Below are 72,089 nucleotides of genomic sequence, written 5' to 3' on the forward strand. Positions count from 1 at the left end.
ATTTTTGTAATGAGATTATTTGGGGAAAATAATGCAGTTACAAAATGCTTTGGAATTTGCATTTTCCTATGCCTGTCATTAGAATCAGACTCAAGCCTACTGTGAATAAATCAATTAAAATATCTGGGTTTCCAAAGAGGCACAGAATCTATACTCAGAAAACTATAAAGTACTCATGAAAGAAATTGAGGAAGACACAAAGAAATGGAAAAATGTTCCATGCTCCTGGATTGGAAGAATAAATATTGTGAAAATGTCTATGCTACCTAAAGCAATCTACACATTTAATGCAATTCCTATCAAAGTACCATCCATCTTTTTCAAAGAAATGGAACAAATAATTCTAAAATTTATATGGAACCAGAAAAGACCTCGAATAGCCAAAGGGATATTGAAAAAGAAAGCCAACGTTGGTGGCATCACAATTCCGGACTTCAAGCTCTATTACAAAGCTGTCATCATCAAGACAGCATGGTACTGGCACAAAAACAGACACATAGATCAATGGAACAGAATAGAGAGCCCAGAAATAGACCCTCAACTCTATGGTCAACTAATCTTCGACAAAGCAGGAAAGAATGTCCAATGGAAAAAAGACAGCCTCTTCAATAAATGGTGCTGGGAAAATTGGACAGCCGCATGCAGAAAAATGAAATTGGACCATTTCCTTACACCACACACAAAAATAGACTCAAAATGGATGAAGGACCTCAATGTGCGAAAGGAATCCATCAAGATCCTTGAGGAGAACACAGGCAGCAACTTCTTCAACCTCAGCCGCAGCAACATCTTCCTAGGAACAACTCAAAAGGCAAGGGAAGCAAGGGCAAAAATGAACTATTGGGATTTCATCAAGATTAAAAGCTTTTGCACAGCAAAGGAAACAGTTAACAAAATCAAAAGACAACTGACATAATGGGAGAAGATATTTGCAAACGACATATCAGATAAAGGACTAGTGTCCAGAATCTATATAGAACTTAGCAAACTCAACACCCAAAGAACAAATAATCCAATCAAGAAATGGGCGGAGGACATGAACAGACATTTCTGCAAAGAAGACATCCAGATGGCCAACAGACACATGAGAAAGTACTCCATATCACTCGGCATCAGGGAAATACAAATCAAAACCACAATGAGATATCACCTCACACCAGTCAGAATGGCTAAAATCAACAAGTCAGGAAATGACAGATGCTGGCGAGGATGCGGAGAAAGGGGAAGCCTCCTACACTGTTGGTGGGAATGCAAGCTGGTGCAGCCACTCTGGAAAACAGCATGGAGGTTCCTCAAAATGTTGAAAATAGAACTGCCCTATGACCCAGCAATTGCACTATTGGGTATTTACCCTAAAGATACAAACGTAGTGATCCAAAGGGGCACGTGCACCCGAATGTTTATAGCAGCAATGTCCACAATAGCCAAACTATGGAAAGAACCTAGATGTCCATCAACAGATGAATGGATCCAGAAGATGTGGTATATATACACAATGGAATACTATGCAGCCATCAAAAGAAATGAAATCTTGCCATTTGCGACAACATGGATGGAACGAGAGCGTATCATGCTTAGCGAAATAAGTCAAGCAGAGAAAGACAACTATCATATGATCTCCCTGATATGAGGAAGTGGTGATGCAACATGGGTGCTTAAGTGGGTAGGAGAAGAATCAATGAAACAAGATGGGATTGGGAGGGAGACAAACCATAAGTGACTCTTGATCTCACAAAACAAACTGAGGGTTGCTGGGGGGGGAGGGGGTTTGGGAGAAGGGGGTGGGATTATGGACATTGGGGAGGGTATGTGCTTTGGTGAGTGCTGTGAAGTGTGTAAACCTGGTGATTCACAGACCTGTACCCCTGGGGATAAAAATATATGTGTATAAAAAATAAAAAAAAAATAACAACTGAAAAAAATATCTGGGTTTCAATTTTATTTCTTCAGGAAAACAAAACAAAACAAAACCTGCTGGCCTTAGAACCACATTTTTTAATCTTATAATATGACATATGTTGCATTAGACTCGTGTTTAATTGAAATAGAGGCTGCAAGTTATTAACAAACATAATAGTTTCATGTAACAATATTTAAATGTTTCAAAATAAAACAAGCATGTTTATTTAACCTTTTCTTACATGTATAATTATTTCATTCTAAGTTATAAACTAATTATATCCAATTCAAATTTTTCATGTAGAAGGGATTGATTTATTTTTCTATTTTGTTAAATGATTTTATTTATTTATTTGAGAGAGAGGGTGAGTGAAAAAGAGGGCACAAGTCATGGAGGAGAGGCAGGTACCCCATAGAGCAGGGAACCCGATGAGAGGCTGGATCTCAGGAGCATGAGATCATGACCTGAGCCAAAGGCAGACCCTTAACTGACAGCAACCCAGACACCCTTAAGTGATTTAAATAAGGAAACTCCACTTTCAAATTAAACCAATGGAACATTTGCATGTTGGCATTAAAACTTTAAATCAGGTGACATAATGTTACCAATACTTGAAGAGACCATTTTAAATGACCATAACACATTTTTCAAATTCAGTTGCAATTTGATTTCCTCCTTCTCACTCATAATATAAAAATACCAAACACCCAACTTCAGAATAATCTCTAAAACAATGGAATTATTAGCAGTGCCAATATTTGATATAATAACCAATTTAAACATACACAGGAACATATGCAATCACATAGAATCAATTAAATTAATATAAACTAGAGGTTGAATTTAATCATATTAATTTTTCAAAAAAATGAATATTTATGCATTTTTCAAACGATAAAACAAAAACGGCCAGTTTCCTAATGTAGAGCAGGAAAAAAAATACAAATAGAAACTCTTTCGCAGAAACATGCATAACTTGGGCACCTGGGTGGCTTAGTGGGTTAAGCCTCTGTCTTCTGCTTGGATCATCATCTCAGAGTACTGGGATCGAGTCCCAAATTGGCCTTTCTGCTCAGCAGAGAGCCTGCTTCCTTCTCTCTCATCTCTAACTCTCTCTCTCTCTCTGCCTGCCTCTCTTCCTACTTCTGATGTCTCTCTGTCAAATAAGTAAATAAAATCTTAAAAAAAAAAAAAAGAAAAGTAACATGCATAACTGAATTATAATGCCGTTCCCTTTCGTGGAGTTTGGAGATTGTTATGAAGAAAATTAAACTCTTAGACAAGGGATGGAAGGTTTACCAGGAAGGGATAATACAGAAAAATCTAATTAAATTTTGTAATATTCTTTTGAACAAAAAAATCAAAGTAATCCAACTTTTTTCAAATTAAAAAGTAAAACTTGAATTTTATATTTTTTAGTATATGGTAACAAACGAAAAAATAAGGAAGATTCTAGGTGGTGTCCTCAAATTAAGAGGTCTTTTTAGTAAATATGGCTTAATTTAAACTATTCTTATAATTTATTTCATTAACATACGAGTCATTTCTGTTTTGAAAGTTTTTTTAAGACTTTATTTATTTATTTGACAGATAGAGATCACAAGTACACAGAGAGGCAGGCAGAGAGAGAGGGAGAGGAGGAAGCAGGCTCCCTGCTAAAGCAGATAACCCAATGTGGAGCTTGATCGCAGGACGCTGGGATCATGACCCAAGCCGAAGGCAGAGGCTTTAACTCACTGAGCCATCCAGGCACCACTTGAATTTTTTTTAATTAAATAAATTTGTATTATTTTGCATCATAATAAAAATGAGTCTATAAGTGTTGAATCACTATACACTTGAAGCTAATATTATACTATATGTTAACTAACAGAATTTATTTTCATTTTCTTAAAGATTTATTTATTTATTTGAGGGGGAGGGGACAGATGGAGAGCGAGAGAGAAAATCTCAAGCATACTCCAAGAGAGCCTAGAGCCCAACATGGGGCTCAATCTTAGGATCCTGAGATCATGACTTAAATGGAAACCAAGAGATGGATGCTCAACCAAATACGCCACTCAGGCACTCCAACTAACCAGAATTTAAATAAAAACTTTAAAATAATCTTAGGAACAACAAATTGAAAATATTCAAGTTTTCTTAAAAAAATTTCTAGATGGAAAATAATAGAGTCTTACAATTTAAAGATATAAATTTTATCTCATTTTGTTTATCCTGTACAGGTATCCTTGTACATCACTATGCCTCAAGATAAAACTCAAGTACAAGTGAGATCATTTAAACCTGACTTTAGATATTATTAAATGATGATCATTAGTCCTCAATCAACACTGTATATGGAATAAATAGATTTTTGCATTTTATATTTTTAAAGATTTTATTTATTTGAGAGAGACTGAGTGTGAGTTAAGAGAGAGAACAGAAGTGGAGGGAGAGACGGAGAGGGAAAAGCAGGCTTCCAGAAAGGAGCATGACATGGGGTTCAATCCCATGACCCTGGAATTATGACCTAAGCTGAAGGCAGCATTCAACCCGCAACCACCCAGGAGCCCAGATTTTTGCTTTTTAGAACTTAAGTATGATGACCAAAAGGACAATATTTTTTTTAAAAGATTTTACTTATTTATTTAACAGACAGAGATCACAAATAGGCAGAGAGGCAGGCAGAGAGAAAGAAGGAAGCAGGCTCCCTGCTGAGCAGAGAGCCCGATGCGGGGCTTGATCCCAGGACCCTGAGATCATGACCTCAGGCGAAGGCAGAGGCTTTAACCCACTGAGCCACCCAGGAACCCAGAAGGACAATTATTAATCATTGATTATAAACAGTATTCATAACTAATTAACTAAACGAGGCTATATTCTATACTTGCTAATTACAGATTTTTTATTTGTATGTTTACATGTTTATATGTTTTCCTTCAAAAATTGAAAAATTCTCTTTATCTTCTATCTATCTATCTATCTATCATCTATCTATCGATCAGTTGGTCTATCGATCTTGCTGTATAAAGCTCACAGTACTGACTGCTGACAAAGGCACAGAGCAACTAAAACTATATATTGCTGGTGGGATATAAAATGTTTCAACCACTCTGAGAAATAGTGTGGAATTTTTTTCTTTTATAAAGTTAACATATACTTACTATATAAATGGACAATTTTACCCTTAGGTGTTTACCCAAGAGAAATAAAACAAAACAACAACAACAAAAAAATACTTTTACACAAATGTTCTTAAGAGTTTTATTCAGAATAGCCCTAAATTGGAAACAAACCAAATACCTATTAACAGGTGAATGGATAAATTATGGTATATTTATATAATAAATAAAATAGATCAAAGACACAGTAAACTCATCCACACAAATGAATCTCATAAACATTATTTCTGAATGAACAAAGCCACATACGAACATTGCATGCGTCTATTTCTGAGAAATTCGAGAACAGACTAAACTAAGCTATATCGATACTAATCAGATTAATTGTTAGCTGGGTTAGGCATTCAATAATTGTAAGGATTGGACTACAAAAAGGGGTATAATAGAATGTTCTGGGTAGGGGAAAGATTCTATATCTTGATTAGGATGGTATTTGCACAAGAGTATGCATTTGTTGAGCATTACCTGAGCATACTAATTTTTTTTTAAGTTCACATTTATTTTATTTTTTTTTAATTTTTTATTTTTTATACACATATATTTTTATCCCCAGGGGTACAGGTCTGTGAATCACCAGGTTTACACACTTCACAGCACTCACCAAAGCACATACCCTCCCCAATGTCCATAATCCCACCCCCTTCTCCCAAACCCCCTCCCCCCCCAGCAACCCTCAGTTTGTTTTGTGAGATCAAGAGTCACTTATGGTTTGTCTCCCTCCCAATCCCATCTTGTTTCATTGATTCTTCTCCTACCCACTTAAGCACCCATGTTGCATCACCACTTCCTCATATCAGGGAGATCATATGATAGTTGACTTTCTCTGCTTGACTTATTTCGCTAAGCATGATACGCTTTGCTGTGCAAAAGCTTTTAATCTTGATGAAATCCCAATAGTTCATTTTTGCCCTTGCTTCCCTTGCCTTTTGAGTTGTTCCTAGGAAGATGTTGCTGCGGCTGAGGTTGAAGAAGTTGCTGCCTGTGTTCTCCTCAAGGATCTTGATGGATTCCTTTCGCACATTGAGGTCCTTCATCCATTTTGAGTCTATTTTTGTGTGTGGTGTAAGGAAATGGTCCAATTTCATTTTTCTGCATGCGGCTGTCCAATTTTCCCAGCACCATTTATTGAAGAGGCTGTCTTTTTTCCATTGGACATTCTTTCCTGCTTTGTCGAAGATTAGTTGACCATAGAGTTGAGGGTCTATTTCTGGGCTCTCTATTCTGTTCCATTGATCTATGTGTCTGTTTTTGTGCCAGTACCATGCTGTCTTGATGATGACAGCTTTGTAATAGAGCTTGAAGTCCGGAATTGTGATGCCACCAACGTTGGCTTTCTTTTTCAATATCCCTTTGGCTATTCGAGGTCTTTTCTGGTTCCATATAAATTTTAGAATTATTTGTTCCATTTCTTTGAAAAAGATGGATGGTACTTTGATAGGAATTGCATTAAATGTGTAGATTGCTTTAGGTAGCATAGACATTTTCACAATATTTATTCTTCCAATCCAGGAGCATGGAACATTTTTCCATTTCTTTGTGTCTTCCTCAATTTCTTTCATGAGTACTTTATAGTTTTCTGAGTATAGATTCTGTGCCTCTTTGGTTAGGTTTATTCCTAGGTATCTTATGATTTGGGGTGCAATTGTAAATGGGATTGACTCCTTAATTTCTCTTTCTTCTGTCTTATTGTTGTCAGATAGAAATGCAACTGATTTCTGTGCATTGATTTTATATCCTGATACTTTACTGAATTCCTGTATAAGTTCTAGCAGTTTTGGAGTGGAGTCTTTTGGGTTTTCCACATATAGTATCATATCATCTGTGAAGAGTGATAATTTGACTTCTTCTTTGCCGATTTGGATGCCTTTAATTTCCTTTTGTTGTCTGATTGCTGAGGCTAAGACCTCTAGTACTATGTTGAATAGTAGTGGTGTTCCTGACCTTAGCGGAAACGCTTTCAGTTTTTCTCCATTGAGAATGATATTTGCGGTGGGTTTCTCATAGATGGCTTTGATGATATTGAGGTATGTGCCCTCTATCCCTACACTTTGAAGAGTTTTGATCAGGAAGGGATGCTGTACTTTGTCATATGCTTTTTCAGCATCTATAAGAGTATCATATGGTTCTTGTTCTTTCTTTTATTGATGTGTTGTATCACATTGACTGATTTGTGGATGTTGAACCAACCTTGCAGCCCTGGAATAAATCCCACTTGGTCATGGTGAATAATCTTTTTAATGTACTGTTGAATCCTATTGGCTAGTATTTTGGTGAGTATTTTCTTATCTGTGTTCATCAAGGATATTGGTCTATAGCTCTCTTTTTTGGTGGGATCTTTGTCTGGTTTTGGGATCAAGGTGATGCTGGCCTCATAAAATGAGTTTGGAAGTTTTCCTTCCATTTGTATTTTTTGGAACAGTTTCAGGAGAATAGGAATTATTTCTTCTTTAAATGTTTGGTAGAATTCCCCCGGGAAGCCGTCTGGCCCTGGGCTTTTGTTTGTTTGGAGATTTTTAATGACTGTTTCAATCTCCTTACTGGCTATGGTTCTGTTCAGGCTTTCTATTTCTTCCTGGTTCAGTTGTGGTAGTTTATATGTTTCTAGGAATGCATCCATTTCTTCCAGATTGTCAAATTTGTTGGCGTAGAGTTGCTCATAGTATGTTCTTATAATAGTTTGTATTTCTTTGGTGTTAGTTGTGATCTCTCCTCTTTCTTTCATGATTTTATTTATTTGGGTCCTTTCTCTTTTCTTTTTGATAAGTCGAGCCAGGGGTTTATCAATTTTATTAATTCTTTCAAAGAACCAGCTCCTAGTTTCGTTGATTTGTTCTATTGTTTTTTTGGTTTCTATTTCATTGATTTCTGCTCTGATCTTTATGATTTCTCTTCTCCTGCTGGGCTTAGGGTTTCTTTCTTGTTCTTTCTCCAGCTCCTTTAGGTGTAGGGTTAGGTTGTGTACCTGAGACCTTTCTTGTTTCTTGAGAAAGGCTTGTACCACTATATATTTTCCTTTCAGGACTGCCTTTGTTGTGTCCCACAGATTTTGAACCGTTGTATTTTCATTATCATTTGTTTCCATGATTTTTTTCAATTCTTCTTTAATTTCCCGGTTGACACATTCATTCTTTAGAAGGATGCTGTTTAGTCTCCATGTATTTGGGTTCTTTTCAAACTTTTTTTGTGGTTGACTTCTAGCTTTAGAGCATTGTGGTCTGAAAATATGCAGGGAATACTAATTTTTAAGATAAAGACTCCCATGATTGAACACCTTGAGATATAGTAATATATTCTTATATTTTCTGGAGACACATTGTTGAACCACATTAACTATGATGTGGTTAAGTATTTCTTTTTTTTTTTAAAGATTTTTTCTTTATTTATCTGACAGAGATCACAAGTAGGCAGAGAGAGAGGAGGAAGCAGGCTCCTGCAGAGCAGAGAGCCCAATGTGGGGCTCAATCCTAGGACCCTGGGTTCATTACCTGAGCGGAAGGCAGAGGCTTAACCCACTGAGCCACCCAGGCGTCCCTGGTTAAGTATTTCTATTGTTCAATTCAAATAAGAGAATAATTTAAATTATAATCTTCAGGGAGTATTTTGATAGAACATGTACAACTATAAATATGATTATTAATAAAATCCTCACCTTATTAAAACATATCCTTACTACTATTAAAAGATTTTACTCAAAGATACTTTTTGTCACTTAGGAAATGGGCCACAAGTGGTCTAAATCACATTTATCACAAACTGTTTGAATACTGAAATATTACTATATCTCCTAATGTATGCAAATAGCTTTTAAAACTTCATTGTATAATTATTAAGGTTTAAATTCACTTTAAATTTAAGTTATTTAAATATTTTTGGATTTGAAGCAATCATAAACCTTTTTTTTTAAAGAGCCTTTCTCCCTTTGTACCACATAGGCAATATTTCTTGTTGCATCTAAGGCTTAATTCTTAATATTTTCATACTATGTTACTATGTATAGACATAGTGAAATTTCTGCCCTTTATTTTACAACTCAAGTTGTCTATTATATTCAACCAAACTTTAATTCTAGGCCAGGAGATTTGCACATGGAATATTTCATAATTGTGTACCTCATTCTGTTTCCCTAATAAATAGTCATCCTGTGTGATTTGAAAATATGGCATGGCAGGATGAGAGTCTATTTTGGGAACATAGGTATGTTGAAGTAATGCATGAGCTATATAGCAAGCTTATATAATAAAAGTAATCAATTAATAAGAAAGACAAAAGAATAAAATAATGTAGACTAATTTAACAGCTATTTTTGAATTTCATGAAGAAATTATATTAAACTTAATGTCTAAAGAATCAGTATTAAAATATATTAATTCAGAAAATGTATAGTAATGGAAAATTCTAGATCATATTCAACAGAAAGGAATCAGAGAACAGTGAATCTTAGAACTAATCTAAATGAAAAAGCAGCAATATATGTGGTTTAAATAGAGAGGAAAGTAGGGTGAGAGATCAAATGATAATTCCAAGATTTTTTGCTTCTTAGAGCAGGATGCTGGCAATATGCTCTGCAGATATCAAAGTCTGGCAATAGAAAAATACAAAGCTGCTTCATTATCTTATATTTTAAGTGGTGAAGTTACATCAGGATTTTAAATCTATATTTGATTCTTCCATTTCATGCAATGGCATTTCACATGACAATCACTTAAATCAAAAAGTATTTTGAAGCATACAATAAATTATATCTTTATTATCATGGTGTAAAAATACTGGAATATATGCTATTTAGTAGGCAGATATATCTATCTTAGGTACCCAAGGATTTAAATATTTTTCTTCAGGAAAAGATTACATGGTGTTCCAGTGGAGAAACACACATATTTAGCTGATGCTAAGAAAAAATTACTTTCGTGTTAAATTTAAAAAGTTTAAACTTTTCTGACACAATCCAAATATATAGACCTATTTAATAACAATACTTGTGACAGTATTTATTAAGCAATTACATTAATAGACTCTGCATTAAAAAGTATACATGGAATGTCATATTTAATATCCATTAAGATCTTTTGAATAAATAATATTAATATTTCTCATTCATGTTTGAAAGAATCCTTTTGAAGGCATCTTTTGATCTCTGGAGTTTACCATTTTGCTGGTCAAGATATGCTGTATTTAAATACTAGCATGAACAGATCCATGGTTTAGAAAGCCAAATTTTATAATACACATAGATGTAATACACAAAAAAATGTTATGAGTTTTGTTTCTGTAATTCCTGTCACTTTTGCCAAGCTCATTGCTTTCACATTTCACATCCCTTCACTTAAAATTAACAATTATAATCTTATTGAATGTTTAGTGTGCTAGCCATTTTTGAAAAATTAAAAGGTATGAAAAGATGTAATAGACAAAGAGAGACTTAGTGGGAGAGAAAGAAGCAGAGAGATAGTCTATTTATATCAGTTCATTTTTCTGTGAAATTTATTTTGCCTTGTTTTTATTAATAACATTGTATATATATTCAGATTTTCTTTTCTTACCAGAAAAGTTGCAGCCTTCTGATTTATTATTTGCCTTTTAATTATGTCTACTTTTGAATTATAAGCACTTAAAATTTTTTGTGTAGACAGATATAGATTATATTTTTCTTTTTTATTAAAGATTTATTTACTTATTAAAGAGAGAGAGAGAGCATGAGCAGGTGAGGCGGGAGGACAGAGGGAGAGAGAGAGAGAGAGAGAGAGAGAGAGAGAAACTTTCAAGCTGAATCTCTACTGAGCATGGAGTGTGACTGGAGGCTTGCTCTCAGGACCCTGTGATCATGACCTAAGCTGAAATCAAGAGTCAGATGCTTAATGGACTGAGCCATCCAGGAGCCCTGAGATTATTATTATTATTATTTGAATAGGATCCATTTTTTTACACCTACGACTACACAAGCTTTTTAGTATGTATATGTTGATCACCTTTGTTCATGGTCAAGGCAGGATCAGAGGCCATGGATACTGACAACTGATTTGTCTGTTTTCCTCTGTCTTTTTCCATGACTATATCTACTGCCTCATCTTGATTTATAAACAAAACCTGGAAAACCAACAAAAGTAAGTGTTTTGTGGTTTATCTAGGAATAATACAGAAAATATTGCTGTTATTTTTGGTGAAGAAGATCAATTTTGTATAGTTTATTTCAACTTAAATAAAATGTGAATTTTGTTTAAAAAAAAGAATCAATTTTTTTTTGTTTTTTGAGCTAAGAAATGCTAATTTGAGTCAGAGATTATATTACAATGTGATTATCATCTCTCACTCTTTTTGCCTGATTCCTAAATTGAGAAGTAAATCTTTGAGTTTTCCCTGTGCTTCACTGATTTGATTATATGCAACATCAACTGCTTTAACTATTTCTAATTCTTGTGAAAATTTTATACAAACTTTTATCTCAGGTGCTACCCTGTCTCTTTTCTTCATTCAATAGCTTATCGTTCTTAGAATGTAGGTGTACAGATTATGCCTGCATTTCAGTGAAAACATTTTCTTACATGAAGAATTATAAAGGATAATATTTTGCACTCCTGGGTATTTACCTCAAGGATACAGATGTCGTGAAAAGAAGGGCCATCTGTACCCCAATGTTTATAGCAGCAATGGCCACAGTCGCCAAACTATGGAAAGAACCAAGATGCCCTTCAACGGACGAATGGATAAGGAAGATGTGGTCCATATACACTATGGAGTATTATGCCTCCATTAGAAAGGATGAATACCTAACTTTTGTAGCAACATGGACGGGACTGGAAGAGATTATGCTGAGTGAAATAAGTCAGGCAGAGAGAGTCAATTATCATATGGTTTCACTTATTTGTGGAGCATAACAAATATCATGGAGGACAAGGGGTGTTAGAGAGGAGAAGAGAATTGGGGTAAATTGGAAGGGGAGGTGAATCATGAGAGACTATGGACTCTGAAAAACAATCTGAGGGGTTTGAACTGGTGGGAGTGTGGGAGGTTGGGATACCAGGTGATGGGTATTATAGAGGGCACGGATTGCATTGAGCACTAGGTGTGGTGAAAAAATAATGAATACTGTTTTTCTGAAAATAAATAAATTGAAAAAATTAAAAAAAAAGGATAATATTGGTACTCTTCCCAGATTTTCATTTATGCCTTTTACATCTCTGTGCATGCCTTCTCTAGTCTCTGTGTTTCTGCTTCACAGAAACCTCAAGTAGAATTCTCTTCAGATGACTCCCTCAGGTTATTTAGTTTACTTTTCATACAGAAGTGCCTAAGAATTTACATCACTGGGATGATGTGAGACTAGCCAATTACTTACTGGTTGGGTAAATAAAAACCCAACTCTTTTGCCTAGAGTTTGGGTACACTCAGCCATGATTTATACTCTAGAGCTCCCCTGGCATAGAAAGGGAAAGTTGGAAGCTGGAATGTGGCCTGGAATGTACCACTTGCTTAGCTTCTTCCTCCTTTTTCTACATTACTAACTTTCAAACTTTTTCTTCCTGCAAATTTACTGTTAAATCATCTCAGGATCTCATTCTTGGAAACCAGACTTAGGACCAGACAAGGATTATCCTCCAAAAACTCAGAGAAATGTACATCCATTCTAAACTTAATTTATATATGTATATGATGTACATACAATAGGTATATTATATGTTTTATATTATATTAGTTTTCTATTATATAAAATATTATAATATATGATTTTATATGATTTTATATAGGTCATGTTTACTGTTTTTTATTTGATTTAGTTTCTTCTGGGGGATAAATAATATGTACTCATGATTCAGAATACTAGCAATCAATACAAAAGCATATACAGATGGTCCCTGACTTTAGATGGTTCTACTTAGCAATTTTTTGGCTTTGTGATGGTGCAAAAGTGATACAAATCCAGTAGAAATCATACTACAAATTTTGAATCTTGAACTTTTCCCAGGTAACCATATGAGATTCGATACTCTCTCATGATTCCCAGTGGCAGTGAGGTACAGCTCATTTAAAGAGGGGAAAGTGATGTTACCATTCTGTGAGGTCAGAATGTCTACATTAATTATTTTTAACTCTTTTGCACAAGAGATTTGTTTCTTCTGCCTATTTATTAATTTAGTCAATAAGTCCTTTTTATCAGTATGGACTTGTGATATTATTTTATGCTTTGGGTTATAATCCAATATTATCTTATTTATTATGTTGGTCAAACAGGTTTCTCAGGTTTTACCTTTCATACTTTTGATGTACACTGATTGATCATTAAGGGTTTTGGGGGGATATGGGCTTGTTGTTGTTGTTGTTGTTGTTGTTTTTGCCTTGTTTTGAGCACTTTCTTATTTCTAGGCCTGTATCAAATGATTAAAAAAAAAGATAAATAAATATGTTTGCTAATCTTTTTATGTATACATATCTATAGATAATCTTATATGTGGCCATCTATATCTATGTTAAGTTAGAGATCAATTCATGTTAATATCTTTAACTCTAACCCATTACCACATGGATCATTCTAGACTCTTCCCCTTGCAGATCTGTGAACTTCCATTCCATCACTAAAAAATATGGCTTTTGCCATCTGCCATCCATTTACTTCAGTTTTCAATGCCAGTAAACATTTGTAACAGTAACAGAATTGTTAATTAATACACTCATATAAACAACTTTATCAACTAAAATACATGCTTATTCACAGTTTCTTTTGCCTTTAGTTTTCAGATTCAACCTATTTATACGATTTGGACAGTGCCTTTCTCTGCCTCCACTTTCAGAAAATGAGATTCTTTCATACATTTGTGATACACTTGGATTATCTTGATACATCCTATATTTCATCAAGAATCCCCCAAATTCTTAAATGATTTTTAAAATTTGAATACATTAAGGTTTACTCTTTGTATGATAAAGTTGAATGGGTTTTGACAAACATATTGTCATGGAGTCACAAACACAGGATCATATGGAATAGATTCACTACCTTACAATATTCCTTTGTTTATTCACTACCCCCATTTTGCCCTAAACCCTCAGAAACCACTGATACCATGCAGTTGTTACCGAACACAGACTGGATCTTGGCCAAAAAAAAACAAAGAACAGAAAACAAAAACAAGCGGCACTCTGAGAACTTGGAGTATCGGAGATTTAGTTCATGTTAGCAGGCCCAGAAGAAACTAATCTCTCAAGGTCTGAGCCCCAAGCATAGGCAAGGGGGGGTATTATTACACATTTTTACTTCTGTATCTGTGCCACTCTTGCAGCTGCAGCTGTTGGGGCTAGGGGAAAGCCTGGAATGGCCCTGCAGCCGGGACTGGGATTCCCCTGCTGGATTCGTCAGCCACCTCAGAACACAGATTTTCCTTAACTCAGTCACTATAGCTTTGCTATTTACAGATTGTCATATAGTTGTAATTATATCATATGTACAATATTTAGATTGGCTTCTTGCACTTAGCAATATTCAACTAAACTTCATTAGCATACTCTTTCACTAACATACTTTCAATGACTTGTTACCTCATTTTTAAAAATTATGAATAATATTGTATTGCTTGCATGCACCACAGTCTGTTTATCCATTCACATCTTTTGAAGGACATCTTGATTCCTTCCAGATTTTGGCAAAAATGCTGCTATAAACATTCATGCTGCACGTTTTTGTGTGGATATGGATTTTCAGATCAGTTGAGCAAATACCTAGGAACAAAATTGTTTACCCTTGTAAAAAAGCTCAAAACTACTATTCAAAGTGGATATAACATTTGCATTTCCAACAGTAATGAACAGATGAATAGAAGTTCCCACTGATTTACATCCTCCCTAGCAATGGGTGCTGTCAGTTTTGGGGGTTCTCTCTTTTTTTTTATTTTCTTTTAATCATTTTAATAAGAGTGTAGTGATATCTCCTTGTTTAACTTTGCACATTCTTAATGACAAAGTCTGATACATGTTTTGCAAATATTTTTCTTCCAATCTGTGGCTTGTTCTTTCATTTTGCTAACCATGATTTTCATAGGACAGGAGTTTTTAATTTTCATAAAGTCCAACTTACCTGTTTTTCGTTTTCTTCCACAGATGATAGTTTTGTGTTGTATCTAAAAATTTAACCCTGAACTTAAAATAATGTAGATTTTTCCCTATGTGTTCATGAATTTAATATTTTACATTTAGGTTATGATATATTTTGATGAAGTTTTTGTGAAACAGGTAAGGTTTGTACATACATTTGTTTTTTTGCATTTGGACCTCCAATAGGTCCTTTGTTATCTTTGTTGAAGATCAGTAGTCTAAATTAGCATTGATCTAATTCTGTCTATACTGGCATAGGTCTGTTTTCTGAACATCATCTCAGTTTCTAGTTTGACAAGTTTTATCATGAATAGGAGTTAGATTTTGTCTAATACTTTTTGTGCATCAATTGATATGATTATATTTCTTCAGTTATTTTGCATGTTGATACAATAGTTTACATTGATTAGTTTGTTTTTTGAAGTATAGTTGACATAAAATATAATATTGGTTTCAGGTATGCAACAGAGTGATTTTATATATTCTATATATTACCTCAATGATCTCCACACTAAATGCAGTCACCATGTGTTACCACATGACATTGTTACAATATGATTGACCATATTCTCCATGCTGTATATTTCATCTCCATGACTGATTTATTTTATAACTGGAAGTTTTTAATCTCTTAATCCCCTTCACCTATTTTACCCACCCCCCTATTCACTTCTCTTCTGGCAACTCCCCACTTGTTCTCTGTATTTTGGAATTTTTTTTAAAAATTGGTTAGTTTTTATTGAACCTGAATTACACACTTAGAATAAATCACAGTTGATCATGCTGTACAAATCTTTTTAGAAATTGTTGATTTCAATTTTAATACATTGAAGGAAATTTTTATATTTCTATTCATGAGGGATGTTGGTCTGTATTTTCCTTTCATGTAATGTATTTGGTTTTAATATAAGAGCATAATGTTGGCCTCATAAAGTGTGTTAGATCTTGCTTCTCTTTTCTGGAAGGTATTATGGATAATTGATATTATTTCTTACCATAAAAGAAAAAAAAATTATGTCTTAATTGTCCGTTCCCTTTTAAAACTGGCCATATCATGTACCGGAAAGAGAAGGACAAAAGAGGAAGGGATGGCCTGAGCTAAATCAATACAGCAATGAGATTAAGGAGTATAGGGGAGGGGGGTTCTAATATCATGGGTGTTTGCTACTGTTTATGTAAGGTGGAAATTTTCAGCCATTAACATGGACTAAATCTACCTTCTCTTTGTTTGAATTTGCTCAGAAGAAAGGTGAGCAAAATCATAGCCTCCAACAATTTTTAGTCATGTCACTATGTTTAGTGAGTTTTTCATTCCCTCCAGAACCCAACACATTATACAATAACAGTCTTTAGTACACTGCATTGTGATTTTGAAGAAAGTTTTTGCTTTCGTTGTTTTTTAGTGACTATTTAAATAGTGGAGAGAAAAAAATTTGTTCATGTTCCACCATTATAACTAAGAATTATTGGTTCTTAAACTTTTGAATGCCTTCTTTAAGAATGCAGTGAGTAGTATTAATAGGGATAATAAAAAGCTAGTAATAACCAAATATCTAATAATAGAAAACATATTAAGTATTCTTCATCTGCACATAATTTTGAATTATATTGTCACTAAAGATTTTTTATGAAAAGTTTTTAAGTTAAAAATTGCTATTTATGCTGTGAAGTGCAAAAGAATCAGAATGCATAAGATTAAAAAATATCTCACATCCTTTAAAAATGCACAACTGGAAATAAGCAAAGGCACTATTTTTCCTTCTCTTTTTATTTTTAAAAATGTATACAACTGACATATAAATCACTTAATTAGAAAACATGAAATAAATTTTTAACTAACATCAGTACAGTAACTTCTACCTAGCTTTTAACCATAACTATTGTTAAAACTGATTAAAGAATGTGAGCATTTTCAAAAAGTTATCTTGTGGGGCTCTTGGGTGGTTCAGTCATTAAGTGTCTGCTTTCAGCTCAGATCATCATCCCAGGGTGCAGGTTTCCAGCCCCAGGTGATCCCAGGAACATGGGATTTAGTGCTGGGTGGGGCTCCCTGCTCTGCAGGAAGCCTGCTTCTCCCTCTCCCACTCCCTCTTTGCTTGTGTTCCCTCTCTCCCTGTCTCTCTCTCTCTGTCAAATAAATATAAAAATTCTTTAAAAAAAGTTATCTTGCAGTATCCAGATTGTATATGAACGTAGAATATAAACTAAACTGTACAACTAGAATTACTTTTTCTTAATTTTCAAACATTGATTTTTTGAAGAGATTTTAGTCTTCCTTTTTGCAGACAGCATATTGATAAGATCATGTATATGAACATGCCAACAAACTGATTTTTTTCTTTTTTTTTTCTAAAGCTGTGAAAGTATCAACTTTCTTTAAAGAAAAAAAAGAGAGAGAGAGAGAGAGAGAAAGAAAGAAACACCACCTCATTTGCATGAGAAAGTTTGGAGGTTCTTTAATGAATTGCTTACCCTAACTCTGTGTTGGCATTTTTTTAAAACACTGACCTGTCTCTGTAACAGTAGCTGGGCAGTTTGTGGAGATCATGCCATGCTGCTTCTAGTGGGGGTTCATCAAGAATCCCAAGCTTTCAACACTTCTATTTTGCAGCCTTCAGAAAATAAAGTGATAGATCAGGAGCATTTCACTTTCACATAGAATTTTAGCTTAAATTAAGCAATCTTTCTCTCTAAATGGCCAGATGTACGTTTTAGGCTTTGGAAGCAACATATGATCTCTATTGCAACTATCTGCCATTATAGTGAGAAAAAAAAAAAAAAGAAAACACAGATGAAACTAGAATAAATGGATATGGCTATGTTCCAATATTTTTTTTTTTTTACAAAATAAACAGCTAATAGGAGATAGTGTACTAACTCCTAATGAGATTATAAGATTGACATTGTGTCTTGTGCTTGAGAAGTTGCATATTAAATACTTATAAGAAATAGAAATAATTGTTATGCTTTTTTAGTTTTCATTATCAAAGATTTGGTACTTTCTATATAATTCACTTGCTTGAATACTGAATTGCAAAAGTGGTTCTTTTTTGAATCATTATCTAATATCCCTTCATATTAGGGTGAGGAGAATTCTGTTTTCCTTTTTAATACTTAATATTGCTTATTGTCCAATATAACACCAAACAAGAAAACATTTATTTTTCAGGTGGAGAGTTACCATCTTATACACATACATAAAGTTTAGTATACTTCCTTAGTAGTTATGAGCTTTCCCGCTATAACTCGGTATATGTACTCTTCGAAATTTCGCATCCTATAAAATTACATAAAAAAATATATGGCAATGAATATGGTAACCATATAATTTGTCAAATAAACCACGACATTTTTGAGAATGAAAGAAACTAACACACCCATCTCCATCTTTGGTCCCTCATCTCTATCACCTGCTAACGACTAATCTGTCCTCCACTTCCAAATTTTCTCATTCCAAAAACACTTTATAAATGGAATCAACAGTGTGTTAGTTTTGTTCCTAATTATTCCAGAAACAGAATATTTATACCAGCATTATCAGGGCCCACCCATGACTTAAGATCATCCTATTTATGGCAAAACAAGAAGGAGGACAATTCAAAAAAATATGTGAGTCTGTACCAAAGCTGTAACTTAAGGAGTAATTGGTCTTGGGAGAGATAATTTGGACCACTTAGGCAGTTCAGCCTGGTTAAAGGCTACCCTTGAGATACTAAATAGGCATAATATCCACAATCTAGAAATCCTGACAGTGGTTTCCTTAGCATTAAGGCTATTCAGCTACTGTGAGCACGAAGTGAAGTGGAGTCCTGCATTAGCAAGCTGCCATTCACATCCACAGGGTGGGCTGGACAGCCTTGTCAGCGACCAAGAGCCACAGGAGGTTGAGAGTGCGGCTCTCTGTGGAAGAAAAAACCCTGGGCCGGGTACTCATTTTTAATTTTGTTAAAATATAGCTCAAAGAGGTCTAGCTCCAGTAAACCACACTTGCCTTTTCCTGTTGGAAATTTTAACTCTACTTCTATTATTTTAACTTCTCTTGCTTAGGAAGGATTGTGAATAAAACAATATGACTTCTGCATATTCCTGATGTTTCCCTATTTAGCGATTATGCACAAGATTTCATGTTACAAAAAAGAACTGTTTTTTCTACAACTCCAGATAAAACAATACATTGAATTAACTGCCTTAAAGATAATTTCAGATTTACATGATGTTGTAAGAAATAATACAGAGCGAGCTCCTTTGTACACTTCACTCTGTTTTTCCCAACATTTAGCAAAACTATAGAGTAATATTATAACCAGGATATTGACATTGATACAATCCACAGATTTACTTAGTTTTGCTTAATTTTACCTATATTCATTTGTGTGTGTACATAAAGTTCTATACGTATTTATTTTATGTGTATTTTCCTGAATCCATCTCCACAAGCAAAATCCTGTTCAGTCCCAACAGCACAGAAATCCTTTTGGTTGGCCATGTAACCCACCCATCTCCATCTTTGGTCCCTCATCTCTATCACCTGCTAACGACTAATCTGTCCTCCACTTCCAAATTTTCTCATTCCAAAAACACTTTATAAATGGAATCAACAGTGTGTTAGTTTTGTTCCTAATTATTCCAGAAACAGAATATTTATACCAGCATTATCAGGGCCCACCCATGACTTAAGATCATCCTATTTATGGCAAAACAAGAAGGAGGACAATTCAAAAAAATATGTGAGTCTGTACCAAAGCTGTAACTTAAGGAGTAATTGGTCTTGGGAGAGATAATTTGGACCACTTAGGCAGTTCAGCCTGGTTAAAGGCTACCCTTGAGATACTAAATAGGCATAATATCCACAATCTAGAAATCCTGACAGTGGTTTCCTTAGCATTAAGGCTATTCAGCTACTGTGAGCACGAAGTGAAGTGGAGTCCTGCATTAGCAAAGCTGCCATTCACATCCACAGGGTGGGCTGGACAGCCTTGTCAGCGACCAAGAGCCACAGGAGGTTGAGAGTGCGGCTCTCTGTGGAAGAAACCCTGGGCCGGGTACTCATTTTTAATTTTGTTAAAATATAGCTCAAAGAGGTCTAGCTCCAGTAAACCACACTTGCCTTTTCCTGTTGGAAATTTTAACTCTACTTCTATTATTTTAACTTCTCTTGCTTAGGAAGGATTGTGAATAAAACAATATGACTTCTGCATATTCCTGATGTTTCCCTATTTAGCGATTATGCACAAGATTTCATGTTACAAAAAAGAACTGTTTTTTCTACAACTCCAGATAAAACAATACATTGAATTAACTGCCTTAAAGATAATTTCAGATTTACATGATGTTGTAAGAAATAATACAGAGCGAGCTCCTTTGTACACTTCACTCTGTTTTTCCCAACATTTAGCAAAACTATAGAGTAATATTATAACCAGGATATTGACATTGATACAATCCACAGATTTACTTAGTTTTGCTTAATTTTACCTATATTCATTTGTGTGTGTACATAAAGTTCTATACGTATTTATTTTATGTGTATTTTCCTGAATCCATCTCCACAAGCAAAATCCTGTTCAGTCCCAACAGCACAGAAATCCTTTTGGTTGGCCATGTAACCCACCCATCTCCATCTTTGGTCCCTCATCTCTATCACCTGCTAACGACTAATCTGTCCTCCACTTCCAAATTTTCTCATTCCAAAAACACTTTATAAATGGAATCAACAGTGTGTTAGTTTTGGGTGTTGGCTTTTGTTGTTATTCAACATTATTTCCTGGAGATTTTTTTTTTTTAATTTTTTATTTTTTATAAACATATATTTTTATCACCAGGTTTACACACTTCACAGCACTCACCAAATCTCATACCCTCCCCAATGTCCATAATCCCACCCCCTTCTCCCAAACCCCCTCCCCCCCGGCAACCTCAGTTTGTTTTGTGAGATTAAGAGTCACTTATGGTTTGTCTCCCTCCCAATCCCATCTTGTTTCATTTATTCTTCTTCTACCCACTTAAGCCTCCATGTTGCATCACCACTTCCTCATATCAGGGAGATCATATGATAGTTGTCTTTCTCTGCTTGACTTATTTCGCTAAGCATGATACGCTCTAGTTCCATCCATGTTGTTGCAAATGGCAAGATTTCATTTCTTTTGATGGCTGCATAGTATTCCATTGTGTATATATACCACATCTTCTTGATCCATTCATCTGTTGATGGACATCTAGGTTCTTTCCATAGTTTGGCTATTGTGGACATTGCTGCTATAAACATTCGGGTGCATGTGTCCCTTTGGATCACTACATTTGTATCTTTAGGGTAAATACCCAATAGTGCAATTGCTGGGTCATAGGGCAGTTCTATTTTCAACATTTTGAGGAACCTCCATGCTGTTTTCCAGAGTGGCTGCACCAGCTTGCATTCCCACCAACAGTGTAGGAGGGTTCCCCTTTCTCCGCATCCTCGCCAGCATCTGTCATTTCCTGACTTGTTGATTTTAGCCATTCTGACTGGTGTGAGGTGATATCTCATTGTGGTTTTGATTTGTATTTCCCTGATGCCGAGTGATATGGAGCACTTTTTCATGTGTCTGTTCGCCATCTGGATGTCTTCTTTGCAGAAATGTCTGTTCATGTCTTCTGCCCATTTCTTGATTGGATTATTTGTTCTCTGGGTGTTGAGTTTGCTAAGTTCTTTATAGATTCTGGACACTAGTCCTTTATCTGATATGTCGTTTGCAAATATCTTCTCCCATTCTGTCAGTTGTCTTTTGATTTTGTTAACTGTTTCCTTTGCTGTGCAAAAGCTTTTGATCTTGATGAAATCCCAGTAGTTCATTTTTTCCCTTGCTTCCCTTGCCTTTTGCGTTGTTCTTAGGAAGATGTTGCTGCGGCAGAGGTCGAAGAGGTTGCTGCCCGTGTTCTCCTCAAGGATTTTGATGGATTCCTTTCGTACATTGAGGTCCTTCATCCATTTTGAGTCTATTTTTGTGTGTGGTGTAAGGAAATGGTCCAATTTCATTTTTCTGCATGTGGCTGTCCAATTTTCCCAGCACCATTTATTGAAAAGGCTGTCTTTTTTCCATTGGACATTCTTTCCTGCTTTGTCGAAGATTAGTTGACCATAGATTTGAGGGTCTATTTCTGGGCTCTCTATTCTGTTCCATTGATCTATGTGTCTGTTTTTGTGCCAGTACCATGCTGTCTTGATGATGACAGCTTTGTAATAGAGCTTGAAGTCCGGAATTGTGATGCCACCAACGTTGGCTTTCTTTTTCAATATCCCTTTGGCTATTCGAGGTCTTTTCTGGTTCCATATAAATTTTAGAATTGTTTGTTCCATTTCTTTGAAAAAGATGGATGGTACTTTGATAGGAATTGCATTAAATGTATAGATTGCTTTAGGTAGCATAGACATTTTCACAATATTTATCCTTCCAATCCAGGAGCATGGAACATTTTTCCATTTCTTTGTGTCTTCCTCAATTTCTTTCATGAGTACTTTATAGTTTTCTGAGTATAGATTCTGTGTCTCTTTGGTTAGGTTTATTCCTAGGTATCTTATGGTTTTGGGTGCAATTGTAAATGGGATTGACTCCTTAATATCTCTTTCTTCTGTCTTGCTGTTGGTGTAGAGAAATGCAACTGATTTCTGTGCATTGATTTTATATCCTGACACTTTACTGAATTCCTGTATAAGTTCTAGCAGTTTTGGAGTGGAGTCTTTTGGGTTTTCCACATATAGTATCATATCATCTGCAAAGAGTGATAATTTGACTTCTTCTTTGCCGATTTGGATGCCTTTAATTTCCTTTTGTTGTCTGATTGCTGAGGCTAGGACCTCTAGTACGATGTTGAATAGCAGTGGTGATAATGGACATCCCTGCCGTGTTCCTGACCTTAGCGGAAAAGCTTTCAGTTTTTCTCCATTGAGAATGATATTTGCGGTGGGTTTCTCATAGATGGCTTTGATGATATTGAGGTATGTGCCCTCTATCCCTACACTTTGAAGAGTTTTGATCAGGAAGGGATGTTGTACTTTGTCAAATGCTTTTTCAGCATCTATTGAGAGTATCATATGGTTCTTGTTCTTTCTTTTATTGATGTGTTGTATCACATTGACTGATTTGCGGATGTTGAACCAACCTTGAAGCCCTGGAATAAATCCCACTTGGTCGTGGTGAATAATCTTTTTAATGTACTGTTAAATCCTATTGGCTAGTATTTTGTTGAGTATTTTCGCATCTGTGTTCATCAAGGATATCGGTCTATAGCTCTCTTTTTTGGTGGGATCCTTGTCTGGTTTTGGGATCAAGGTGATGCTGGCCTCATAAAATGAGTTTGGAAGTTTTCCTTCCATTTGTATTTTTTGGAACAGTTTCAGGAGAATAGGAATTAGTTCTTCTTTAAATGTTTGGTAGAATTCCCCCGGGAAGCCGTCTGGCCCTGGGCTTTTGTTTGTTTGGAGATTTTTAATGACTGTTTCAATCTCCTTACTGGTTATGGTTCTGTTCAGGCTTTCTATTTCTTCCTGGTTCAGTTGTGGTAGTTTATATGTTTCTAGGAATGCATCCATTTCTTCCAGATTGTCAAATTTATTGCCGTAGAGTTGCTCATAGTATGTTCTTATAATAGTTTGTATTTCTTTGGTGTTAGTTGTGATCTCTCCTCTTTCATTCATGATTTTATTTATTTGGGTCCTTTCTCTTTTCTTTTTGATAAGTCGGGCCAGGGGTTTATCAATTTTATTAATTCTTTCAAAGAACCAGCTCCTACTTTCGTTGATTTGTTCTATTGTTTTTTTGGTTTCTATTTCATTGATTTCTGCTCTGATCTTTATGATTTCTCTTCTCCTGCTGGGCTTAGGGTTTCTTTCTTGTTCTTTCTCCAGCTCCTTTCTTGTTCTTTCTCCAGCTCCTTTAGGTGTAGGGTTAGGTTGTGTACCTGAGACCTTTCTTGTTTCTTGAGAAAGGCTTGTACCGCTATATATTTTCCTCTCAGGACTGCCTTTGTTGTGTCCCACAGATTTTGAACCGTTGTATTTTCATTATCATTTGTTTCCATGATTTTTTTCAATTCTTCTTTAATTTCCCGGTTGACCCATTCATTCTTTAGAAGGATACTGTTTAGTCTCCATGTATTTGGGTTCTTTCCAAACTTCCTTTTGTGGTTGAGTTCTAGCTTTAGAGCATTGTGGTCTGAAAATATGCGGGGAATGATCCCAATCTTTTGATACCGGTTGAGTCCTGATTTAGGACCGAGGATGTGATCTATTCTGGAGAATGTTCCATGTGCACTAGAGAAGAATGTGTATTCTGTTGCTTTGGGATGAAATATTCTGAATATATCTGTGATGTCCATCTGGTCCAGTGTGTCATTTAAAGCCTTTATTTCCTTGCTGATCTTTTGCTTGGATGACCTGTCCATTTCAGTGAGGGGAGTGTTAAAGTCCCCTACTATTATTGTTATTTCCTGGAGATTTATCTAAATTTGTAAACATATCAATGGTTTGTTCCTTTTGTTTCTGATTAGTATCCAACGGTATGGATGTAACACCGTGTATTTATCCTTTTATCTAGTGAAAGAATTCTGGGCTGGTTCCAGTAATTTGTCTATTAGAAAAAAAAAAAAAAGAAAGAAAAGAAACCTGGCATAAACATTCATGTACAAGATGTTTTTGAACATAAGTTTTTATATAATCTATTCATCAATGCCCAAAAGCATAATTGTTGGCTCATTTTGTAATAATACGTATAGTTTTTACAAGAAACTACCAAACTGTTTTCCAGAACCATACCATTTTTATGTTCCCACCATAACTCACGAGTGATCTAGCTTCTCAACCTTTCGATTAGTATTTGTTATTGAGATTTTTTTCTCTTTACTTCTAACCATTCTGATAGAGGCATAGTGGTATAGTTTGAATTTTCATTTGTCTAATGGCTAATAATGTTAAACATGTTTTCATATGCTTATTTGCTACCTGTACATCCTCCATGAAGTGCCTATGCCATTATTTTGCCTATCTACTTTTTCTAATATTTATTTATTTATTTGAGAGAGAGAGAAAGAGGGCAGGCAAGCAAGTGGGAGGAGGACCAGAGAGAAAGAATCTTCAAGCGACTCCATGCTGAGCGCAGAGCCCAGTGTGGAGCTTAATCTCATGACCAATGTCAGGAGTCAGAAGAGTCAGAAGATTAACTGAGCCACCCAGGTGAGCTTTAAAAGAACAAAAGTTTTACTTTTGATGAGATCTAATTTAAGAATTTTTCCTTGTGTGGACCATAATTTTTGTGTCAAGTACTAGAACTTTCACATAGCCACAATCCCATGATTTTCTCTGATTTTTTTTCCTATAAGTTTTATAGCTTTATATTTTATCTTTAAGTCCATGATCAATGTCAAGTTATTTTATACAAGGTGGGAGGTTTGGGTTGAGATTCAGTTTTTGAATATGGATGTCTAATTGCTCTAGTACAATTTGTTGAAAAGACTATCCTCTATCCAATGATGTGGTTGTGCAATTTTGTAAAAAATCAGTGGAACATATTTTTGTGTCCAATTCTATGTCAGCTATTCTGTTTCATTGATCTATGTGTTTATCCCTCCTTTAATATAAAATTCTCTTGATTACCCTACTTATATAGCAATCCTGAATATTGGGTGGAATAATTCCTACCATTTTATTCTTCTTTGGTAAAATGGTTTATCCTAAAATTTAGAATAAGTTTACATCTACAGAATGCCTTGCTTGAATTTTGATAAGAATTCTATTAGAAATGCAAATCAAATTTGGAGAAAATCAGGTATCTTTGCTATATTGTTTTCCAGTCTATGAATATGTTTCTCCATTATTTAGTTTTTTATTCTTTTCATCAAGAATTTGCAGTTTTTAGTTATAAAACATCTATAACATTTACTAACTGTATACTTAAAATACACATTTTTAGAGTGATTATTGTAAATAGTACTGTATCTTTCATTTCAGTGCTCATTTGTTCATTATTAGCATATAGAAATACAATTGTGTGTGTGTGTGTGGTGTGTGTGTGTGTGTGTTGTTATTGTTGCTGTTGCTGTATTCTGTGACATTGCTGAGTTTATTTATTAGTTACAGGATTTTTATTGAAGATTTAAGAGGACAATTCTGTCATTACCAAATAGGCACAGTTTTATTTCTTTCTTTCCACTCTATAAATGTTTTGTTTCATTTTCTTATCTTATTTCAGGGGCAGGGACTTTTAATACAATATTGAATGAGTAGTGAGAGAGTATCCTTGCCTTGTGTCCAATTTTTTGGAAAAACTATTCTGCTTTTCACCATTAAGTGTAATGTTAAGTATAGGTTTTTGTATTTATCAAATTGAAAAAACTTTCCTCTATTTTTAACTTGCTGAGAATTTTTCTCATGAATGATGTTATAATGTCAAGTGCATTTTCTGTATCAATGGATAGAATTTTTTTTTCTTTTCTAGCTTTTGATACCCTGGATTAAATTGATTTATTTTTTAATGTTGAACATTGTATACTTGGAACATTACCCGCTCGATCTTGATATATAATTTTTTCACACATGCTTTGGGTTCTGTCTGAAAAATATATAATGTGAAAAAATTCTTTTAAGCTCATGAGAAATACTGGTAATTTTTGTTCTTTCTGTTCTTCTTCTTCTTCTTAATGTGCTTGTCTACCTTTGGCATTAGAAAAATCTTAGTTTCATAAAGTAAGTTGGGAGTACTCAATTCTTGTTTTATTTTCTAGAAGAGATTATATAAAATTAGTGTTAATTATTTTGTAAATGATTTGTTAGACTTGTTCTATGAAATTATCTGGGCTTGGAAATATCCCCCTTTGTAAGATTTTCAACTATGAATTCAATAACATTATTGTTATGTTTATTCAGATTGTCTATTTTGTCATGACTAAGATTTTGTAGTTAAGTTTTTGAAATATTAGTCCATTATTTCTAAGCTATCAAATTTGTTATTTGCAGTATTCTTTTACTATCCTTTTAATGGTGCCAGAATTTTATAGCAATATATCTGTTTCATTCATCATATTAATTATTTCTCTTTTTTAAATTTATGACGGTGGCTAGATATTTATAAATTTTATTAAGGACTTCTATTAATTATTTTTTCAAATAACTAGCTTTTCTATTTCATTGATTTTATTTTTTTTCATATTTTCAATTTCATTGATGTCTACTTTTTAAAATTTTTCATCTGTTTACTTGCTTTGGGTTTATTTTGGTCTTTATTTCCTAGTAGAAACTTAAATTATTGATTTTAGACCTGTCCATTTTTTAAAATATATTTATTTATTTATTTATTTATTTTTTATAAACATATATTTTTATCCCCCGGGGTACAGGTCTGTGAATCACCAGGTTTACACACTTCATGCTAGTGTGCCTGGGTGGCTCAGTGGGTTAAAGCCTCTGCCTTCAGCTCAGGTCATATCCCAGGGTCCTGGGATTGAGCCCTACATCGGGCTCTTTGCTCAGCAGGGAGCCTTCTTTCTCCTCCTCTCTCTCTCTGCCTGCCTTTCTGTCAATTGTAATCTCTGTCTGATAAATAAATAAAATCTTAAAAAAAAAGAATTTCATATTATAAATACCCTTTTCAGCATTGTTTAGCTGAATCTCATAATTTTTTATATGTGTGCTTTCATTTTCATTCAGTTCTATGTATTTTTTTTTTAATTTCCTTTGAGACTTCCTATGTAACTTGTGGATTATTTAGAAAGAAGTTGTTTTGAGACCCTGGCTGGGTCAGTAGGTTGAGCAATGTCTTTCAGCTCAGGTCATGATTCCATGGTACTGGGATTGAGTCCCATATCAGACTCCCTGCTCACAGAACTCTATCAGCCCCTCCCCACTGCTCGTGTTTATTTTCTCTCTCTCTCTGGAAAAAAATAAATTAATTTTAAAAACCTAAATAAATTAAAAAAATAAGTTATTTTATTTCCATGTGCTTATGTTTTTTTATTTTTTTATTTTTCAAAGTTTTATTTGAATTCTAATTAGTTAACATTTATTTGAATTCTAATTATAACATATTTATAATTAAAATAACATATAATTCATCAATTACATATAACACCCAGTATGCAACACAAGTGCCCTCCTTAATATACATCACTAATTTAGCTTATGCCTCCCCCACCTCCCCTCCAGCAATTGTTTGTTGTCCATAGTTGACTTTCTTGTTTCCTTCCCTCTCTTCTATTCCTCTTATCCTATGTTTATCTATTTTGTTTTCAAAAATGAGTAAATACATATGAGCAAAATCATATGTTTATCTTTCTCTGCCTGACTTATTTCACTTAGCATAATACTCTCTAACTTGATCCAAGTTATTGCAAATGGTAAGATTTCATTCTTTTAGATAGCTAAATAATATTCCATTATATATATATATATAATGTATATATATATTATATATATTACATACATACACACATACACACACACACACATATATACCCCCTCTGCTTCACCCATTCATCAGTTGATGGACATTTGGGCTCCTTCCATAATTTGGCTACTGTTGATAATGCTGCTATAAACATCAGGGTGCATGTGCTCCCTTGAATCAGTATTTTCATACCCTTTGGGTAAATATCTAATAGTACAATTGCTGAGTCATAGGGTAGTTCCATTTTAATCTTTTTGAGGGACCTACAAACTGTTTTCCAGAGTGGCTGTTCCAGTTTGCATTCTGACCAACAGAGTAAGAGTCTCCATTTTTCCCACATCCTTGCCAAAATCTGTCATTTCCTGTATTGCTAATTTTAGCCATTCTGAGAGGTATAAGGTGATGTCTCATCATGGATTTTATTTCTATATCCCTGATGATAAGTGATGTTGACACATTTTCATGTTTTTTTTGGCCATCAGGATGTCTTCTTTGGAAAATGTCTATTATATCTTCTGCCCATTTCTTAGCTGGATTTAGTTTTTGGGTGCTGAGTTTGATAAGTTCTTTCTTGCTTTTTGGCTAATAACACTTTATCACATATATCACTTGCAAATATCTTCTCATTTCATAGGCTGGTTTTTGTTTTGTTGATTGTTCCCTTCACTGTGAAGAAGTTTTTGTGTGCATGAAATCCCAATAGTTCATTTTTGCTCTTGGTTCCCATGCTTCAGGAGATACGTCTAGTAATAAGTTTCTTTTTCCTCTTTTTTAAGACTTTATTTATTTGACAGAGAGAAAGAGAGAGCCTAAGCAGAGGGTACATCAGGCAGAGGGAGAGGGAGAAGCAGGCTCTCCACTGAGCAAGGAGCCCAATGTAGAACTTGATCCCAGGATCCTGGGATCATGACCTGAACCAAAGGCAGTTGCTTAATTGACTGAGCCACTCAGGCTTCCCTAATATGAAATTTCTATGGCTAAGTTGAAACAGGTTGTTGCATTTATTCTCCACCAGGATGTTGATAGTTTATTGTCTCACATTTAGATCTTTCATCAATTTTGAATTTATTTTATTGTGTGGTGTAAAAAGGTGGTCCAGCTTCATTCTTCTGCATGTAGCTCTCCAATTTTCGCAACACCAATTGTTAAAGAGACTGTCTGTTTCCCATTGGATATTCTTTCCTGCTTTGTCAAAGATTAGTTGACCATAGATTTGAAGGTCCATTTCTGGGTTCTGTATTCTGTTCCATTGATCTATGTGTCTAGTTTATGCCAGACCATACAGTCCTGATGATTATAGCTTTGTAATAGAGCTTGAAGTCCAGGACTCATGATGTCTCCAGCTTTAATTTTCTTTCTGAAAATTGCTTTGGCTATTCTGGGTCTTTTGTGGTTCTGTACAAATTTTAGGATTGTTTCTTCTAGCTCTGGGACAAATGGTACTTGCATTTTGATAGAGATTGCATTACATGTGTAGATTGCTTTCAGTTGTATGTACATTTTAACAATATTTTTTTCTTCCAATCCATGAATGTGAAATATTTTTTCCATTTCTTTGTGTCCTCCTCATTCTTTCATTAGTGTTTTATAGTTTTCAGAGTACAGATTTTTTTTAACTTCGATTAGGGTTTTTCTTAGGTATCTTATGGCTTTTGGTGCAATTATAAATAGAACTGATTCCTTGATTTCTTTTTCTGCTGCCTCATTATTGGTGTATAGAAATGCAACTGGTTTTATATCCTGTGACATTGCTGAATTAATAGATCAATTTTAGCAATTTTTGAGGGAGTCTTTCAGATTTTCTTTATAGGTTATCATGTCCTCTGGGAAGAATGAAAGCTTGACTACTTCCTTGTCAATTTGGATGTCTTTTATTTCTTTACGTTGTCTGATTGCTGCAACCAGGACTTCCAGTACTGTGTTAAATAACAATGGTGAGAGTGGAAATCCCAGGTTTTGCTTGTTTGTTTGTTTCATTTTTTTCTAACTAAAGAAGAAAAGCTCTCAGTTTTTCCCCACTGAGACTGATATTGGCTGTGGGTTTTTCACATATGGCCTTTATGATGTTGAGGTATGTTCCCTCTCTTCCTACTTTACTTTGTCAAATGCTTCCTTTCATCTACTGAGAGGATTATTTTCTTTCTTTTATTATTGCAGTGTATCACATTAATTGATTTGTGAATACTGAACTACTATTGTAGCCCAGGAATAAACCCCATTAAAATCCTTTTAATGTACTCTAGGATTTGATTTGCTAGTACCTTGTTGAGAATTTTGCATCCATCTTCATCAGGGATTTGGCTTGTAATTCTCATTTCTAGTGGGTTCTTCATTTGGTTCTGGAATCAAGTAATGTTGGCCTCATAAACTTTGGGAGTTTTCTTTCTATTTATGGGAGTTTTATTTCCATTTTCTTTCCATTTCTATTTTTTTTTTAAGATTTTATTTATTTATTTGACAGAGAGAGATCACAAGTAGGTAGAGAGGCAGGCAGAGAGAGAGAGGAGGAAGCAGGCTCCCTGCTGAGCAGAGAGCCCAACGCAGGACTCGATCCCAGCACCCCGAGATCATGAGCCGAGCCAAAGGCAGCAGCTCAACCCACTGAGCCACCCCGGCGCCCTCTATTTTTTTTTTTTTTATTAATTTGAGAAGACTAGCTATTAACTCTTCTTACATGTTGGGCAGAATTTCCATGGGGAGCCAACTAGACCTAGAGTATTATTTATAGGGAAATTTTTTTAATTTTAATTTTTATTTATGTTTTAGAGAGAGAAAGCAGAGCAGAGAGGCAAAGGGAGAGGGAGAAAGAATCCTAAGTAGGCTCCATGCCCAGCCTAGCATGGATCCTGGTGCCTTGATTGATCTCACAACCCTGAGATCATGACCTGAGTTGAAACTGAGTCAGACACTGAACCCACTGAGCCACCCAGGGACCTATTTGTCAGGGAATTTTTGATTACTAATTCAATTTCCTTGTTGGTCATGGGTCTCTTCAAATTTTCTATTTTCCTGTTTCAGTTTTGCTAATTTATATGTTTCTAGGAATTTAGCCATTTTTTCCAGATTGTCCAATTTTTTGTCATATAATTTTTCATAATATTCTCTTATAATTGTTTGTATTTCTGTGGTGTTGGTTGTGATCTCTCCTCTTTCATGCATGCTTTCATTTGTTTGGGTCCTTTCTTTTTTCTTTTGATAAATCTGACTGGGGTTTATCAATTTCATTAATTCTTTTGAAGAACCAGCTCTTAGTTTTGTTGATCCGGTCTACTGTTTTTTGTTTATCTGTATCTTTGTCTATATATCATTTATTTCTCCTCTAATCTTTGTTATTTCTCTTGTCTTTATTATTTATTCACTGGACCTTTTTCAGTTCCTTTATATATAAGGTTAGGTTGTGTATTTGAGAATTTACTTGCTCCTTGAGGTAGGCCCGTGTTGCTATATACTTCCCTCTTAAGACTGCTTTTGCTGCATTCTGGACTGCTGTGTTTTCACTTTAATTTGCTTCCATGTATTGCAGTTCTAAAAGGGAAAAATTATTGTTGGCTGTTTATTTTTCCCATTCAGGACATTCAGTATTTCATGCAACTTTATTCTGGTCTGTCAGGTTTTTGTGGAAAGATCTGTTGTTAATCTACTTAGTCTTCTCTTGTAAGTTAGGGATTTCTTTTCCCTTGGTGCTTTCAGGATTCTTTCCCTATCTCTGTATTTTGCAAATTTTTCTGCAATATAGCCTGGTGTTGGCTGGCTTTTGTTGATTTTGATAGGTACTCTTTGAGCCTCTTAGATTTGGGTATCTTTTCTTTCCCCTTATTAAGGAAGTTTTCAGCTATAATTCACTCAAATAAATCTTCTGTCCTCTTTTCCTCTCTTCTAGGACTACTATGATACTAATGTTATTACACTTTGTGGAGTCACTAAGTTCCATAAGTATACTTTTGTGATCCAAGCTTTTTCTTTCCCTCTTTTGATCAGCTTCATTATTTTGTATAATCCTATCTTCTACATCACCTAATCATATTTCTGCTTCTTCCACCCTTGTGGTCATTACATCCAATAGATTTCAAATCTTGATAATTACATTTTTCATTTTGGCCTGATTAGTTTTAAACTCTTTTATATATCTGGTAAGGGTTTCCTCAGTTTGTTCTATAGTTTACTCAAACCCAGATCATATCCTTATGATTGTTGTTTTAAATCCTGTTTCAGGTATATTACTTATATTTATTTTGATTAGCTCCCTGGCTGGTGACCTCTTCTTGTTCTTTCTATTGGTATGAATTCCTCTGTCTTGGCATTTGTCTAGGATTTTGTCTTTTGTGTGTTAGGAAAGCCTGTGGCTGGTCCTATTTCCACTTGAATTGAAGCTTTGCAGCACTTTATGATCAGTACACTAGGTCCATCTAGGTCTTTTGTACTAGTATTCTTGGGGAGGGGCCCACTGTTGCCCTGGTTTTAATTAATACTTGCCCTAGTACAAAAGACAACTGGTAGGCAAAGTTGGGGGGGTGGGTCTTGGTGTAAGAGGACCAAGCCTCCAACGAGTGTGCTTTGCCACTAGTTGAAGTCCATCTATGCTTATGGGAAGGGTGAAAAATGTCATTGGCCCACTCTCTTCCCCAGAGAGAGGAGTTTGTGCCTGTCACTATTCAGGAAACACTTGCAAAAGAATAAAGGATCCCCCTGTATTGGGTTCCCAGCTTCTTCAGATCCCTGCCTTTACCCTATCTGTACCTAAGTCAATAGCCAGCCTGATAGCACAGTGCTCTGGTGTTTTATCTCAGTCATGCAGCTGAAACTCCAAATTTTAGGGACCTGGCTCAGCTTGGAACTGCGCTCATTCTTTGGGAAGGGTCTCCCATGCTGTGGCTGGTACTGTTTTGCCCCAGAAAAGAAGTCATAAGCCACTAGGGGCTTAGATTCTATGGTAAAACATAGCAAAAATCTGGCATTCATGTTAGCTGCCCTCAGCAGGCCTCTCTGCCCTTATACTAATGAACAGGACAGCTCAGTGGCCCCTAATAGCTCTTTTGTCCCCTGAGAGGCAATGCTGCCTCTTCCAGATGTACTCCAAGAAGGGGAACTGTCTCTCCAGGCATAACCCAAGGTATCTTCAGATAACATTTTATGCTCCTGAGCCTCTCTTTCTCCTTCTCCTCCACAGGACCACCACTGCACCTGCCAGGCTCAATCCTGCTGATGTCACAGACTTCAAAAACTTCAGACTTTCAACTCCTCTGCTTATAAAAACTTGCAGACAGGGGCACCTGGGTGACTCAGCCGGTTAAGCCGCTGCCTTCGGCTCAGGTCATGAACTCAGAGTCCTGGGATCGAGCCCCACGTCTGGCTCTCTGCTCAGCAGGGAGCCTGCTTCCTCCTCTCTCTCTGCCTGCCTCTCTGCCTGCTTGTGATCTCTCTCAAATAAATAAATAAAATCTTTAAAAAAAAAAAAAAAAAAAAACAACAGAAGACCCATTTAAAAAAAAAAAAAAAACAACTTGCAGACAGCATCCCTCCGAGTATTCCCTGTCAATGGTTTTGGGGAAGTGTTTTTCTTGTGCAGCTCCTATGTGCTGCTTTTTTCTCTTTCTCTCACTCTTCCCCTTCTCCTTCTGTGATCAAAGGTCCTTCTCTCTGCAGTGCCCTAAATTCTTTTCTCTCCCAAACCACATTTCTTCACTTCCTACCTTCTACAGTGTGAACTTTTTTCTGCCTTTAGTTGTGTTTTTGTTCTCAGTCCTCAGATCAATTTCCTGGGTATTCAGAATGATCTGAGAATTATCTAGCTGTATTCAAGGGATGAGGCAAACATAAAGTTTACCTATTACTCTGACATTTTATCTCTTCCTTTATTTCCATATGTTCAGAGATTTTCCTATTGGTTTTCTGTAATTAATTCCTAGTTGTATTGCATTATTGTTGGAGAACACAATCTGTTTCATTTCAGTTTTTTAGATATGTCAAGGTTTGTTTGATGGTCTTGGACATTGGCTTTCTTAGTTAATGTTCAATTGGCATTTGAAAAAAATCAGCTTTTTAGTTAAACAAAAATGTATTCACTTTCTTGGATGAAGTGTTATGTGTTAGTTAGATCATATTGGTTGATTCCCTTATTATCTTTTATGTCCTTGTTAAATTTCTGTAGAGAAGCCCACTAGTTACTGACGGAAGTACTACAGTTCCTAATTGTAACTGTGGAATTCTTTTAGGTCACCTTCTAATTCTTTTTGTTATTGTTTCATACATTTTGAGATTTTAATGTTTGTGAAGTCTTCCTAGTAAATTGAACCTATGTCATTATATAATACTTCTCTTTATCTCTAGTTTTCTTTGTTTTGAAATTTATTTATCATGAGTTAACTTTTAAAAATTTAGTGTTTAAAAAATTTATTAAAAACTTCACTAAGCAGGGTGCCTGGGTGGATCAGTGGGTTAAAGCCTCTGCCTTCAGCTCAGGTTGTGATCCCAGGGTCCTGATATCAAGCCCCGCATTGGGCTCTCTGCTCAACAGGAAGCCTGCTTCCCCCTCTCTCTCTGCCTGCCTCTCTGCCTACTTGTGATCTCTGTCTGTCAAATAAATAAACAAAATCTTAAAAAACAAAACAAACAAACAAACAGAAACTACTAAGCTTCAGTTTTCCTTCCAATTGTTCCATCTTGAAAGTGTTTATTTCCCTACATTCATCTTAATCTCTAACAGTCATCATCTGTAGATATATAGTATAAAATAAAGTTTATTTTTGAATCAAATTTTACTTTTAAGTTTTAATACCACAACCTGTTGGCTTACCACATACCCAACTTTTTTCTAGATAGGTTCCCTGAGGCAATGACAAAAGCAAAAATAAACTATTGGGACTAAATCAAAATAAAAACTTCTGCACAGGAAAGGAAATGATAAACAAAACCAAAACCTAACCTACAAAATGGGAAAAGATATATGCAATGAAATACTTGATTAAGGGTTAGTATCCCAAATCTAGAAAAAAAATTATCAAACTCAACACCCAAAAACCAAATAATCTAATTAAAAAATGGGCAGAAGACATGAATAGACATTTCTCCAAAGAAGACATAAAGATGGACAACAGACACATGAAAGAATGCTCAAAATCACTTATCATCAGGAAAAACAAATTTAAACCACAATGAGATTTCATTTCACACATGTCAGAATAGCTAAAATCAATGACAAAAGGTATCCCATGCCATGGCAAGAAGCAGAAGTCTCGTTCTTCTGGCTTTCCTCTTGACTCAGGTAAATGAAACCTTATAATCATCCCTATCCCCCAGGTGATGGCAAGTACCCTGACGAGATCTCTGCAGGTCCAGACCACCCAGGGCTTTTGAGGTAAATTCCCAATAGCACTTGTGCAAAATGAACTATAGAGTGACCTCTGGAATGACCTATAATCACCTTTACCTCATAAAAATACTAAAATATAAACCCAAGGAGGAACCACAGCTTCATTTATGTGAGATACAAAGTATGTATGCATGCATGCAGCTTAAGGCATGTTTCCTTAAGCTACATGTGTGATCTTATGACCATCAATGGCCAGGCTTCCTTATCTAAATATTCAACCCAACCCTAAACAAAAAGAACCCATTCATCTTCTCTCAGAGATTCATGGCTTTGGAAGCCATTCCCTATGATGCTTATTTGTTGCAAATAAATTTTCTTTGTGCAGTAACTAAGAAAAAACAAAACAAAACAAAACAAACAACGAAAGAAATAGCAGGTGTTGGCAAGAAAAGAAAAAGGGGACCCCTCCCGCAATGTTGATGAGAATGCTAACTGGTTCAGTCTGGAAAACAGTACGGAGGCTCCTCAAAAAGTTATAAACAGAACTACCTTATGATACAGCAATTGCACTGCTCAGTATCTATCCAAAGAATACAAAACCACTAATTCACAGAGATACAGGCCCCCTTATGTTTATAGCAGCATTATTTATAGCCAAGATAATGGAAGCAACCCAAGTATCTATTGATTGTTGAATGGATAAAGAAGTGGCACATATATACACAATGGAATTATTATTCAGTCATAAAAATAAAATCTTGCCCTATGCAAGGATATGGATGGAGCTAGAGAGTATAATGTTAAGTGAAATAAGTCAGTCACAGAAATACCATATGATTTCACTCACATGTGGAACTTAAGAAACAAAACAAACAAGCAAAGAAGAGGATGAAAAAAACAAAAACAAAAACAGAGAGAGAGAGACAAACCAAGAAAGAGACCCTTAACCGTAGAGAACAAACTGATGGTAACCAGAGGGGAAGTGGGTAAGGGGATGGGTGAAGTTAATTAATTAATTAATTAAGAAGTACACTAGTCATAATGTACACCAGGTGATTAAAATAAAAATTAAAAAAAGAAAATGACCAGTGACTTTCCATTTCTCTCTGGTTTAAATATTTTAAATATAGAAAAGCCCTATACAGCCTCATTACATTAGAATATGGCAGCTTAATATTCTACAATTCATTTTTAAATGCATATTTCAAAGTGAAGCAAAAACATCTCTGAACTTAGAGTTTTTTTTTGTTGTTTTTTTGTTTAAACATCACATCAGCATCACATATACTTACATGATTCCTTATGTTTAAATTCCATATTCTGATAAGATGCAAAAGTTTGGTGTTTAAGAAAGTTTTCTTTACTGGACCTGCTAAATCACTATCACATTCTTTGGTTACTTAGTATCTTTTTCTAAAAACTACTAGCACTTAACACTTGCGTCATGTTGAGGATATTGTTTTATTACTCTTTTTTCTTTAGGAAAGCCTTTAAAATAATACTAGAAAAATGTTTATTCTGTTAACCAGTATAAAAGCATTTATAAAGATAAATGTGTTTTGAAATCAGTACACATGCTCTTATGATTCCATTTTCAAATTTAAAAAAGTACTCAAAAACTATAAATAACAGAAGATAAGAACATTTGAAACTTTTTATGTGATATATAGCTGTTGTTGAAATATTTCAAAAATATGCTTAGGACTTAATTTTTAAAGAGGAGACAACAGCTATAGCTATACAGAGGAATTAAATGAAGGTCTTAGTAAAAAGTCAAAGAAGGAAAAACAATTTTGTAATTAATATATGGTTTTGCAGCATATCCAATAGTGATTTATGTATTAAAGTGTAACAGCATTCACTTGTATTTTCAGTACTAACTTACTAACTCATCATAAAAATAGGGTTTGACTTCTGGATATAATATATGTTCTTTATAAAATAATGCCCCGAATTTTAGATGAGAATTTTACATAATAAATGTACTTTACAGAATGTTCTGACAAAGATTATAATAAATCCTTCTTCAAATTTTACTCTGATGTATCATATATAACAATGAAGAATGGAACCACACACATACAAAAGAAAAATGAAATATACATTCTTTGTAGTACTTATACAAATCTCTCTTAACCTCTGAAGATATAACTTTACTATTTTTAATCAAACACATTAGGTATACAATTATTGCCTTCACTATTGTACTTGAGACTATTTTTAAAAAGAACAGTTTACTCTCCTTTAAATATGTGAGAAAAATACCTTTAGAACATACTAAATGAATTCTTTTTCTTATTGAAGTCATATTTCATGAGTTATATTTTTTATCAAATGTCAAAATCTCAGTAGCAGCTAAAGGCATAAAATAAGAAATACCAAAAGCATATTTTCATTGACTTAAAAATTATCAAAATATTACTTCTTTATACAAATGAGAAGCTTTAAATTAAATTTCTAATGACTTATGCGAAAAGTAAAATAATATACATACACAAAAGTATTTTGAAATATATATTTATACTTCAAATCACACAAAAACAAATAAAATTAATAAGTATTTAAATATGAAATGACAATAGTTCATGTTCTAGTATTCTTTACTACACACTATTTTGCTAATTATGCATGAGTATTAAATAGAATTATCCAACATAAATTTGTAATATATTTATTTTCTAAAATAAGAGAAAACATCTACATAAGTAGAAATATATACTATGAAGCAAAACTCAAATTTTGTTCATGATTTTTCACAACTGGTAATGTAAAAGATCTGTGAAAAATTATCTGGATTTATAAATTTGGTCTATAAAGTGATACATTTTATGGGGGGCAACAGGAAGATGGTAGCAGAGTAGTAGGACCCCAGGTTCATTTCATCTATGATCACAACTGGATAACTATCAAATGATATTAAATATCACAGAAATTGAGTTGAAGACTCACAGAACAAACTCAACAGAAGAGAGAAGAGGCTACATCAAAGAAGGTAGGAAGTTCAGAAACATTATTTAGGTGAGAAATGGATCGTGGCTGTTGCAGAAGGGAGGGAGTCACAGTCATGGAGGAAGGTGAGAGAGAGAGGAGCACACAGGGGGACATACAAGGAGAATGTTTTTTCTGAAGCCATTGGCTTAAAAAATAAGAAGGACTGAATTTCATGAGTTCCTGCAACCAGCCTGGCTTAAGGCATGGAGTTTTAAAGGTCAGCAGGTTGGGCTGGAATACAGCCAGGAGGACAATGTGCTGCTCCTGGAGAGAAGGCAGGCAAAAACCCTGGGGAAGCCATCACAGAATCAATCTGAAGAGTGCCTGAGACACTCAGTGAGATTATTTGCTTTTCTCAGAGTGTCCTTAAGAGACAACATTCATGAAGACACCTCTCTGGGAACAAAAGAGCTGGCTAGCACCATTTCCCTTCCCTGTCTGAGGGAAGCAGGACAGAACTGGCACCATCTACCTAACTTGCTTACAAAAACTCCCAATTTCTTGCACTCCAGCGGAACTGAACTCCTCAGTCTCTCTTACCTCACTCCTAGCATGGTCGGCTCTCCCAGACCAGCATAAATCCCTGATCGAAGCCTATCTCCCTTTTGTAGGGCTTAGTTCCAGTGAAGGTGGTGACAGGTCTCATTTCACAAGCAGACCAGAACATCTAGTTAAACCTGCCATATATATATATTATATGTATATATACAGGTAATATATATATATGACTGCTCAAAGACAGCATAACAAAATGCATTCACACACACATACACACACACACACACACACACACAAAGACCTATCTTTATGCTCCATAAAAGAGACTCATTTTATACCCAAAGACACCTGCAGGTTGAAAATGAGGGCATACCGAAACATTTATCATGCTAATGGGCATCAAATGAAAGTTAGAGTAACAATACTTATATCAGGCTAGATAGATTTAAAACGAAGATTATTACAAGAGACAAAGAAAAGCTCTATATAATAACAGAAGGGACAATCCAACAAAAAGATCTAACAACTGGCCCCAACGTGGGACACCCAAATGAATAAATAAATTAATAACAAATGTAAAAAGTAATAGTAAGGGATTTTAACATACCACTTACATCAAAGGGCAGATCATCTAAATAGAGAATCAACAAGGCACAATGGCTTGGAATGACAGACTGAACCTGATGGACTTAACAGAATATTCAGAACATTCCATCCTAAAACAGCAGAATACACATTATTTTCAAGTGCAAATGAAACATTCTCCAAAATAAATCACATATCATGTCACAAAATGGGCCTCTGCAAATACAAAAAGATTGAAGTCATACTATGCAACTTTTCTGGCTACAAGACTCTGAAACTAGAAGTAAACCACAAGAAAAAAAAAGTCATAAAAGACCACAAAAGCATGGAGGTTAAACAACATGCTACTAAACAATGAATGGATAAACCAGGAATTCAAAGACCAAATTAAAAAAACAAAACAAAACAAAACAAAAAACAAATAAAAGGGAAACATGACAATCCAAAACTTTGGAATGCAGCAAAGTAATTCTAAGAGGGAAGTACATAACAATACAGGTATTCCTCAAGAAGCAAGAAAAATCTTAAACAAGCCACCTAACCTTATTGTTGAAGATGCTAGAAAAGAACAACAAATAAAGCCTAAAGCCAGCAGAAAGAAAGATATAATAAATATTAGAGCAGAAATAAATGATATAGAAGCTAAAAGAAAACAAAAACAAAACAGGAGAACAGATCATTGAAACCAGGAGCTGGTTTTTTCTGAAAAAAAAATAATAATAACAAAAATTAATAAACCTTTAGCAAGACTTTTTTAAATGAAAAGAAAAATGACTCAAATAAATAAAATCACAAATGAGAGAGGATAAATAACAACCAATACCACAGAAATGCATAAAATTATAAGAGAACATTTTGAAAACCTATTCTGTCGACAAATCAAACAACTTAGAAGAAACGTGTAAATTCTTAGAAACATATAACCTACAAAACTGGGAAAGGAAGGAAGAAAATGAGTAGACTCATTACCAGCAAAGAAATTGAATCAGTGATCAAAAAGACTCCTAACAAACAAAAGTCCAGGACCAGATGGCTTCACAGGTGAATTCTACCAAATATTTAAAGAAGAGATAATAGCTACTCTTCTCAAGCTATTACCAAGAGAGAGAGAGAGAGAGAGAGAAAGAAAAGGAAGGAAAATTTCCAAATTAATTCTATGAGGCCAGCATTACCCTGATGCCAAAACCAGATAAAGACACCACTAACTATAGACTAATATCTCTGATGAACATGGATACAAAATTTCTCAACAAAATACTAGCAAACCAAATCCAACAATACATTAAAAAAACCATTCACCACCATTTTGTGGGATTTATTCCTGGGTTGCAGGGGTGGTTCAGTATTCACAAATCAATCAACATGATACATAACATTAATAAAAGAAGGGATAGAAATCATATAATCATTTCAATAGTTGCTGAAAAAGCATTTGACAAAGTACAATCAATATCAATTCATGAAAAAAAAAATCACAAAGTATTTTTAGAGGGAATGCACCTCAACATCATAAAGGTCATATATGACAAAACCACACTAATATCATCTTCAATATCATCTTCATCTTTTTTCACAATGGTCAGTACAGAGACGACCCCTCTCAGCACTTTTATTGAACATAGTATTGGAAATCCTAGCTCTAGCAATCAGACAACATGAAGAAATAAAAACCATTCAATTCAGTAAAAAAGAAGATAAACTTTCACTATTTGCAGATGACATGATACTCTATATAGAAAACCCAAAAAACACCTCTAAAAAACTGCTAGAACTGTTAAGTTCAATAGTCACAGGATACAAAAGCAATATACTGAAAAGGATATTATTGAATACATTGTTACTTTCTTCTTGTGTCTATCTCTGTTTCTATGTATGTCTCTCTCTCTCTCTTTTTTTTTTTTTTAAGATTTTATTTATTTATATGGGACGCCTGAGTGGCTCAGTTGGTTAAGCAGCTGCCTTCGGCTCAGGTCATGATCCCAGCGTCCTGGGATCGAGTCCCACATCGGGCTCCTTGCTCAGCGGGGAGCCTGCTTCTCCCTCTGCCTCTGCCTGCCATTCTGTCTGCCTGTGCTCGCTCTCTCCCCATCTCTCTCTCTGATAAATAAATAAAATCTTTAAAAAAAAAGATTTTATTTATTTATTTGACAGGCAGAGTTGTAGACACAACTAGGCAGAGAGGCAGGCAAAGAGAGAGGGGGAAGCAGGCTCCCCACTGAGCAGATACGGGGCTCGATCCCAGGACCCTGGGATCATGATCTGAGCTGAAGGCAGAGGCTTAATCCACTGAACCACCCAGGCGCCCCCATATGTCTCTTTCTATACACATAATATATAAACATATATAACATGCTATATACATATTATACATTTACATATTTAAACATAATAATTATATACTTAAATGTATAATTATATATGTGTGTGTGTGTATATAGTTGTTAAAGAATAAACTGAGGCATATTAAAATTTTAAGAGTTTGTTTCAGCCAAAATTGATTAAATTGGGCAACACTCAATTTAGTTGATAAAAAGTAGCTCCGAGAAGCTGAACAAGATAAAGATTTTTATAGCTGGAGGGAATGGGAATAAGAAAGTTTTGCAAGGCAAAAAAGTGGGTTAATTATTGCAAGGTTACTTTTCTTTGGTGGAAGATAGGGGTCCATTAGGCAGATTAGTTAAACGGTACTGATCAGATGATTCATGATTGAGCGATCTAAGATTCAATTTTTGTGAGAGCCAGAACTATGATTCTCAACTTGGTGTCCTGGGGTATAAGCAACTCCATATGGGCCCTGTTGTCATGTTTTTAACAATGTGTGTGTGTGTGTGTGTGTGTGTGTGTGATGTTTTTTAACCACTGTAATATGTTTTCTCTCCTCACATTTTATATATGTTGGTCTATTATTCATGTGGCTTTTTATGCCACATACTCATATATCCATTTCAATTTGACAAAAAGCACAAATAGACTCCTAAGAGATTTTCCTATTTTCAATGTTTTTTCCATTCACATCACCCTCTTTATTGTCATCAGAGTATTCTTTTTAAAATGCAAATATAAACATGTTCCTACCCATATTATATCCTCTTAGTGGCACTTCATCCTCTCCTCACTTTTCAATTTACCACACTTGTCTTTTCTAAAAAGCATCAGAAACACCTGAGTTCTCTTCCCATCTCCCCTAAACTTTTCCTTCCACTGTGACCTTCAAGATTCAGCAAAAACAGGCAAGTATGTTCACATTCACCATGTTTTCTTGGCAACACAACTCTACCTTTACTGTTCTGATGACCTCAAATGTTATCTTCCACATTGCTTTTTGTATTACAGTATTTTTTTCTATCTTTACAATTCAGACATCGCTCTACCAGAATAATGTGCTTGATATACTAAGTATGATTAAATGGTTATTTTTTATTTCAAGATTTAGTTTTATCTTTGATTTTCTGTAGTTTAATACGATAATCCTAGGTATAGTTTTTTGCCTTTTAAGCTGCTGAGCTTCCTGGATCTGTCATCTCCTGTCTGACTTTAATTTGACAGAAATTCAGTCTGTTCCTTTCTCTTCATCTTCTCTTTCTAGTATCTCCATTACCCAATATGTCACACTTTTTGGAGTAATCACACAATTTTTGGATATTCTGTTTTAGTTTATTTTTTTTCCAGTATTTTTTCCTGTTGCTTTTCAGTTTTAAAATTTCTATTGACAGGGGCACCTGGGTGGCTCAGTGGGTTAAAGCCTCTGCCTTCGGCTCAGGTCATGATCCCAGGGTCCTGGGATCGAGCCCCACATTGGGCTCTCTGCTCGGCGGGGAGCCTGCTTCCTCCTTTCTCTCTTCCTGCCTCTCTGCCTACTTGTGATCTCTGTCTGTTAAATAAATAAATAAAATATTTAAAAATAAATAAATAAATAAAATTTCTATTGACATATCAAGCTCAGATATTTTTTATCAGCCATATAAGTCTACTAAAGAGCCCATGAAAGGCATTCTTCATTTCTAATATAAGGTTTGGATTTCTGGCATTTCTCATTTATTCTTCTCAAAATTTCCACATTTCTGCTTACATTACTCATCTGTTCTTACATGTGTAGTTTTTTTCACTAGAAAACTTTAGCATATTTACTATAATTATTTTAAATTACTGGTCTGATAATTTCAACATTCCTGCCATATCTGTCTTTAAACTTTTTAAGCTTATTTCTATTCTTTAATTTTTAGTGTCCCTTAAATTTTTGGTTGAAAGTATGCCAGTAGTGTTTCCTGTGGGAGTTTCTTGTGGGTCTCTACTATGCTAAGTTGTGATTCTCTGCATCCACCTGTTTGTCTTTTAATTTGGGTGGCAGAAATTTGTCTTATAATTTCAATTTTCTGATAAACCCAATTTTCTGATAAACCCAAGAAGAGTTGTTGATTTTCAATTTGTTCAGTTTTTGCTCTTGTTTTTTTGCTTTTTTACTTCTTTTCAAGAGAGACTGATGACTTCAGAATTCCTTACATGCTGCATCCAAAACTAGAAGTAACAGATTTTTATTGAAGAGACTGTCTTTTTTCCATTGTATATTTTTTCCTGCTTTGTCAAAAATTATTTGCCCATAGAGTTGAGGGTCCATATCTGGGCTCTCTACTCTGTTCCACTGGTCTATGTGTCTGTTTTTATGCCAGTACCATGCTGTCTTGGTGATCACAGCTTTGTAATAAAGCTTGAAATCAGGTAACGTGATGCCCCAGTTTTATTTTTGTTTTTCAACATTTCCTTAGCGATTCGGGGTCTCTTCTGATTCCATACAAATTTTTGGATTATTTGCTCCAGCTCTTTGAAGAATACCAGTGGAATTTTGATTGGAATGACATTAAAAGTATAGATTTCTCTAGGCAGTATAGACATTTTAACAATGTTTATTCTTCTGATCCAAGAGCATGGAATGGTCTTCCATCTTTTTGTGTCTTCTTCAATTTCTTTCATGAGTGTTCTGTAGTTCCTCAAGTACAGATCCTTTACCTCTTTGGTTAGGTTTATTTCCAGGTATCTTATGGTTATTGGTGCTATAGTAAAGATTTTTTCAGTGCCTGTCTTATTTATGTCAGTAAATGCATTTATGTGATCTTGTTCTTTAGAAATCTATATGTTACTCTAAAAATTGTCTATATCAATTTTTAATACAATTTTGTATTTCTTTTTTCCTACTAAATAATATGTATTTTGAGAGTGGTGATTACATCATTACTCATCCTTCTAACACTAGAAATTAACTCAGTGTTTGAGTGTTAAATGGTGTTGGAAGTGGATTACAAAGAAGTGATGCTTAAAATACCATTTTTGAGGTTTTTAAGCTTAGTTTTGGCTTAGGTACTTGTTAACTTATTTCATACATTTTTATGAACAGGTACTGTTCAGTCAAGACAGGTTAATTTATATTACAAAATCAAGAAATCCCAATATTTCAGCATTTTCAACCAGTTAGGTTCATTTCTTGTTTACATTCATTAGTGAGTGTCTGAGGGCTTTGATATATTTGGATTTTAATGAGACTCAACAAGGTGACAGAATCAAACATCAGGGGTATCACATGTGAATAATTTTCCAGCTTATATAGCTTTTTCCTAGAATCATCACACTTGACAGTTACATATATTTCTTTGGCCAAAGAAGTCACATGACCATGCATAATTATAAAAGGAGTAAGAACTTGCCAACCTACCACATACTGGGAAGGAAAAATACATCTTCACTTTTTCCAGTTTATAAAATTTATGTATTAGTGTGTATCTTCTAAACTGGTCCTACATAATAAACTGTCCATAGGCCTTGCTATTAAATATTGAACATCGGTACTCAATTTTTTCGAACATTTTCAAATGTATTATTATTAGTTAATTTTCTCATTTTAAATATTTTCCTATCCAATATATCATGGTAAGAAATAGTGACAAAAAAGTCTTAAATTGCCCCTTGGGTATATACCTTGTTTTAACCTAAATCTGATAAATTGACAGCTGTTGCCAATAATTTGATTAAAAGTAATTTCAAAATAATTGATAAATGGGTAGTATGCTATCATGGAAAATAACATTGCAAAAGAAGTCAGTAATGGAAGTGAAGCATTGCACCTAATAATTGAGGGCCCTTGGGCATGTTATTTAACCTTTTAGGATGCCACATTATTATCTTTATAATAAGACAGTGGATTAAATGATATCTATGGCTCCTTAGCTCTAAAATTCTGATTTATGAGAACTGGTAATGAAGATATATTATATGGTTGCCACTTCCTCCTACCTGCTCTGTTTATAAATTTTCCAGGCATTGAATTCTCAGTATTCCCAAGACTGCTATCTAACTTTTACCTTTTCTTTGACTAATTAGGCAGATGAAACTAAAATGGATTAGCACAATAGTGCATTTTCATGGTCTGCAGTTGCCAGGAAACACAATATCTGAAAGCATTAACTTTTCATATATTAATTTTAAAAATTCACTAATTAAGAGAATGTGCATTGAATACTTTAGAAATATAATTCAAAAAATATCTTTTAAATCATTCTTACCAATTTAGTTAGTTTTAAGTTTTGTTTCTATTAAGAATTCATTATACTAAATGTGTGAGTTAGATATTCATGAGATGGTTTTGTACATAATTCTTTTCAAAACTTTTTCTTTTCAAACTTATATAAATAAAAAAAATAAGAGAACATGAGGTTGACTTTTGCATCAAAACTTAAGGGAAGTGATTGAAAAAATGTATTTTATTTTTTCTTAAATAATACAATAAGTTTAATCAAGCAAAAGGAAATTGAGAGTTCTATTATTATTATCACTTATGATTGAAGTTTGAAAAACATATACCAAAGTTTAATTTTAAGATATACCTCACAATTTCCATATTGATGATGTATTTTTAAAGTGTTTTTGCTGTAGAATAGGGGCATCTAGATGACTCAGTGTGTTGAGCCTCTGCCTTCAGTTCAGGTCATGATCTCAGGGTCCTGGGATAGAGCCCTGCATCAGGCTCTCTACTTAGCAGAAAGTCTGCTTCTCCACCCCGCTTCCTGCCTCTCTGCCTACATTTGATCTCTATCAAATAAATAAATAGTTTTTTCTGTAGAATCAATTCCCGTCTATGTTTTGTATCATCTTGCTATATTTATACATCTTTGCATTATACATCTTTAGATTAAATATAGTCATATTCTAAAAATCTTATTATTCAATTTATAATGTTTATAATTCTATGTATTCAGGAGTCCTATATATTCCTAGGTAATTTCCTCTCATGTTTGCTACATTAAGAAGTAAATTGGTTTCCCTCCAGAGAGTCTACCTATCCTGTTAATTTATCTTCTTTTTCTTCCATACCCTCTGTATTTTATCATGGCAGAGGATCACTACTTTAAAAAAAAATTAAATAGGACCTGGTATTATGTGGTTATGTCTATGACTCAATATTTAACACAGTGTTTTGATTATCTTGCCTGTTTTGTTTGTAGGGCTACTCATGCTAAAAAAGTCATAACTTAATACTTAAAATAAACTTTAAATGATATTTTGATGAAAATGGCACTCTGGAATCCATATTGTACTAGAGACATGCTATAGTTTTTAGTCTGGAATACTGAATTAAATGTTATTTGTTTGTATTCCCAGTACAGCTTTTTAGTCACTTGAACTAAGTGACTAATGTATGTTATTTGACTTTCTTTTAGAGAAGAGGTCTTTTAGGTCTATTATGATCATCAGATCTCAGTAAAAAAAATAACCAACTAAAATGCTGGAAGGGCTGGGAACATAAGAGTTATAATAAGAATTCTGACATTTTCATTATTCAGAATGTGTGTTATGGAGGAGTTTGTTGATTATTGAATACATTTAAAAAGAACGGGCAATAGAGGAGTTAAAAATATAAATAAAATTCAAAAGGTAAAGGAGAAAATTATGAAAAATAAAGGACTAATATGATGATATTAAAATATTGAATATATTTTTAATTAAAACTATTTAGTAGCAAAGTGTATTTAGACAAAAACAAGAACCATTGAAAAACAGCAGTGCATATTTATTCTGCTGCCTGATGTTATATTAACTCTTCTGTTCTCTGTTACATTATAGTCTATGGGGAATTTATTTATTGATTGATTGTTATATCCTTCAGAACATCACACTGGTTAACTGACAATATCATGTCAATTGACCTGGTGGTTGCTCTATATATTTTAGAAGACAGGCTGGCAAGAGGGTGGGACAGACATATATATGAACATTCAGATACTTGTTGTATTAAAGATCTTAAAACTTTTAAAGATTTTAAAGATTTAATGATCTGACATATGTGGGAACACCCCTCTATGATAATAAGTTGTGACAACTTGATCCCTACAATTCAGTGAGAGTTGAAGCCCTTGGTAACTCATTTATCTTAGAATCGTCATATACTGCTCTAGATAATATTGCTTTGCTCCATCCCAGTAATGGGGCTGCTAGTTGCAATCTAGACCCAGAGCAGGAGAGGTCCTTAGAAAAAGTCCAGGCTGTATGGAGTATTGTAATCTGCCATAGACCTGTGGTTATATGACCTGGGAGATCCACAGATAATAGACTTATAATAAAATAGGACATGCGGAGTCTTTGTGAAACTAGTAGAAGAGCTGCAGAATTCCCATATTCATTTAGTATTTCTCACAGAAATTAAACTTATCTTTTGAGGTACAAAGTGTTTTTAGTGGATCATTGCTGCCACTCTCCTGCTGGTCTGAGTTACACTCCCCTTCTGTCATATATTAACCCAAACCTAGACGGCCTTTCCTATTTGCTTTGCAGCACAGCCAAGGGAAGATAGGAGTTCTTAAAGAAACTCCACCAGAATTAAAAAATGAGTAACCAAAGTGGAAACAGACAAAGAAAGTAATATATATTTACTGGTCTACAAGCTGTTTCCTATTTTACTTCATTAGATAAACTGCGATAGAGATAATTGTCTTTGTTAAATTTTGGCCTAAGAATCTAAAACCTCTCTCTAAGTCATTGACCTGGTTTTCTAGATGCAGTTTCCAAGACAGCATAAATCTCTTTTTGAGATGACTTACAATCATCTAGGAAGTATCCAGCACTAGTAGGAAACTCACCTGTCTATACGCTTACAGTCCAACTATGAGAACATATTAAACTATTACCTAATAAATGCAGTGGTCATAGCATATGCAGTATTAAAAAGTATCATAAAGGATATTTTATTTGTAGGACTAAAGATACATGCTGATTTGTATTTCCCTGATGCCGAGTGATATGGAGCACTTTTTCATGTGTCTGTTGGCCATCTGGATGTCTTCTTTGCAGAAATGTCTGTTCATGTCCTCTGCCCATTTCTTGATTGGGTTATTTGTTCTTTGGGTGTTGAGTTTGCTAAGTTCTTTATAGATTCTGGACACTAGTCCTTTATCTGATATGTCGTTTGCAAATATCTTCTCCTATTCTGTCAGTTGTCTTTTGATTTTGTTAACTGTTTCCTTTGCTGTGCAAAAGCTTTTGATCTTGATGAAATCCCAATAGTTCATTTTTGCCCTTGCTTCCCTTGCCTTTGGCGTTGTTCCTAGGAAGATGTTGCTGTGGCTGAGGTCGAAGAGGTTGCTGCCTGTGTTCTCCTCAAGGATTTTGATGGATTCCTTTCGCACATTGAGGTCCTTCATCCATTTTGAGTCTATTTTTGTGTGTGGTGTAAGGAAATGGTCCAATTTCATTTTTCTGCATGTGGCTGTCCAATTTTCCCAGCACCATTTATTGAAGAGGCTGTCTTTTTTCCATTGGACATTCTTCCCTGCTTTGTCGAAGATTAGTTGACTGTAGAGTTGAGGGTCTATTTCTGGGCTCTCTATTCTGTTCCGTTGATCTATGTGTCTGTTTTTGTGCCAGTACCATGCTGTCTTGATGATGACAGCTTTGTAATAGAGCTTGAAGTCCAGAATTGTGATGCCACCAACGTTGGCTTTCTTTTTCAATATCCCTTTGGCTATTCGAGGTCTTTTCTGGTTCCATATAAATTTTAGAATTATTTGTTCCATTTCTTTGAAAAAGATGGATGTTACTTTGATAGGAATCACCTCACACCAGTCAGAATGGCTAAAATAAACAAGTCAGGAAATGACAGATGCTGGCGAGGATGCGGAGAAAGGGGGACCCTCCTACACTGTTGGTGGGAATGCAAGCTGGTGCAGCCACTCTGGAAAACAGCATGGAGGTTCCTCAAAATGTTGAAAATAGAACTGCCCTATGACCCAGCAATTTCACTATTGGGTATTTACCCTAAAGATACAAACATAGTGATTCAAAGGGGCATGTGCACCCGAATGTTTATAGCAGCAATGTCCACAATAGCCAAACTATGGAAAGAACCTAGATGTCCATCAACAGATGAATGGATCCAGAAGATGTGGTATATATACCCAATGGAATACTATGCAGCCATCAAAAGAAATGAAATCTTGCCATTTGCGACAACATGGATGGAACGAGAGCGTATCATGCTTAGCGAAATAAGTCAAGCAGAGAAAGACAACTGTCATATGATCTCCCTGATATGAGGAAGTGGTGATGCAACATGGGTGCTTAAGTGGGTAGGAGAAGAATCAATGAAGCAAGATGGGATTGGGAGGGAGACAAACCATAAGTGACTCTTAATCTCACAAAACAAACTGAGGGTTGCTGGGGGGAGGGGGTTTGGGAGAAGGGGGTGGGATTATGGACATTGGGGAGGGTATGTGCTTTGGTGAGTGCTATGAAGTGTGTAAACCTGGTGATTCACAGACCTGTACCCCTGGGGATAAAAATACATGTTTATAAAAAAAAATGTAATTAAAAAAAAAAAAGATACCTGCTGATTTTAGTTTTAACATTTTTGCCTGAATTAAAATATTTTATATTTCCCTTGAGCCAACTATAAATTTTACCCACAAAAATCAATATGATGTGATCTTAAAAGATGGTTTTAATGATTCTCTTGGGGATAAATCATCCTGTGAACGTTTTATTTATAGTGGTCAGCATGAATCTGTTGATATACTACAGAAAAATAGCTCAACTTTTTAAAAATCAAATGTATCTTTGATGAAAAGACCCTATGACCCTAATTAGGGAGAAAACAATTTTACTCTACTCTCACAGTTATTAACACTTCATGAGAGCTTACAATATCCCAGGCTTTATGCTAGGTACTTTAAACACATTATTAAATTCAATCATCATTTTTTAAGGTGAGTATCATGCCCAATTACACATGAAAAAGGAACTGGAGGTTAGAAAAGTGAAGCAAGCTGTCTATGTTTATGTATCTGGTTAAAGTTAGGGGTGACTGTATCTATGTAATTGGAATAAACAGTTTTTCAAATTTTATTCTCTCTGAAGACATTTTTTTCCCCAATCTAGAAATAATAACCCTATTAGAATCTGGCATGTGTTGAAAATAAAAAACATCTAAAACCTTTCAATATTTTTCTGCTTATACTATCAGTTTTTACTGATATTGATAGTCAATGTTGCTCTTTTTAAAACTTTTATTCTCAGAAAGTTATTATTAAAATCTGATAATTCACTTGAAGTAAATAAGATTCTTATAGTGATAGTTCTCCTTTAGATTTATTTTTTCTTTTTTAAGATTTATAAATTTATTTAATCTCTACAACCAATGCGGGGTTTGAACTCAGGACCCCAAGATCAAGAGTTGCATGCTCCATCAACTGAGGCAAGTAGGCACCCCTACATTTGTTCTTTAAACCTGTCTGAGTTAAAAGCAAATCTGTTTTCTGGGAAAAATAAACTTAATAACATGTATACTGAAAATACTAGTATATAATTGATATGTCATCTAAGAATTTTGTAATTAAAACCTAAATGCACACAGCCATTTTGAAAAGAAAAATAAGAGTATATTGAAAAGTTCTTTGAAACTATTTCTGATTATTAATGAAGGATTATATGACAATATTTATATACCTTTAGTGTAGTAAAATTAGTTTATAAATACACAATTTGCTATTTAATCATTTTAAGAAGGATTTAAGTCATCATTCATAACTCTATACATTTATCAAAGTCATGTAGAAATAGGCTGGATGAAAAATGTTCAGTATAAATCAGTGGTACTCTACATTTCATTCTTTTATTTATTTGTTCAATCATTGATTATTTTTCTACCCACTGATTATTTTTCTATTCATTTATTTCTTTCACTATATTTTAGGATCAGATAAGATAATGGTAAGAGTTCTTCAATAAATATCTAAGTATACTTCCATATCTGCATCAAGAATTCAATTACTTGGAGATACTGAGTATCTATTGATAAAACATAATCAGTTAGATTAAGTAGACCAGAGATGTTTTATAATATACAAGTCTTTGATAGAAATGTTATAACACAATCCGGACTTCACTCCAGCTGAATTTGTATTAAATTTCATATTCATACACATGTTCATTCTGGAATAAGCTCTAGCACTGCATATATTTGAAATGATTAAGAACATAAGTATATCCTTAAAGAATAATGTCCTTGTCAGACCTAGGCAAAAGAGTGTTATTGAACCTCTTGGCTTCCACAACAGAAGAATTTCTTTGTTAAGTTGTGCATTGGTTGATTTACAAATAGCATTACACAGGAACACTAAGTGATTGATATCTTTGTACTTGACATCATTAAAACATCTTATTTTTAAGGGTTACCTAAAATAAATGTTGGAAGAAACAAAAAGTTATATTCATCATGATGTGCTAGTTTACACTCTAGAATCTAGGAGACAGCTCTTTGTTGAATTTAAGTGAATAGCCACTTGACTTGTCAGAAATAGTTCTTAAGCTGAAAATCTCAATGCAATGTAATACTTTTCTCAAACTATCAGAGAAATGACTTAGAAATGGTTGTTACAAGTGAGGGAAAACATGATATCCATTTAGTATTCTAAAGCATGCTTCAAATCCTAGCTGTGAGTTTAGAGGAAGGAATAATAAATTGTATGTAACTTATATAGAACAGAGAAGTCAAGCAGCGTAAAAATAGTGGCCAATGAGCCTAGGGTTGAAAATTCTCTTCTTATTTCTATACTTATACTCATTTCCTGTGGATCCCATGATCAAATCACTGTTAACTGTAGTGTAGCACATTTTACATTTCTATATTAATGCCTACATAAAAGCACTAGAAAATATTCAGGAGTTACCATAATTCTAAAGACAAGACACAATCTAAATTTCTTTACATAAATAATTACTTACAGGTCATCAAAGATTGATATTATGTTTAATATAATAAAAATGAGTTATAAATAATAATAAAAGCCCTAGTTTTGCTGCCAATAGAAGTTGGTTTTGAAATATGATTCCTCTATCTTTTATGTACAAGTGATTCCATATGACTCATTTTTTAAATCTGGAAAATGAAAGAAAATGGTCATCATTATCATCATCTCATGAGATTATACTTAACAATAACTATTATTCTATGTAAAGGACTTTATAGGCAATCAATGTTGACAATATCTTTGTCAAATACCCCTTTATTAAGTACACCTTCCTTTTCTGATCTGCATGAAGACATCTTCTATAGTTTTTTACTTTGGTCGAATGAAGTTTGTGAAAATCAGTTACTACTTTATTATTATTTTTTCTTTACTATTATTTTTTATGTTTAAATTCTATGGTGTTATAGGAAATATTACCCAGGTTTCTTTTCAAAGAGAACACTGGCATTTGTGCTTTATACTGGTGCATGTTGTTTTTTTGGAAAGAGTATGACTAGTAGCTGAAAGCCATGGATTTAGACATTATACAATTTTTAGTTATGTGATGTGGGCAAATTATTTATTATTCTGACTTTTAGACTCATCATAAGAAATGTTGGGGTATAATACAAAATGTACTTAACTGACTACATTCAGAGTTAAGTAGCTTTTTGAACAAGTACTCTTTTGGCATTTGATCTGGCTTCTGATTCTTTTTTTTTTTTTTAAAGATTTTATTTATTTATTTGACAGAGAGAGATCACAAGTAGGCAGAAAGGAAGGCAGAGAGAGGAAGGGAAGCAGGCTCCCTGCTGAGCAGAGAGCCCGATGGGGGGCTCGATCCCAGGACCCTGGGATCATGACCCGAGCCGAAGGCAGCGGCTTAACCCACTGAGCCACCCAGGCGCCCCTGGCTTCTGATTCTTAAAAATCAAGATCAACTGGTGTCAGTAATAGGAACTGTTTTGGCTAATTCTGGTCTTCAATCTAGTAAATTCTCTAACATATCTCATGTTAAGATGAATCATTTTTATAAAACATCTACCTGTATATCCTTATCTACAAATGAACAATGTTTCTCTCTACTATTATTTTTTCATTCTGGAATAACATAGATATTTATAATCATAAGTAATTTATTACACCAAATACAATGAACAGTCTTTAATCTTTATATTACAGTAGTAGTTACATTAGTAGTTATTTGTATTTGTAGCTTAGACTAGTTTTATTCCTTTATGCCTTTGACAAATAATTCATTTACAACCAAAACCTATTTTCGTCCACAACAAATTTAAAACTTAGTTCCCTAAAGTTAATCATTAATCATTAAAAAAAATATATACATATGTGTGTGTATGTATGTATATGTGTGTGTGTATATATATATATATATATATATATATGCAGAAATATATATAGTGAACTACCACAACACACAAGATAATATCACAACATGTTGTTTTTTTTGTTTATTATACCACACCTTTTTTGCTCCCAAATATGTTTCTGGCAATTATACATGTCTACAAAAAGTCATACAGAAATAAAACTCATGATTTTATAAAGCAAGCAGTAATATATTCACCAGATTATGGATTCTGGTTCTGAAATTAACAATGCCTGATGCTGCCTTTTAGAAATGTATATACATTAATCCCAAAAATATAAGAGTTGTAAGTGAAACTGAAGTAGAGGAGTATATTTATGTCTGGTAGACTATCAAGAGGCAGAACATCTTTTTTGAGAACACTCTATTTTTATGTGACTAATTTGAATTCTTTCCCTAGGTTTTTAATTAAAAGACACAGGAGAAAGCATTGCAACATAAAGATACTTAAAATATACCTAAGTAAGATTCCCATGTTGTTGTTGTTTTTTTTTTTAAGATTTTATTTATTTATTTGACAGACAGAGATCACAAGTAGGCAGAGAGGCAGGCAGAGAGAAAGGAAGGGAAGCAGGCTCCCTGCTGAGCAGAGAGCCCTATGGGGGGCTCAATCCCAGGATCCCGGGATCATGACATGAGCTGAAGGCAGAGGCATTAACCCACTGACACCCTGGCGCCCCCTAAGTACGATTCCCTTCTTTTTGTCTTGAAGCATAGCTCTTATAGTTTCCATAATATTTTCTATCTATTACAGTGAAGTTTGTTTTTTATTCAATTTATTTTGATGATATTTCTATTCCGTAGAACCCAATTTAATTCCAATAGAGTTATTTGTAAATCTGAAATGAAAAAAAAATGTTTAAAATAGAAAGTTTGCTTGTAATTCATTTGCCAAAAAGTCTGGCAAAATCTATGTTAACCCAAACTAACATACTTCATTACTCCCTTTGGAATGAACATTCATAATTTTTACTAAGATAATGATATAGAGCTCCATTGGCATGTAATATGGACATTACATAATACAAAATGTAAAATTCTGAAATACATTAATTTGCAAGATAGTTTTATCATTTATATGCTTAGTTCAGTAACTTCAAGATTTATTGCAGTTTTTAACTTCTTACATCCATTGCCAAAATAGTTTGGTTTGATAAAATTCCATTTGATATTAAATTAAGTTTTTTTAAAAAGCACACAAAAACAAACATTTGTAACCATATTTCCTTCATTTTCATTTAATAAATAACCTAGGATGCCATTCTAAGACATATTCTTCAATTAATTTAAATGCATCATAAATATTTAAAAGTCTACTAAAGGTTTTGCAATATTTGGTACAGTTACATGCACACACACACACACACACACACACACGTAAAATATTATTTCCTAAGTGCCTAGTTGTACATTTACCAAAGCAATCAGGAAACAATTCATGAATATTATATGATATATTGCTAAATTGTATACAATGAAGTTCTAAAAGCTATTGGGCAAGGAATATGAATTATGCAATAGATTTTGGTATCACTAGTAAATGTATACTGAAACAGAACTGACTTACCCTTCTGACATAAGAAAGAGTTTTGTGAGATGTAATCTAGGTAGCATATTATGACCTACTTAAAATTCATGAATCGTTTCCTCCATCCAATCCAAGCTGACATCAGAAGGATAAGACAATAAACACATGGGATATAAAATTCTTCCTAAAACATTACAAAATGATGTAGAAGGTTTCAGGCTATTTCCTAACTCTGTTTAGAATAATTAGAATATTTAGATTTTATTTGAACCCACAAGTGCCCTTAATGCAAAATATTCAATTTTTCTTCTTCTGTAAACTCTGCATTAACCTTTTTTTAAAAAGATTTATTTATTTATTTTAGAGAGAGAGTGTGTGTGGCATACAGGGGTAGGGGGCAGAGGGAGAGTAAGATCCTCAAGCAGACATGGTACTCATTTTGGGTTCCACACAGGGCTCAATCCCATGACCCATGAGTCACAACCCAAGCTGAAATCAAGAGTCAGATGCTTAACTGCCTGAGTCACTCAAACGCCCCAAACTGTGCATTGTCTTTGTCTCAACTTTCAAGTGTTCAGACTTTACAGTAAAATATTAAAAAAAAATTTACTTACAAAAGTTGTGAATTGTAGGTGAATCACAAAAATACAAAAACTAGTAAAGATTCAAGAATATAGGTCATTTTACTCTGAATATAGTATTTAAAGCATTTTTAGGAAATTAAGGTTAACCAAAGTATCTGTGCACACATCAATTTTAAAGCAAATACATAAATACAAATTTATTGAAATTGCTTTGATCACACACACACAAGAAAGGAAAAACTGAAAACATAAGTTGGCATTGAAAAAGCATGGAGTTTTCAAATTCTACTAAATAACCACTTCTAAAACATGTATATGAATGGGTACATGTGTAATAAATTTTCTACAAAAATTGAATTTTATATTATTTATTTTAAAAAAAATTTCAAACAATAACACCAATGAATAAAAAGTTGAAACTGACAAAACAGAAAGTTCTGAAGCAAAAAGTGGCTTGTGTGTTGCTCTCCAAAGTTAAATTGAGTAACTACTATCATGCCATTCCACTTGCATTCTTAGACTCCTTCTTCATTCCTGTTTTTCTCATAATGGTTGTCTGATGCATTGCTACCCACTGGGACAATGCCACTAATGCTGTTGCTGCAATTGCTGCTGCAGTGGCATCAAAAGACTTCTTCAGGCTATTATGCCAGGTGTAAGAGCAAGACACAAGTTCAATCTGGACCCCTGAAGAGCTTGTCTCCAAGGTCTTGTCAGCTGTAATCTCACTGAAAGCTCCTGTTCATCAGGTCTAGTCTAGAGCAAATAACAAATCTCAATAGGTAGTCTGTTCAAAAGAATAGAAAAATCAGCAGAATTAGATGGTTTTATGGGAAGTCAATCAATGAATGAGGCAATCTTCCCATTTTTATCTATTTTTAAAACATTTTACTTGGCTAGTACATAGGCATAGTCTCTGAAAAATTTTTGAAAAGTCAGTGCTTGTATGTTGTGCCACATTTTTTGTGTGTTTTTTTTCCTTTCTTTTTTTGGTACTATAGTTGGAAATTATTGTCTTTAAATAACACAGAACTTCTGAAGACAAGGGAAATACATTTTAACAAATGAAATATAATAAATGTATAGTTTAGTGCAACTAATCAAATTTGTATTACATATGTTTCCTATAGCAAAATAGTATTTCTTATTTTGTTACCATATTATAAAATCTATTGTCCGATATTTTGACATATACTTGCCTACATTGATATAAGTGTCAAAGGTTGACTCTAAAATCTATCTACAAGCTATTTCATCTGAGCTTTTTAAATTTAGTTATACAGAAACATATTTTGAAAGAAAAAAACACGTTAATAAATATATTATTTTACTTAAATAGGTTTATCTCTCCTATTTAAGTGCTGCAAAACAATATTGTTAGTAGTATAATCACCGCTGTTAGTAAAATTACAGTGTGAGTAAAATAATAATAATAATATTTTAAATAAATAATCAATAACAATACTGATGATATTGGACTACAAATTTATGAGATAAAATCTAATTGAATATAAAAAACATATTTGTTAACATGCTATTTGACAATTCTATTTTGAAACTCTTTTTGATTTCTAAACTTAGAAGATTCTCTGAGCCAGAAGAAATATACCACCAGTGCTCACATCTTCTGAATATCTCTTTATTGTTTAGAGTGTGCAATAACAACTGTTAAACTTTAAGAAATTCCACCACTTTTTTATTCACTTGGAGAGGTAACCTTTCTTTTTCTAAGCAAGCACATTAAAATTTTAGATGTCCAAGAAAAAACTAACAATAACCTCCCATAAATACTCCAATAACTGGAATGGCTCATGTTGTGAATGGAACATGAGCAGCATACAATGCTCATTTTATGGACTGTTGTCCAATTCTAAATTTTTTAAGTTGTTAAAAATATAAAGCTAAATATTTAAAATACTATGACACTAATTCCTATGTATATGTAATGAAGTAAACTCAAAATTTTACCATTAAATAAAATTTTTTATCATAAATTGTTTTCTAGCTCTTTAATTCTTCTTTATATTTATCTGTTTTTTTTCCTTTTTAAATATATTTTTATTTGCATAAATGCAAAAGTACACTATTTGACCATGTTATAGACTGGATTTCTATGTACAATTTGTCTGATTTATTAATGATTTGAATAAAAACTAATGTTATCACTAATATAACAAAGCCATACAACATCTGTGATTGTCTTAACTGACATTTTTTAATGATTGGACTAGCTAAATACTTGGGAGGAAAAAAAAACCCAAAAGCTTTCAAAACAACTGGTAACTTGCCCTCTACTAAAATATGTAAATTTTATGACAATTTCTCTCTGACTGAAAAGTGTAGGGGTCTCTGGGTGGTTCAGATAGTTAAATATCTGCCTTGGGCTCAGATCATGATCCCAGGGTCCTGGAATCCAGCCCTGAGTCTGGCTCATTGCTCAGAGGGAGGCCTGCTTCTCCCTCTCCCTTCGTTGTTCCCTCTGTTTATGCATTCTCTCTCCCTCAAATAAAATAAAATCTTAAACAAAGAAAAGCGTAGCTTCTTTTTTTAGTGACTTGTGTTGGGTGTATGTAAATTACCTCTTCTAACACCTATCACAGATAATGGAAATTCTAAGTTACTTAGATATGCTAGATTATATTCAATTAAGAAAACCATTAAAATCTGAAGTTCTTGATTCTTCCATAAATAGTAATTTTAAGAAGTATAATGAGAAAAAATTTATGATCATTAACCTTGATTTATAATAGTTTAACTATATTTCTGTTAATAATAAAATTACTGCCTAGTTTTCTAAAGGTAGCAGAATGTTTCTTTACAAAATATAGGAATAAAATTATCAAGATTAGAAAACAAAGATAAATTATTTTGTGTCATTTTGTACTTTTTTACCAACAACTATGGCTTAAATTCTAATTTGATTATCAGGATATTGTGGAACAATCACTTTAAGTCCTTTGAAAATTTCAGAAAAACTAAAACTTATAAAACTTTTGGTTCCCCTCCTGAGTCATAAAACAATCTGTGAACATAACCACACATGTTATTGATATTAATAAGAAATAGGAGAAAGATAGTTTCTGGTAAAACAAATTATTGTTTAAAAAATATTATTGGTAAAGCAAATTAATATTTCTTTTATTAAAATTTGAAGACAACAGCAATCCAAAATTATTTTTTATGTCCATGTTAAGAATGATTTTACATCATTATATTTAACCTAAAATATGTCAATATGAGCTCGGAACATTTTTAAAAACATAGCAATTATAGTGGCACCTAGATGACACAGTCACATAAGCACCTGATTCTTGGTTTTGGTTCAAGTTGTGATATCAGGGTCATGAGATGGAGCCCCAGGTTGGGCTTGGGACTCAACATGGAGTCTACCTGAGATTCACTCTCCTTCTCTTTCTGCACCTCCCACTTGTGCTGTCTCTTTCTCTCTAAAATAAATATATTTTTTAATTTTTATTTAATTTTTATTTTTAAATTTATTAACATATAATGTATTATTTGTTTCAGGGGTACAGGTCTGTGAATTGTCAGTCTTACACAGTTCACAGCACTCACCATAGCACATACCCTACCTAATATCCATCACCAGCCACCCTATCCCTCCCCACCTCCCCTCTAGCAACTCTTATTTGTTTGTTTCCTGAGATTAAGAGTCTTTTATGGTTTGTTGCTCTCCCCAGTCCTGTCTTGTTTCATTTTTCTCTCCCTTCCCCCATCCCTGTTCTGCCTCTCAAATTCCTTGTATCAGAGAGACCATATGATAATTGTCTTTCTCTGATTGCCTTATTTCACTTAGCATAATACCCTCTAGTTCCATCCATGTAATTGGCAAATGACAATATTTCGTTTTTTGTTTTTATTTTTTGATGGTTGCATAGTATTCCATTATTTGCATATATCACATCTTCTTTATCCATACATCTGTTGATGAACATCTAGGTTCTTTCCATAGTTTGGTTATTGTGGACATTGCTAATACAAACATTTGGGTGCATGTGCCCCTTCGGATCACTACATTTGTATCTTTAGGGTAAATACCCAGTAGTGCAATTGCTTGCTATTTTCATCCTTTTGAGGAACTTCCAGACTGTTTTCCAGAGTAGTTGCACAGACTGTGTTCCCACCAACAGTGTAGGAGAGTTCCTCTTTCTCTGCATCCTCGCCAACACTTGTTTCCTGACTTATTAATTTTAACCATTCTGACTGGTGTGAGATAACATCTCACTGTGGTTTTGACCTGTATTTCCCTGCTGCTGAGTGATGTTGAACACTTTCCTGTGTGTCTGTTGGCCATAAAAGAAATAAATTTTTAAAACAATATATAACAGTTACAAATTTTAATAATTGATTAGATAATGAAGAAGGTATTTAGAATTGTTATATATAGTACTCCCTAACCTGTGAAACATTAAAATTTATTTAGTGTGACTTTGTCATTTACAAAATGGAGTTAAAATGTGGTATTCAGATATGTTTTGGTTGGTTCTCTCATGCTTTTATTGGTATTACCTCAGCCAAAATCTTGTCATAGTTTTGATCTGTATAGCAGACACTATATCTGGAATGACCATACTGAAATGAAAAAAAAATGTGATTCCAAAAGTCTAACCCTAGAAAAGTGGGCATAATTTTGATATTATTAAAATTTTCTTAAAAATTTGTTTGGAATGGAGGGTCAAAGAGAAGAAGAGAAAGAGAGATTGAGAAAGAGCAGGAAAGACATTAAATAAAGTATAAAATAACATATATTAAGGTTGCCTGGGGGACTCAGTTGTTTAACCATCTGTCTTCAGCTCAGTTCATGATTCCAGGATCCTAGGATCAAGTCCTACATCACGCTCCCTGCTCAGTGGGGAATCTGATTCTCCTTCTACCTGCTGCTCCCCCTGTTTGTGCTCCCTCTCTATCTCTCTCTGACAAATAACTAAAATCTTTAAAAAAAAAAATAAAATAAAATAACATTTTATATTCATGGCTTACTTGGTGGAGGGGGGAAAAAAAGAAAAATTGAATGACAAAAAGTGACAGGAAAACTAAAAATGACTTAAGAGAAAAGAATGAATCCAGAATCTGGTAAATATCATCTGTGATATTTGTTCATCTAGATGATTGGTTTTATTTGTGATAGGTCAGAAAGAGTCCCTCATAAAGTCCTGACTCCTGAAAGTTTCACCTTCAATAAGTAATTAGCAAAAATGAAAAAAAATCAAAATCAAAATTTAGAAGAAAATAATATGAATAGAAATGTTTGATTTTCTTGGCCTTGACTCTGTGTGATGTTGGGATAGAAAGGAACCTAACCTGAGAATTTATAACATAAACATAATGTCATTTCAACTGGGTTTGAGGGTGGGCTTTGCACAGCTGTGTTGCTGAGGGAGAGAAGGAAGCAAGAATTACAAAATGTTTGCTGTAAAGTCATCTAAAGCTGTTTGTGCTAACAGAAAACTAGGGGGAAAAAAAAGTAATCTCTAAAAAATATCCTATCATAAAAAATTTATTGCAGAATTCCAAGACCTAATATACCATTGAACATCACAAGAAAAAAAAAATGTGATGAACAACAATAAAACATTTTGGCAGCAGAGAATCTAGAAACATGCTTTTCAACATGTTCTCTGATTAACAGTGTAGGTGCCATTGAAGTACTGTGAGTGGGGAAAGAATAATCTTTCTAATAGTTACCCAAGCAACTGGATTTCCATAAGGGATAAACCTTGGCTTACTCTTTTCACCATGAATAAAAATCAATTCCAAATTATTTGGAATATAAAATATAAAAGTAAATAAATAAATAATCTTTTTAGAAAGTAATACAGGAAAATATTTTCTGTACATGAAATTAGGAAACAATTTCTTAAATGGGACAAAAAAATGTCTAATCATGAAAAAGTATCAACAATTTGAGATTTTCTTATTATTTTTTATTTATTTGACAGGGAGAGAGAGAGAGATCACAAGTTGGAAGAGAGGCAGGCTGAGAGGGTGGGGGAAGCAGGCTCCCTGCTGAGCAGAGAGCCAGATTCAGGGCTTGATCCTAGGACCCTGAGATCATGACCTGAGTGGAAGGCAGAGGCTTAACCCACTGAGCCATCCAGGCACCCTTTGTATTGACAATTTGGGTATCATTCAAATTTAAAAAGGGGTGCCTGGGTGGCTCAGTGGGTTAAGCCTCTGCCTTCTGCTCAGGTCATGGTCTCAGGGTTCTGGGATCGAGCTCCACATCAGGCTCTCTGCTCAGCAGAGAGCTGCTTCTCCCTCTCTCTCTGCCTGCCTCTCTGCCTACTTCTGATATCTCTCTCAAATAAATACATAAAATCTTTAAAAAAAAAAAAACCTTAAAAATCTGTTTGGAGAGTAGGGACAGTGAAAGTGGAAAAGAGAAAAAGAGTTAAAATACAAATATAAAATCACATTAAGGTAATATTAAATTTTCAACAAATTTTTTTAAAAATAAAAAGAATATTTACGATAACTATTAAATAGAAAATAGAAAATATATAATCTATTCATTAATACTCCTGTCATCAGGTATGTTTACTGTAAATAGAATAAAGTAACTTTTCTGATAAGTATCACCCCAGGGATGGAAACCGTGAAGAGGTCCTGACAAAAGTGCTTCCCGTATTTGCTCAGTTATTTTTTTGGAATAAGTTATGATTTCTCTGAATATATGATATTAGTACTATCTCCACAGAATTTATCATACTGTATATGGGATTGTATTGTGGTTTTAGTTACCAATATGAAGAACTTTATACATTGAAGAGTAAATTTCCTTCTTGACATTGAGAAAATAAGAATTTCGTCTATAGTTAGTATTCCAAGAAAGCTGAAGTGATACCGTGTCTAGTTCCTACCAAATGACTAATGGCTATCGATGATATTTGAGTAGCTAAATAATCATATAATCATATTTAAGGTACAAAAAGTGTTTTTGGAAATTCAAACTCAGAAAAAGAACTATAAATAAGATGTTAAAAAACAAAATTATTCCTAAATATATGTTTGGATTTAAATAAAAAGTATGAAGTTCTGGGTGCCTGATCTTCATCATTCTTTAAATTATTTATCATTTCCTAAAGTACGCCAATCTCTTGTTCAATTGAGCACCTTCTGAATAAAAACCCTGATTTCCAGTTTGGTTTTATTTTGTTGTTGTTATGTTTTGTTTTATTTTCGTTTTTGTTTTTTTGGTACTTGATCCACAATTTAACTTTTTTCTTTTTAATCAGAATTGCTTAAAACTTTTTAGTATCTATTTTACCATACATACAATGATTTATTATATATTTTTGAAGTTTTTGTTTAAATTCCAGTTTGTGTTTTAAACTCAGCTTTACCTCCCACCAAGCTAAAATTTAACTCCTCATCTTACTCATTATTTCTACCGATATCTCTTAATGAGAAAAAAGAAAATGTGCTGACATTTTGGTAAAAACAAACAAACAAACAAACAAAAAACGCAAAACCTGAGAAAAACCACCTGTGTAAAGCCATGGTAAACAACGCATGACCTGCTAAGGAATTGAGAGAAGATCAGAGTGATGTGGATGCAGACATCAGGATGGAGGGATATTATCTAAGGAGGAAGGAGAAGCAGATGGGGCAAACCTACAGAGCCATTCTGGCCGCTTTAATGTTATTACTTCTCAATTCAAGATTAAATGGGAATATACTACAGTGAATTTCACCAGAAACTGATGGAATGGAATTAATCAAATTTATATTTTGATAAAATAATATTTGTTGCAGTGTGGTTGTCAATTGCAAGGAAGCTAGAATAGAAGAAAGAAATTGTGATCATTATGCTTATGAACTTTCAATAGATTTAGCTCTCCCCAGTCAAGAAATCTGGATAAATCTGTATTGGACCCTTCCAGGTAATTCATCCCACCTTTGTGGAGCAAGAATCCAGGACTCTTTAGGGAAAACAAAAAAATATGACAAAAGTCCCCTATCTCAAAATTGATTTATTATTTTCAGTTGAGTTTAACTGTTCTTTCATTAGCTAATAGACTACATCTATTAGACGTGACTGAAATTTACTATTAGGCATATTTGATAGACCCAGCTTATATGGCTTCAAAAATAACATGGATAAAATCAATTTTGACCCTGGTTTCGTGATACAAAATTCATAGTGGCAAAGTAAATGAGTTCTTAAATTCCTCTAGTCCAATTCTGTCTCAAAACTGTGATGGAATTACATTTTTAAGTGAAAGGATTTTACATGTAATTATTACTCATTCTTATTCATGACCAACGTGGCCCATCATGATTAATTTGCAAATAAATGATACACAATTAAATAGATGTACAGTGTTCTAATTGCTGAATGCATTTACCTATAAATAAAGTGTTTTTCCAGAGTTTTTATTTCCTTTTATTCTTCTGCAAACCTATGCCTTAAAAATTGTGACCTTAACATTTCTTAAACTTGGTGAATACTGGAGTGAATTAGAAGAGGTTGACTTTTTACAAAAACCTTTCAGCTCAAGGAGGATAGAAATTCAGTGTCTGAATCCATATTCATAGAAACTATTCATAAGTTATGTATTATATCACCACGATCTAAGGAATTGGAAGCATTTGATTAAGTTATCCATTTCTTTGGCTTTTATTTTCTTATTTTCCTAACGAGTACAGAAAAAAAAAGAATGAAAATAAACTTAAGGTAAAATTAAAAATCAGTCTGAATTTCTTTTTTTCTGAAATATTTATCAGTGGGGGCCATATCTATTAGCTATGTTTTGAAATTATACTTCAGTTTTAGTGTTTCTGAACAAATTTTGTAGTAATAAGGAAATTGTTCACACACACAAGAGGCTTAAAGTTAACAAAAACTTGGAGTTAAGCTGATCCAATTTAGGTTCTCTGGTGGATTATACTCTCACTGAGTGACATTTTAATCTAATGTAACAAATAGTAGCATGACTGGTTCTAGAGGGGACTGGAATTTGAAAATTATGGCCATAACCCTAAGTTTGCAAAGACGGGTAACCCAAAGTGTAAAGTAATCATCTCAGAATGTGATTTTGATGTGTCATTGACACTTGCAAAGGGGGGAAAGATTAATTGAGTGGGAAAGATTGTGGTGAGTTTCAAGGAGAATGGTACATTTTACCTGATCTGTACTTCCTAAAATCTTCAAAATGCATGCTGAGGCCTTCAAATTAAGATTATAGGCTAAGGAAAGTTACAGATAGGTCAAAGTGGGGAAAATACTTAAAAATCACAAAGAAGTTAACTTGATTAAAGGAAAGTACATTAAATGGGAGATGCCTTCATATGATTCTTCACTTTCTCATATCTATTTTGTTTTTAAAATATTACTCTTGTCCAGTCACCTGCTGATATTGCTCTGTCCAATGATGAATTCTTTTTTTTTAAATTTTTTATTTTTTATAAACATATATTTTTATCCCCAGGGGTACAGGTCTGTGAATCACCAGGTTTACACACTTCACCGCACTCACCAAAGCACATACCCTCCCCAATGTCTATAATCCCAATGATGAATTCTAATGAAACTTTTGACTCAATCATTCTCTTGTTTAAGCATCATGCTCAGATGGTTTCTGTGGTTCATAGATCTCCACACTTACCTACTCCACTGGCATGTCTGTTTCAGTCTGTATGTTTCTGGTATGTATTTTTTTTTAAGGTCTATGTTTATTTGATAGAGAGAGATCACAAGTAGACAAAGAGGCAGGTAGAGAGGGGGCAGGGGGAAGCAGGCTCTCTGCTCAGCAGAGAGCCTGATGCAGGGCTCAATCCCAGGACCCTGAGATAATGACCTGAGCAGAAGGCAGAGTGCCCCCGGTGTGTATTATTCTTATTCCTTAACTCTAACTGTGCCCAGGACTGCTGTTTGTCCAAGAGCCTTCTTTTTCTCTATCTGTTGTCCTTGCTAAGTGGTATCATCTGGGGCCATAGTTTTAAATACTATATCTACACTGATAACTCAAATGTGTATTCTCAATTTGATCATCCTGGTTAAATTACATACTTAAAAAATCTGTTAAATATTAAATAGGCAGCACAAAATTAATGTGCCCAAATCCAATTTTTTCCACTCAAATTTTTATTTAAATTCTACTGAGTTAACATATAGTGGAATATTGGTTTAAGTAGTAGAATTCAGTGATTCATCACTTATATATAACACCCAGTGCTCAACATAAGTGTCTCATTTAATACTCATCATCCATTTAGCCATCCCTTGTTCACCTCCCCTCCAGCAAACCTGCTTTTTCTCTTTGTTAAGAGTCTCCTATTGTTTGCTACCCTCTCTATTTTTTCCCTTCCCCTATGTTTATGTTTTCTTTCCCTTAATTCTATGAGTGAGTGAAATCATATGATATTTGTCCTTCTCTGACTGACTTATATCACTTAGCATAATACATTCTAGTTCCATCCTTATAATTGCAAGTGGCAGGATTCCATTCTTTTTGATAGCTGTGAAATATTCCATCTCTATTTTACCCATTAATTAGTCAAAAGACATTTAGGCTCTTCCTAAAATTTGTCCACTGTTGATAATGCTTCTGTGAACATCAGGATAGATGTATACCTTTGAATCAGCATTTTTGTACCTTTGGGTAAATACCTACTAGTACACTCCTGGATTGTAGGGTGATTCTATTTTTAACTTTCTGAGGAAACTCCATGCTGTTTCCAGCTCCATTTGCTTTCCTAACAACAGTATAAGAGGTTCCCCTCTATTCACATCCTTACCAATATCTTTTATTTCCTGAGTTGTTAATTTTAGCCATTCTGTTATAAGGTGGTATCTCATCATGGTTTTGGATTGTATTTTTCTGATGATGAGTGATGTTGAGCATCTTTTCATGTGTCTGTTGGCCATTTGGATGTCTTCTCTGGAAAAAAGTTTATCCATGTCTTCCACCCATGTCTTAACTGGATAACTGGATCATTTGAATTTGGGGTGTTAAGTTTGATAAGTTCTTTCTAGATTTTGAATTCCAACACTTTAACAGATATGTCACTTGAAAATACCTTCTCCCATTTCATAGGCTACGTTTTAGTTTTGTTGATTGTTTCCTATACCTGTGCAGAAGCTTATATGTGGATGAAATCCCAATTGTTCATTTTTACTTTTATTTCCCTGGCCTCCAGAGACATATCTAGTAGGAGGTTGGTACAGCCTGATTAAAGTGGTTGTTGCTTGTATTTTTCTCTAGGATTTGATGGTTTCCTATCTCACATATAGACCTTTCATCAGTTTTGAATTTAGATTTATGATGGTGTAAGAAAGAGGCCCAACTTCATTCTTCCACATGTTACCATCCAGTTTTCTCAACACCATTTGTTAAAGAGATTATTTCCCATTGGATATTCTTTCCTGCTTTGTTGAAGATCAGTTGGCACACACTTGTGGGTCCATTTCTGGGCTTTTTTATTCTGTTCCACTGATCTATTTGTCTGTTTTTGTGCCAGTACCATCCCGTCTTGATGACTACAGCTTTGTAATACAGCTTGAAGTCCAGAATTGTGATGCCTTCAGCTTTGCTTTTCTTTTTGAAGATTGCTTCAGCTATTCAGGATCTTTTGGGATTCCATATAAAGTTTAGGATTGTTTGTTCTAGCTCTGGGAAAAATGATGGTGACATTTTGATAGAGATTGCATTACATGTGTAGATTTCTTTAGGTAATAAAGACACTTTAACAATATTTGCTCTTCAATCCATGAGCATGGAATGCTTTTCCAATTCTTTGTGTCCTCTTCAATTTTTCTCATAAGAGTTTTATAGTTTTCAGAATACAGAACTTTTACCTTTCTGATTAGGTTTCTTCCTAGGTATCTTAATGGCTTTTTGTGCAATTATAAATGGGATAGATTCCTTGATTTAGTTTTCTACTGCTTCATTATTGGGATATAGAATTGCAATAAATTTCTGTACATTGACTTTGTATCATGTGACTTTGCTGAATTCTTGTATTGGTTCTAGCAATTTGTTGGTGGAGTCTCTCAGGTTTTCAACATGTCATCTGCAAATAGTGAAGGTGTGACTTCTTTCTTACTGATTTGGACACTTTCTATTTCTTTTGTTGTCTGATTGTTGAAGCAAGGACTTCCAGTACTCTGTTAAATAGAAATGGTGAGAGTGGACATTCTGTCTTATTCCTAACAGAAGAAAAGCTCTCAGTATTCCCCCACTGAGAATGATATTAGTCGTGTGTCTTTTGATGTGTTTTTATGTGTTTTTATGATGCTGAGGTGTGTTCCTTCTATCCCTACACTGTGGAGGATTTTGATCAAGAAAGGATGCTCTATTTTGTTAATGCTTTTTCTGCATCTATTGAGAGGAACATAAGTTTTTATCATTTCTTTGATTAACTTGGTGTATCATGTTGATTGATTTACAAAATTGAGCTACCCCTGACGCCCAGGAATAAGGATGATTTTTTTTAATAATATACTGTTGGATTTTATTTGCTAGTATTTTGTAGAGAGTTTAGGTATCCATATTCATCAGGAATATTGACCTACATTTTCCTTTTTAGTCAAAGGGTCTTTGGTTTTAGAATCAAGGTAATCTTGGCCATGTACAATGAATTAGGACATTTTCTTTCAATTTATATATTTTTGAATAGTTTGAGAAGACTAGGTATTAACTCTTATTTAAATGTCCATTAGAATTCCCCTGGGAACCCACCCAACCATAGAATTCTGTTTGATAGGAGAGTTTTGATCACAGATTCAAGGCCTCTGCTGGTTATGAGATTGTTCAATTTTTCCATTTCTTACTATTTCAGATTTGGTGGTTTATATGTTTCTAGGAATTTATCCATTTCCTCCATCCTGCCCAATTTGTTGACATATGATTTTTCATAATATTCTCTAATAATTGTGTATATTTCTGTGGTGTTAATAGTGATCTCTCCTCTTTCATTTTTGCTTTTACTTATTTGGGCCCTTTCTCTTTTCTTTTAACAAGTCTGGCTAGGGGGTTATTAATTCTATTAATTCTTTCAAAGAACCAGCTCTGAGTTTCATTGACCCATTCTACTGTTTTTTTGTTTGTTTGTTCGTTTATCTCTGTATCATTTGCTTCTTCTCTCATCTTTATTATTTCCTTTATTCTGCCTGATTTTAGGCTTTATATGCTGTTCTTTTTTTAGCTCCTTTCCATTTTTAAGTTTAGATTACGTATTTGAGACCTTTCTTGCTTCATAAGGTAGGCTTGTGTTTCTATATACTTCCATCTTAGGACTGCCTTTCTGCACTGCAGTGTTTTCATTTTCATTTGTTTCCATGTGTTCCTGTCCTAAAATGGAAAAGATATCCCTTTTTAAATTTTTTTTAATTTTTTATTAACATATACTGTATTATTAGCCCCAGGGGTACAGGTCTATGAATCATCAGGTTTCACTCTTCATAGCACTCACCATAGCACATACCATCCCCAATGTCCAAAACCCAATCACACTCTCCCTAACCCCCTCCCCTCAGCAACCCTCAGTTTGTTATGTGAGATTGAGTCTCTTGTGGTATGTCTCCCTCCCAATCCCATCTTGTTTCATTTTATCCTTCCCTACCCACCAAACCTTCCATGTTGTCTCTCAAATTCTTCATATCAGGGAGATCATATGATAATTGTCTTACTCTGACTGACTTATTTTACTCACCATAATACCCTCTAGTTCCATCCAACTTGTTGTAAAAGGCAAGATTTCGTTTCTTTTGATGGCTGCATAGTATTCCATTGTATATACCACATCTTCTTTATCCATTCATCTGTTGATGGACATCTAGATTCTTTCCATAGTTTGGCTATTGTGGACATTGCTGCTATAAATATTTGGGTGCATGTGCCCCTTTGGATCACTATATTTGTATCTTTAGGATAAATACCCAGTAGTGCAATTGCTGGGTCATAGGGTAGCTCTATTCTCAACTTTTTGAAGAACCTCCATGCTGTTTTCCAGAGTGGCTCTACCAGCTTGCATTCCCATCAACAGTGTAGAAGGGTTCCCTTTTCTCCACATCCTTGCCAGCATCTGTTGGTTTCCTGACTTGTTAATTTTAGCCATTCTGACTCATGTGAGGTGGTATCTCATTGTGGTTTTGATTTGTATTTCCCTGATGCTGAGTAATGGAGCAATTTTTCATGTGTTTGTTGGCCATCTGGATGTCTTCTTTGCAGAAATGTCTGTTCATGTCCTCTGCCCATTTCTTGATTGAATTATTTGTTCTTTGGGTGTTGAGTTTGATGAGTTCTTTATAGATTTTGGATACTAGCCCTTATCTGATATGTAATTTGCAAATATCTTCTCCCATTCTGTCAGTTGTCTTTTGGTTTTGTTAACTGTTTTCTTCGCTATGCAAAAGCCTTTGATCTTGATGAAGTCCCAGTAGTTCATTTTTGCCTTTGCTTCCCTTGTCTTTGGCAATGTTCATAGGAAAAAGTTGCTGTGGCTGAGGTGGAAGAGGTTGCTGCCTGTGTTCTCCTCAAGGATTTTGAATGATTCCTTTCTCACATTGGGGTCCTTCATCCAAGTCTATTTTTGTGTGAGGAAATGGTTCAGTTTCATTTTTCTGCATGTGGCTGTCCAATTTCCCAACACCATTTGTTGAAGAGACAGTCGTTTTTCCATTGGACATTCTTTCTTGCTTTGTCAAAGATTAGTGGGACATAGAGCTTAGGGTCTATTTCTGAGCTTTCTATTCTGTTCCATTGATCTATATGTCTGTTGTTGTACCAGTACCATACTGTCTTGATGATGACAGCTTTGTAATAGAGCTTGAAGTCTGGAATGTGATGCTACCAATTTTGGCATTCTTTTTCAACACTCTTCTGGCTATTTGAGGTCTTTTCTGGTTCCATATGAATTTTAGGATTATTTGTTCCATTTCTTTGAAAAAAAAATGGACTGGATTTTGATAGGTTTTGCATTAAATGTGTAGATTGCTTTAGGTAGCGCAGAAATTTTCACACTATTTGTATTTCTTTTTTTTTTTTTTTTTTAAGATTTTATTTATTTGTCAGAGAGAGCGAGCGAGAGCGAGCACAGGCAGACAGAGTGGAAGGCAGAGTCAGACGGAGAAGCAGGCTCCCCGCGGAGCAAGGAGCCGGATATGGGACTCGATCCCAGGACGCTGGGATCATGACCTGAGCCGAAGGTAGCTGCTTAACCAACTGAGCCACCCAGGCGTCCCACTATTTGTATTTCCAATCCATGAGCATGGAACATTTTTCCATTTCTTTGTGTCTTCCTCAATTTCTTTCATGAGTACTTTATAGTTTTCTGAGTACATATTCTTTGCCTTTTTGGTTAGGTTTATTCCTAGGTATCTTATGGTTTTGGGTGCAATTGTAAACGGGACTGACTCCTTAATT

The sequence above is a fragment of the Mustela putorius genome, unplaced genomic scaffold (assembly GCF_011764305.1).
Source record: "Mustela putorius furo isolate JIRA1106 unplaced genomic scaffold, ASM1176430v1.1 tig00000083_pilon_pilon_pilon, whole genome shotgun sequence".
Lineage (NCBI taxonomy): Eukaryota > Metazoa > Chordata > Mammalia > Carnivora > Mustelidae > Mustela > Mustela putorius.